The sequence below is a fragment of the Sander lucioperca genome, chromosome 2 (genome assembly GCF_008315115.2).
Source record: "Sander lucioperca isolate FBNREF2018 chromosome 2, SLUC_FBN_1.2, whole genome shotgun sequence".
Taxonomy (NCBI): Eukaryota; Metazoa; Chordata; class Actinopteri; order Perciformes; family Percidae; genus Sander; species Sander lucioperca.
The window spans coordinates 10005399-10077487 of NC_050174.1; the positions used below are offsets into that span (position 1 = coordinate 10005399).

Genomic DNA, 72089 nt, shown 5'->3' on the forward strand with positions numbered 1-72089 from the left:
TTTGTTGATGTAACTTGCATGTATGTGATTTACAAAATCCCCATCCTTCATTTGACCTTATAAACAATAGAAATGTATGGATGCATTGCAATAGCTTTTGAGCAATTATTGAAATTCCCATTTACCATAGCAGCTTGTGCTTTTTGCTCATCAAAAATATAAATTCTAAAACTGGATTTATTCTTACAGAAAAGTATTGTTAATGAAGCTGATTTTACTCTACAGCTGCCAATTGTTTACTTGCATCTGTAGCCACTACATGTCATAATATAACACTTTTCTAGGATTTCGTGGAAATTGTATCATCCTACAGAAAGTGCAACAGCTTGTTTATATTACTCATCAATTATCTAAACTGTAAACTGGCTAAGTCCTTCAGAAAGGTTTGTTGACACTGCAGGACATGCTCTGCAGCTGCTGACTGTTTACTGATCCACATGTGGGGATAAATACTGTACTTGTAAACACACACAAATCTATGTCACTACACGTGTTGGAGTTTCACATGATTCACCCAAGAATATCAACACAATAGGCAGTCAGTGTTCATACAGTCATTGTTGGAGCCTGACTGAGGGTGGTGTTTGGAGCACAGTGTAAATGGAAAATGCTAAAGCTGAGTCATGAAGAACCCACAGCTGTCACACATTGCCACCTGGTGGCTAGTATACTTTATAAAGGAACTGTCTCAAATTGTCTATGTAAATTACGCAGTGAATTATTTCATAATGCTGACTCCATAATGACATGGAAATATATATATATAAATATAAATATGAAAATATGATGCATGTGGTTTACCATGCTTTATTTACTGTAATTTCTAAACAGCATGATCATTTAAAATAAATTAAATTTGGTGTTTAGTTTTAATTACAATTACAACATAGCTTTGTATGTCTGCATCAGCCAATTATATTGGAGCAGCTTTAAATTTGAGTTTGCTGTTTTTTTCTGAGATGCATCACAAGTTTTTTCATTATATACATTTTTATTTGGAATAAAAAATAAATAATTTTATTGTTATTATACACCTGTTATTTATGCTGTTATAATATTGTAAAATGTCCAGCTTGAAGTGTTATCCAATGCATCATATACAGTGAGTGGATTTGATCTCTTTTTCCATCCAGTCTTGGTGTGCACAAAAGCAGGAAATACCCCTATACAGAAAAGTGTTTTTTAACAAGGGCATTTTCACCTCCTTGTGCAGAGATGCAGGGTTAAATAATGCTTTATTCATATTCTGACACTATTCACAATAAATATCAACAATATACTGTATCAAAAGACTCACACAGGACTTGCAGTTCACTCAGTGCAATATCAACCAGTGACGTATCATACAAATTAGAATCAATAAATATGCAGCTGATGTGTCCATTTGATCTGAATTATAATTTATAATTATGAGGAAGTTATTAGTATTACAAAGGGTTTGCTGTCTGTCAGTCCCTCTAATAGCACATCACCTGAGTGGGCAGTTGCTGGACAATCACAAAACCAGTGTAGGTGTGGGCCGTAGTGTTAATCAGCCATATCCGTTTTACACTGTAACAATGGATTCTGACCCTTTGTCACCCACCTCTTCATAATCTACGTCAGAGGATAACTTGTGGACCTGACAGTTTCACTCATTAGGCAAGGGCCCACGTCTTCCTGACTACATTGTTCTGTAAAAGTAGGCTTCAAATGGGATTTCAAATGACTAAGGTAATCATAAATCAGCAGCAGAGAAAACAAGGATGAGAGACGGATAGTAATGGCCGCTCTTATTTAACGCTACTTGTACAATCAAATAGGGTCACCTGTGCACAGGGAAACACAAACAGTAAAAGGGTATTACTACCTATCTAGAAAAAGAAGAAGAAGAAGAAGCAATACTTGGGGCAGCCATTCAACTTAGGTATTAAAAATCTCTTTCAGGGGTGTCAAACCTTTTTAAGTTCACGGCCCATTTGATCTCAAGAGGGCCGGACCAGTAAAACCATTGCATAAATAACAACACCTTCAAATGTGTCCCTTTCTTTTAGTGTAAAATTAATTATGGTCCAACTTAGCTCAGGTAAGAAGTTAACAGATATGGCCTATTGAAGGATGTGCCTCTGAACTGTCCGACTCATTTGTTTGCAGAGTCCTCCAAACAAAGCCCACACTACCCGTCCTACGCCTTATGGGGGATTTTGTTTTTCAAACAAAGAAGTGTTTACTTTCTGCGACAAGTTTAGAAAAAATATGATCCCAATGACAAATTAAATGGGACCAATATGTAAACAACAACCGGTTGCTAAACAGGAGTTTAACTGAAGAGTTTGCCACCCACCACTTGCAACCAATGAGTCAGCATGGCTGATAGTTACAGTATATATTCTGTCAAGTCAACTTTACAACATAATGATTTGTTTATGCAAAAGGAGCCCATAGATTCAATTAGTGCCACTTGCAATGTTTCTGCATGTGTATGTTACAGTAATGTATGCAATGGTGTGGTTGTCTTTAGATGTGAATTTACAGTATATGTGCGTTTGAGGTTTTTAGTCAAACAGACTTAACCTAACTTAAATCGCCATTACAGCTTACCAAATGTGCCGTCCAATAATGCTGGCAGCACTCACAAAGCAAAATAAAATCTTTATTGACACAAGCTCAAGTTTAAAACAAATGTATTCAGTTGACAGCAAAAACACATGACTAAGTATCTGTTGCTGCGGGAAGGACGCCCACCTCCCTTCCTGGATCAGGAAGAGACAGGAAGCAGTTTATCGCCAGCGCCCTGTGCATAAACATCTGCAGATTCCCTGACAGCAGCAGCTGGTGCAGGACTCACCTTGAACTAGTAGCAACCTTTAACTTCTGCTGTGTACAATATAACACTGTGTAACTATGTAAAGACCCTAATGTATACAACCAAACAACAATTGGGTAAAATTGTCTATAGCTGCTGTAGAGTGAAGTCCACCTTTACCCGTGCCTGCCTAAAGAGTCAACCTGTTTTTACATGTTACTATATGATCAAATATGATGAGGTTTCACCGTCATCTGAACCAGGAAGGGAGGGAGAAGGAAGGAAAGATGGAGTGAATCTCAGTGGTGTTTAGAGCATAGACTGTATATAAGAAGGTTTAGAGTAGTCATACTTTTACAGTAAAGGGTACTCTTGCCCTCTGCTGGCCTGTAAAATCACTACATTTCAAATTTATTTCTGAAAAAGATTACTGTACATAATTGTTTTAATTTAGTTAGTTCAAATCATTATTTGAGAGTTCAGATGTTTTTACATGCAGATTTATGAGTAGTCCTACATGATGGATGGAAATTAGAATAGCAAAACTGCTGTTACAACTATAGGCTATGAGAAAAAATAGTCCATGGTGTTCAAACAAGAGTTTGAATTTGTTAGAGATCTAACTTGTTTTCATAAGCAACATGTAGGCTAGGTGATTTGTAGTTTGTAGTAGCTTTAACAGTCTATGATTAGCACCCTATATGCTATAGCCTATATAAAAAATAAAGAAAATTATCCTATATGGAATGATCTAACCGAAAATCTCACTATATTTCCAGGCAATGTGAACCAAATTAAAAGCTCTTACAGGAATACAGCCAGGGTCTGAAAATGTTAACTGTGATAAAATCGAGCTTTTTAAATACCATAGCCGCGGTAAACAGGCGAGCAGGAAATCAGCTGGGATGTTCACAGAACATTCTAGGAATGTTCTGGTAAAATGTCATGTGTGTAGTATTAACAAGCTCAACGCCATGCTATTAATTCATTTTGGAAATGGCGATTTAATTTCTAAATTTGTGTTTCTTATATTTTCATACAGTAGGCTACCGATGATAAACTATTCCCGTTAGTCTGATCAGAGGTTGGCATCTTTCAGTGGTTGATATGAACAGCGTCACGACTACAATGGTCACCTGGATTTCTGATTGGCTCAGAGCGCTGATCCGGGTACTGCGCAAGAACGAGCCCATTAGCTAAAGGTACCAATATGGCGGAGGTAAGAGGGAAAACAGGGGAGAAGCAATCGATCTTAAATCGATATTTTTAAGTGTTGTGTGTTATATTTTTCATTTCTATGTTATCGATTGAAGAAACAATAGTTTTTGCCTTCTGTATAGCGTGTTTCGTGTCACAATTGTCATTTTTATTCCTCTAAAATATGCTTGAATGTCTGGACTGATCCTTCACTACAAGGCCGCTGCGCCTCGCTCAGCTGCTTTGGTGTAGCGGCTGTGTAAATTGATACGTAAATTTTACGTTAGCTTGCTGGTTAAAGGAAATAACTGATTATATCGTGTTTGTTATGAATGGAAATTTATTTTTTCTATTTGGGCTAAATTAGCGGCACCTGTATTGTAAAGATCATCCAACTCTATCGATTGCAGTACCGAGCAAACCAAATTACTGTTTACATTTGTCGATGCATAACGTTAACGGTAAGCGTTGGGGTTAGCTTGCTGTATAGCTAACTGTTACAGGAGCCGACACTGCGTAAACTGAACTGTCCCCCTCAAGATATTCCTCTATTTTTACTTCGACCGTCTCTTACGAAATAAATAATTTTAATTCCAAGGTATAAAGGTACATTTTGCATTTAAGCTCTGGTTTTATTCTTTTGCAGGCTTCCCTAGGGAGTTCAAGTCCAGGTAAGAAAACCGTCGCTATAAATTGAGTATAAGTATACACAGTTTATGATGTACTTAATTAAATGTATCTATGTTTTAATGACACAATTTTGCACAACATAAAGGTCAAGATTAAATTATACAATCTATTATATGTTTTATCAGAGAAAATGACTTTGAAATTGACAAAATGTAATGCTTTTCTGATTGCAATATAGTAACTAATGTGTATGTATGTAGTATATGTGAATCTTTTAAGTGTGCATCTTCAATTTTTAGTGTAAAAAATAAGCTAATTTGTGTTATAAGACTGACATTTAAGATTCTTTTTGCCTTCTCTCTCTCACTCAGTTGGCTCTTTATCGTCGGAGGACCATGACTTTGACCCAACAGCAGAAATGTTAGTCCATGAGTATGATGACGAAAGGACTCTAGAGGAGGAAGAGTCTCTGGATGGAGGAAGGAATTTCAGCTCAGAAATTGCAGATCTTGAAAAGGTAAACTAAAAAATGCACAAAATGCAGGATCTATCTATGTAAAGTGCCATTTTAAAGGTTATTATGTATTGTTAATGCAAAATCCTGTGTGTATGTCTTCTTAATGCAGTAGGGCTGTAAATATTGACATTGGAAAAAGAAGTGTGGTATTGTAACACAATGAATTGCTTGTGTGACCTTTATGATGATACGGGGTAGGAGTGCATGATACTGGGGGGGAAAAAACTGACATATTGCAATATATTGCGACGTATATTGCAATAAAAAAAATAGTCTACAGGTAAGTTTACCCTCACCTTTGCAGGGGCATGCTCCCCACCAGAAAATTTTGTAGCTGACATCTGGTATACTTTAAGAGCAAAGTTTGCGCTCTTGTTAACAATGTTGGGCTCTTCTAAACAATGTTGGGCTCTTCTAAACAATTTAATCTTTCATCTACCTTTCACTCAAGTGAAAGATGTATATATAGTGTATATAGCTGTTTCAATTTTATTTATCACTCAATTACCTTTTTGTTTTTTGACTCTTGCTGCTGTAACAAGTGAATTTCCCCAGTGTGGGATGAATTAAGTTCTTATGTTATATGAATGGTGATGAAATGGCAAAACTTATTTTACCTCTCCTCTTGTTTTTCTACCAGGAGGGGAACATGCCTTTGGAGGAGCTTTTGGCCATCTATCGCTATGAGGCCTCAGCAGGGTCTAGTATAGACAGCTCCTCTGGAGACCTGACTGATGAGCTGCCTGACATGACTCTAGACAAGGTAAATAAATGCTGTAATGTAGTGAATAAATATATTTGGGAAAAATAATTAGAAGTAAATGTATTCATCTTCAATATGTAATTCAGGTATTCTGTTGATCATCCTTGGTCTGTCCCAGTATACAATGGACATAATTATTTCTTTCTAGGAGGAAATAGCTAAAGATCTGCTGTCTGGGGACTATGAGGAGGAGACCCAGTCCTCAGCTGATGATCTGACCCCTTCAGTCACCTCCCATGAGGCTACCGATTTCTTCCCAAGAACACTTCGATGTAAGTACTTGTTGTCTGTAGCTTTGTAAGATTTAAGCTTACAATGCAATACAATGCAATAATTAAAAAAGAAGCTACCAATTCAAAAAGAAATGTGGCAGTTCTCACTCACAAAGGGTAGAGTGCCTTTTCTTACAGTTGAGCACAGAGTACTACATTAGGTTAAATGTGCAACTGATTTATTCTCATGATTCATTAAGATGTCAATTGTTTTAGGATTAATAATTTAGTTTATAAAATGTCAAATAGTAAAAAAATAAATAAATAAATAAATGGTCGTTACAAGTTCTCAGAACCCAATGCAATTTTTTAAATGACTTGTTTTGTCCAACAAATGGATAGTTAATTAACAATAATATGACATAAGGTCTCATTTTCTGTGAATGCCAACATTTTGGCATTTTTGCTTGATAAAAGACTCATACGATCAATCAAATAAAAAAACCTGTGCTCTTGTTGGTGATTCATTTTCTGTCTACTTGATTAATGGAGTAATCGTTTCAGCACTATGACATATTTTGTCAATGAACATTATGACCGTGTCATGAACCAGCTGTGTGTGCATACTTTGAGCTTTCCAAGAGATTTAGGTGAAGTTATGTAGTAAGTATGTTGGAGGAAATTCAACCAAATATGGATACTGGTTTTGAGTTTTTTTGACCGATAGCCGACCCTCGTTAACCGATCAGTAACCGTAACCAACAAGCAGGCAACTGAGTCCCAGTTCACCGTTCTGGGAGACTCACACATGCTTTCCATATTCTGCGTCCAAAGACAGCTGCAGACTTGTACCGATCATGCAGCCACAATCTTGCGTGCATGCATTGTTGTGGACACATGCAGCAACTTTCCCAGTACCGCTTGCATGTCCATGCGATCAGTACAAGTATGCAGCTGACCGGTTCTTATGTCCGAGCCTGGCATGTAGCTGGCCGTTGTGAGGACGGTCCAGCAGTCAGTCGTGAGGGCCAGGAACTTAGCAGGAAAAAAAAGAGCTTAAAACGCAAATAAATGCAAGTTAGCTAGCGGTTAGGAAATAGATTGTATAGCCTATTCAACTTTTACCATGCAACAAACATGTTTTAATTACTTAAAATATGTGTTTTAATAATATTGTCAGCTACTGAAAGTATTAATCGGTCAAAAGTTTTATTGTTGGTTAAACGGTTAATTATTAACATGCCTAGAACCAAAATTGACACCAAGTTTGGTAGGTAAAGCATCAGGCCTTAGCACACAGGAGGTGCAATTTGAAATCAGGGCATTTCAAGGAATTTATGTGGTGTTTATTATTTCATCAGCTAATGCTGTCTCTGATGGTGATAAAGAGTCAGAGTGTGATGAAGATGGCCCAAGCCCAGAGGACTCAAGAAAGGTAAATGTCACATTTTGGAACCCATTAAGAAAGGAATACATAAAGTGTACTTCATGTTTTAAGATGAATCAACACTGGTTTGCTAAACATGCTCTGTATCTTTTTTTTGGTTTGATTTTTCCCACAGGAAATAATGGTGGGAACACACTACCAAGCAGAGGTCCCTTCTGGCCTCTGTCACTACAAAGATGGAGAGAAAGGTGATTGCTGCTTTTTTAATTTCAGCATGTGTGCCTGACTCTTTTTTTTTTTTTTTTTATGTGATTGCTTGATATGTTTCTATCCATAAAATAATATACACAAGGTGACTAATCTTATTGTAATGTACTTTGTTATGCAGTTTATGAGGATGAAGATGAGTTATTATGGAGCCCAGGTATATTGCCAGAAAACAAGGTTAGAACGTTTCTGTCGGACGTGTTGTCACGGACATCAGATGAAAAAACAGGATGTGACAAACCATGGATGCATGTTCGAGACAATGAGCAGGTCAGTCATGTCTTTATTTATCAATCCTTTCATGTTGTAACACAGTGATGAGCATTGTATTGGCCATGTATGTGAGCTTATTCAGTGTATATAATTTTTTCTTGACTCTTACCATACACTATAGCAATCATGCTTTGAATTCTTCACATTATTTGTTTCTAAAGTAAATGCGAGTCATGTGGCCAATATTCCAGTCTTGACCACTCCACTCTTTCCACATAGGCTTTGTATGAGCTTGTCAAGTGCAACTACAACACTCGCGAAGCACTAGAGAGACACTGCAGCCGTTTAAAGTCCTCAAAAGGTAAGCACAGGAAATGTTTCCTACTGTATGCATGAAGCAAATGTCATTGGTACGTTAATAGCAATTAATACACTGTGAGCTCCCAGCATTGTCAAAAATAATTTTTAAATGTTGCTGCACAGCTTTGCCGTGAAGTTGCTCATTCTGTTAAACTTAACTTTTAGGTTTCGGATATATATCTTCTAAAGATCTTTGAATATTTGTCCCCGATTTACCCAGGGAGGAGCAAAAGTATAGGAACCACCCTTATATCCAACAAAAAGCAGTTCAACAACCGTGTTACCTCGAAATTGAGTTTAATCAACACATCACTTACAGTCTACGAAAATATAAAAGTTATAGGTTTCGCAAACGTATTTTGTTATTACGGAACTGTTGTATGTCTTTGTATAACACAATGTACAGGGGATTGTATTTTTCTGGTCTTATTTTTTCTAACCTTTGCATCTAAACCTTTATATCTACGTATACCTTATATCTCTGTGTGCTGTCATTTTATGATTGACGTTCAAACATGGCGAGAATTTTGATAGTTGATAACTTCATAATTTATATCTAGTTGTTGTCAACTTCAACATCATTTATTTAAAGTGCACATCACCCAGATCTCTGTACACTTTACAAGTCAGTTAAAAAAAATTTGTGTTAATCTTTGTATTAATCAATTTGGTAGTGATGTAAGATTCAATCCTGTGTTTTGCATTGTCCTGGTCGATCTACCCTTTTGTTTACATATGGATTGCATGATTGTGCGCCAAAAATGTATTAACACTAATTATGTCATATTTAATATCTCCAGATCGATACAGTGCAGGGACTCATTTTTTTTTCTTTCCGGAAGCAGAGAAATGCGCTGTTTCTATGAGGTCCTCCAAGCAATTGTAGGCCGTCCAGAAGCTTTTTAAACCATCATGGAATTACAGTGTCCTTGTAAAATACATAAATAATTATGAATCCAAAATCAAGTCACGTAATCTCCAATATTACGGGGGTGGGGGGGGTACGGTGCCTTGCTCAAGAGCACCTGGCAGTGCCCAGGAGGTGAACTGACATCTCTCCAGCTACCAATCCACACTCTGTACTTTGGTCCGTACTGGGACTTGACTCCGGTTCCCAACCCAAGTCCCTACGGACTGAGCTACTGCCACCCCCTAATGCGCTGTTATCAACTGGTATTGCTAACAATGGCTAACCTAGATAGAGCTAACCCCACAATGAAAAATCTGACTTGTAAATCGAACGCATTCAACTTGGGTGTGACGTCATTCCCAGCTTCGAGGTAAACGGAACGCACTATATCCTGAAACAAGCAGGAGGGCCTTGTATGTAGTCTGTGTGTATTGTAAGTAGGCACAGGCAGGTCATTTATCAGCCCTGGATGTGGAAATTAGTTTGATTTGGCCTCCTGATGTTTAATAGCAGACAGGAAATGCATTGGAGATGACACAACATTTTGGATAAAAGCGTATGAATGTTTGTGGGAAGAAAATCTAAATAGTTTTGTATTTGTGTTAGTCACTGTTTATTTTTGTTTTTCCTGATTGCAAAGACTTGGGATAACAATTTTCAAAAGCCAAACGTATTTGTTTATTGTTCTGTGTGATTTCAGTACATTTCTGTTCAGTTTTTTTCTTTTGTTTATATAATATAATTTATACATTCATGTGACATCCATCCAGCATACATATCCTGTCCTGAAAAAAATGATGTCCATAACTTGATGTAATATGTGCATTACAGGGTTGAGGTTATACAAGCAATATTACACAAGGAAACCAGGCGAACCAGAGATTGGAAAAAATGGTTTAGACCCCAGAGCGTTGACATATATCTGGTTTCATTTCAGAAAAATCACCTCCGTGGTCAGAAGAGGAATGCAAGAACTTTGAGCATGCACTACAGATGTATGACAAGAACTTTCACCTCATACAGAAACATAAAGTGAGTCTTATTTCATGATCATACGAGATTCCTCTTTCAGACGAGCATGAAAAGGTACACGTATAAAGCTGTGAAAGTTTCTCATCCCTTTTTTAATGACTGTTTTTCCCCCACTCAGGTCACAACACGAACAGTAGCTGAATGTGTGGCGTTTTACTACATGTGGAAAAAGTCGGAGCGCTTTGACTTCTTTGTGCAGCAGAATCGGTTTGGGAAGAAAAAGTATAGCTGCTATCCTGGTGTAACGTAAGTGGCAGAAGAAGAATCAGTTAACCTGTTGTATTCTCTTTGTGGTTTTGCTTATGTGTAATACAGTGAGAATGACGAAAGGTATACTGTACTTAATTTGAATGAAACTTACAATTAAACATGATTCTTTGTATCCAGTGACCTGATGGACCGGCTGGTGGATGAAGCGGAGGGCCTGGCAGTGGACAGTTCCTCCTCTGTGTGTTCAGGAGCAGGTGGAGGAGGACGGCTGGAGGCCACCACCGACCAACAGCTCAGCCTGCTGAACTCCATCACTGCCAGCGACCTCACAGGTCAGTAATGGGACTTAGTTCTGCATACTACACTGACATTTTTTGTAACATACTATAAAGATTTTTTTGTAATGGCATATTATACTATGGCTTTTTAATGGCATTTGTTACAGCATACTTTATTATGACATTTTTATTGCATACTATTAAAGTTGTTCCGATACCAGTATCGGAAATTTCTCAATACTGCCTTGGTTTTAGTACGTGAGTTTGTGCATCGATCTGCTATCGTGTAATTTATCAACTTTAAATTAAATTTCAATTTTATTTATAGTATCAAATCATAACAAGAGTTAATCTCAGGACACTTTACAGATAGAATAGATCTAGACCACACTCTATAATTTACAAAGACCCAACAATTCCAGTAATTCCCCCAAGAGCAAGCAATTAGTGCGACAGTAGTTTTACTCAAATAAAACCAAGTATCCATCTGCGGCCTGCAAGATCCTTCAAGTTAGGACCCCTTCAGTCTTGAAGTTATGCCTTTTTCAAGCTGTGATTGGCTAGTACTTGCCTCGACGCATCCCTGTGATTGGATGCTATGTGGAATTATGAGTGCATCATTTCAGCCAAGTTAGCTATTTTTACCATGCATTCATGCTACACTGATTACAGAAAACGAGCCGAGCAAAGTTGTCACTCATCTGTCGATAGGAATGTACTTTCCTATGCTGTGACAAAAGTGTGTGTATTGAAGCATTAAGTTGTTCAGTTTTACTCATTTAGCGGCTGGCTAGTTAGCTAGCTTGCTAATTCTATAATCTAATTTTTTAATGCTACACTGGTTACAGAAAATAAGCACTTGTACTGTTTTTGTATGTTCTTCTGTTTAAGTGTGTTTTTCATGGTGTTTTTGTAACATTGTTTAGCCGACAACAAATTGGGGCAAAACTGGGAGGAGTTCTCCCTGTGCCCCCCTCCCTCTGGTCACGGAGACCCAGGCACGCCGGTGTGTCGGGGGTCTGCGCACAGACTTGAACCAGTCTTGCTGACCAAAAATCAATTCTTCTTTGACGCTCCAAAACAGTAGCCTACACAGCAAGTTGCACTCTGCTGCCACTAGCAACTACTGTTTTGAGAGCGGTGAAGAATCATTTATTTCCGTTTTGGTCTGCTAGCGCAGAGCGTAACGTTCTGGTATAGTGCTGGGTATTGCCAATGATTTCCCAATTTGATAACGATTCAATATTAATTAGGGGAATTTCAGTTACAATACCAATTTTGCTTGGATATAAAAAGTTGATCTCTTTTATTAATCAATATCAGATCACTCAAACAAAGATCGATTTTAATTGGAGAATCGATTATTTTAACCCAGCCCTATTCAGGAATTGTTAGTCAGAGCTGGTGTTTGTAAGATATTGCCAAATTGCTGACATTTTGCTCTGGAAAATCCCACCAGTAAAACGGCGTAGGCACAGTATGCAAGGCTTTAGTTTCGAGGGGGTGGCACTAGTGTTGCTAATTTCAGTTGTTGCACTGCGGTTTTATACTGTTAATGTACTATTTAACATTTTGAATGCCTTTTGTTTTACTAAATTATGGCTGCACGCTAAGTCTTTTAAAATAATTATTTATTCCTAGATTAATGTATTTTTGTGCTTTTTCAGGTATGACTGTCAAACTAGATGATAAAAAAGTTATATGGCATTCATTCTCTGTATGCATTTGTTCATGTTTTACAAAGGGATTATCTGAGCCAGGCCATACAACAATGATAGCAATCATATCCCATCCATGCAGGGTTAGTAGTATACAGATGTTAAAAAAAAATATATTTAGTCATTATATATTTTCTTTTATTTTTTACGCACTGGTATCAGATCGGTACTCGGTATCGGCTGATATGCAACTTCAGGTATCGGAATCGATATCAGGAAGGAAAAAATGGAACATCTTTACATACAGACATTTTTATGGCTGTATATAACTATACAATTACATTTTTATAACAATTTTATGGAATACTAAACTGACTTTTTTTAAAAAACTTTTTAATGACATACTGTATTGTACTAACACATTTTGTTTGACATTTTTATGGCATACTATACTGTGACTTTTGACATTTTTATGACACGATGATATGGCATACTATACCATACAATGATTTTTTTTTTTTTTATGGCATGCTATACCATGAGGACCAATTTAGGGAGCCAGCATGATTGAGGGCGGCACAGGAAAAGTGCACACATAACACAAAATAGCCTTTCCATCTCTCTTAGAAATGAAAAAAATAGTGCTGCCTTCAATAGTTCTTTTATTTTACTCGGTAATGTCTGTCTGAACCCTGTTCACTGTTAATTGAGTGTCCTGTCTCTTTGCAGCTTTGAGTAACACTGTAGCCACAGTGTGCAACCCTGCAGAGGTTGGTTGCATGGACTCCTACAGCTTTCCCCCACTGGAAAGTCTCCATCGTGGGTCTCTGAACCACGACGAATCCCTCGGGTTCCCTTCTAATGGCGCAGACACCGACTGCCTCAACATGCTCGACGCCGGCTTCTACCACTCTGATCTGGGCCAGCTAGGAGGAGTGTGTGTCAACAAGGACTGCGAGCGGCCCTCCAAGAGACTCAAGATGGCCCTGCCTGACTCCTTTATCAATGACGTGTCTGTGGGTAACCTTGGAATGGACTTTGAAGCACGACGGACAACAACGCACCACCACCGAATCACCGGCGCAAAAATGGCAGTGTCTGTCACAGACTTTGGGAGTTTGGCTGGCAGTGGCGAGTCCAACGGTTTTCTGGGAGCACATGCACGGCACCACACACAGCACACTGCGGCACTTCAGTCAGAGTGATCTTCCTCGTCTTCATCCTTTTGTTCTTCCCTTTTGAAACACCTTATCCCAGTTGTGCATAAGACTGACCTCACTGGAGAATCCAATTTGTTTTAATTCTTTTTATATATATATATATATATATATATATATATATATATATATATATATATATATATATATATATATATATGTATATGTATGTGTGTGTGTGTAAATATACTTTTTTGTTTTCATTTTTTGTGTAATATGACATCAGTGATGTCTATCATATAGAACTAAAATCTTGATTTCTCTCAAGAGTTTATATAGCCATTTATTTTATTCTCGTTTTGCGGTCTTGAGATGTGTAACGTCCATGTACAGTGGGGCCCAGTGGCTGCAGTAGGAGAGTTGTGTATCTTCCTCACTCGTATCCTCACACAACATCTTCAGAGCTACAGTATGTTTTCCTGCCATTCTTTTCAGCTGCCAAAATTGACTCGGTTTTCTGCCTCTAGTGTCAGTATTTAGTTGCTTGTCTTTGTTGTTTGAAGTGGTACTTTTTTTTTTTTTTTTAAGTGTTTGGTTTACAGGTACTTTTTAGTAACCAGGCTGGTGCAAATGGTTTTATTTGTCCCTAAAAAAACCTGGCTAGATATTGTATGAAGAGCAACACTAGCATGGAGATTAGCTTGGAGAACAGGAAGTGTGCTGGCTTCAGCGGCTAAGGCCTCTAGTTTGGTTTTCTTTTGTCTGCAGTCGGTCTGCTTGCTTACTTCTAAACTATTCAGAATGGCCATGTTGGAACATGTGAATGTTTGACTATTTTTCATCCCATTTAGTCAAATCCAAATTATAGTTACTGATTGATAATTTTTTTATTAACATTTTTAAACCGCTGATGAAAAATACCTGTGCAGAGTAGCATAATGGGGGTCACCTTGTTTTACAGTTGGGATATCAAGTTTTCCTTTGAAATCCTGCTTCTTTCTAGGAGGGTATCAGTCAGACAAGCAAACCATAACAACAATATTGCAATGCAAAGATATTGTTTAGGTTAATCATTTAAACATAGACCTCATCAGGCACTGTAAAGTGTGTATTTATTACATATACTTTTACCTTTGAGCTTTTGTTTAATCCTTTCACTGATGCTATACTAAGGAGAGTTTAGTTGTATGTGCTTTTTAGTTGTAGGAAAAATACAGTTAGATTACGCTCCTAAATCAAGTAATGCAATTTTCAGACCACTTAGCAAGCTTGGGTAAACCTGCTAGCAGTATTATCTCTTTATTTAAAGCCACTCAGATTTTGTATTTAACCTCTGCCTAACCTGTACTGACTAGAGAATGCCTTGTCTAATCTAGTCGACAGTTTTTTGAGTCTAGTAGCAGAAATGGAACTGTTGTCTCTTGACTGAAGTTCATAATTGTGAATTGTAAAATGTTTAGCGGGTCATTGTCAGTTGATTGGATGCAGTAGTGTTTACTTAATTTATCTATGCATTGTGCTTATGAATAATTAGTTTATTTCAGGGGTACATCATGTTCGTCATGTCCATAGATCCAGTAATTTACCAATGTGTGTACAGACAGGATTCATGCTTATAAACCATTAAGTTTGATCAAGTAATCAATTTTCCAAGGCCAGCATCAGAGAAGATATTCACTTCTGCGTTTCATGTAAATAATTAGCAAATAGCCTTTAAAAAGTCTATAACTGACCTCTTACATTTGTTGATACAAAGGTTTTAATTTGATTCCTTGTCAAAAGGCAATAATTTGTAGATATGTACAGATATTTTGGGTTTAGCATTTTACCAGTTGACTTGGTGTTTAAATTTTGTTTGTCTTTTTGGAAAGTCATGATCCCCAGAACACCGCTGAAACCACGCATGCCAGCTGTGTCTGTTTCTCAAGTGTACCACTGAAAACGGCTTTACCTGAACACGTATTGATATTACTCAATGTTGCAATTTTGCCTTCAAAACTTGCAGCCATGTGTAAAAGACGCTCATCTTTCTTTCATTATTTTTTTTTAATTACATGTCGTCGTCTATATTTGTCTTGATGGTAAAGGGATGGCTGCTGCTCTAAGTATGTGGAGAGCTAATTTCTCTTTTAATGCAATGTGCAGAATGCAGTAGGTCCTCCAAGCTCTTCTAGCTTTAGCAGTGCAGTGGTATTTATTTCACCTGTGGTTTGTACAAAGACTCAGAAAAACTGTCAGAATGTAAAGGCCATTAAGTAGTAGAAGTAGGTTTTTCACCACCCTGTGAACTCTCGAAAATGTGATATTATATTGATATCTCTGGTATGAGACTTGTGTGTGCAAGAAAGCACTAAACAAATTTATTTTATATTTTGTATTGTGTTTTGAAGTTTAAAAAGGAAAAATTATAGCAGTTGTGTTTTTGAAAAAGAAAACTCGAGTCCTTTGAAGAAAACAAACACCTTTGTGAATAAAAACCTACAAAACTTAAAAATGTATATCCAGAAATATAGACAATCAAAAACTTCACTATGAGAAATGTTCAAGAAGCTATCTTTATTGTTTATAAGAATTGTACATAAACATTAAGTTGTTTTTTTTCTTTTGTTAAACATTATTTTGTATTTTCTGTTGTACTTTAATACCTTGTGTACAGATCCAGAAATAAAGCTCTGGAAAAGGTTCAGAGATGATTGCATATTCTTCATCATACAAAAGATGTGAGTAGATTTACTCTACTAAATAAATTAGATTAAAATGTTAGTCTTTATTTTGGGGAATTATATGAAGGCAGATATCTGTTTATATAGAGATGTTGTCTCTTAACTTGAACTCCATTCTCAGGTCTAAAGTTGCTAACTGCTCCGAGAAGTCTTGCCACGGTTATCCGCTTGCTACACCAGAACCCCCGAAATATTAGCTGTTGCCCCCATAGTCATCAGACCGATAGCTGGTGGGTTTCGACATTAAGGGACTAAGTACTAATTCCTTAATCTCATTTGGAGAATTACTAATTAATGCTTTGTGGTATAAAAACTAAAAGACTGTCCATCCTTACTTCACTTGTCATTTAGGTTGAAAGTTCATTCTTGACTTGGAAAACAACAGTTGCTTGTTCTGGTGTTTTCAAGCACAATACACAGTCTTTATCTGCAGTAGGAGTTTGCTCAGTTCTCATGGTTTGTAGATGTTCCAATTTTCCAATTGTCTGAGCAATCCTTGATCTTGACCGTTACATCTGCTGGTGAAAGCTGTGTGATATGGTTGGAAGCCAGAGAAAGCAAATAAGTGGACCTTGAGCTGAGATGTTTTGTCACCTGCCGTTTCCAAGGTCAAGAGTGACCTGTCAAGCTCAATGTTAAAGCCAACATGGACAAGAAGTCATTTTGACATTTGAACGTCTACAGTCTCAACAGACAATTGAAAGTTTAAGCTATGAGTGAGTTGACCTTGAGCTGAGATTGTCAATATGTAATGAGGCAATATAAAAACTACATTAGTAGTTTATTATCTTGGTCTTCTGAGAGGAATGGGAAGAGTAAAAAAGTCCTCAGCCCGAGTTACTTCTACACCACTGTCCTGTAGAGCATCATCTGCCTGTCTCTTGAGCTCTGAGACATCATCCTCTTCTCCTTCCTTCTGCAGGGAGCAGGGTTTGTACCTCTGGCTGAAGTGGTACAGCACTAGCCTCTGCGCACAGCAAGCCCGAGCCACCGCTGCCGCCATCTTAGGTGTACTGCTTTCTCTGGGTGCTCATCCCCAAGGGTGGCCTCATGAAACAAAACGTCCGCTCCATTGCACAACCTCAGTGGTCCTTCCCCTAAAACTGAGCTGCAGTCTCCTAAGATGTAGATTTTCCTCCCAGGAATGGCTTTTTCCAAGATTTTTTTCCGACATTTTATACTATGGCTTCTTTATGACATTTATGACATACTATAATATTACTTTTTATGACATTATATGACATACTATACAATGACATTTTGACTTTTCTTGGCATACTATACTATGCAGTGTTGTAATGTAACAAAGTACAAATAGTTGGGTATGTCTTTGAGTGTTTAGAAAAGCTCTAAAAACAAACATTTATTATGTATCATGTTAAAAAATGTCAAAACTATTTTCAAAAACTAGTATGTCATAAAAGCTATTCATAAAAAAGGCTTAGTATCAGTCTTGTATAAAGTACTTGAAAGCAATACTTAAGTACAAGTATCTTACCAGAAAATGACTTTGATAAAAGTTAGTCAGCTTTTAGAATGTTACTTGAGTGAAAGTCTTAAAGTATCTGATATGTACTGTACTTAAGTATCAAAAGTATTTTTTTTTATATTAAATATACTTAATTATTAATAGTAAAAGTAAAAAAAAAAAAATGGACATGAACTTTATTGTAGCCTCCTTTTAGTAAAGCATAATATTCAGGGTTTCCACACCTTAAACATCAAATTCAAAGTATTTTCCAGGCACAAGTTAAAGGACCAAACACTGCATATTTTGAGAGAGCTGACATTAACAAAGAGAAAAACAGAAGCAGAATAAAAAAATTTCGTGAGGAAGAATCTTTCACTCCAAACGTACAAACGCTTATCTTGCAAAAATGGCCAATGGTGTGTAACGTTATCTTCATCACCACTCCGTTCACCACTGTCATTGGGGTGGTCATCATCTGTTATGTTAGAAATGTAGTGGAGTAAAAGTAATCAGAAATAAAAATAAGTAAAGTACCGATATGTAAAAATTCTACTTAACTACAGTAAAGAGGTATTTGTACTTCATTACATTACCATTCTGCGGAGTATAGTATGCCAAGAAAAAAGTATTAAAAAATTCATAGTATATTAAAAATGTCAGATAGTGATAGTATAGAATAAGTCAAAGAATGTATAATAATAAGTCATTTATGTCATAAAAAGTCATAAAAGTCGGAATAGTACGCCATAAAAAATGTCATAAAAAGTCGTTTGTCGTGAAAGTCGGAATAGTACGCCATAAAAATGTCATAAAAAGTCATAGTATAGTATGTCATAAAAAAGTAATTAAAAAGTTAGTATAATACGTCATAAAAAGTCATACAAATTCATAGGATAGTATGTCATAAAAATGTCATAGTATAGTATATAAAAGAAAGCCATAGTATAGTATGTCATAAAAATGTCATAAAACGTCATAGTATAGTATGTCATAACAAGTCATAGTATGTCATAAAAATGTCATAAAAAGTCATTGTAGTATGTCATAAAAAAGTCATAGTATAGTATGTCATAAAAATGTCATAACATGTCACAGTATAGTATGTCATAAAAACGTCAAAGAATAGTATGTCATAAGTTATTAAAAAAGTCAGAGTATAGTATGTCATAAAAATGTAATAAAAAGTCATAGTATAGTAGGTCATAAAAAAGTCATAAAAGTCAGAATGGTACGCCATAAAAATGTCATAAAAGTCACAGTATAGTATAAAAGTAAGAATAGTACGCCACACAAAATGTCATAAAAAGTCATAGTGTAATGTGTCATAAAATGTCATAAAAGTCATAGTATAGTATGCCATAAAATGTCATAAAAGTCATAGTATAGTACGACATAAAATGTCATAAAAAGTCATAGTATAGTCTGTCATAAAATGTCATAGAGTCATAATATATTATTTCATAAAAAAGTCATAGTATAGTATGTCATGAAAATTTCATAAAAGGTCATAGTAAAGTATGTCATAAAAATGTCATAAATAAGTCATAGTATAGTATGTCATGAAAATGTCATAAATAAGTCATAGTATAGTATGACATAAAAAGTCATAGTATAGTATGTAAAACAAAATGGCATAAAAGGTTATGACCTTTTATGACGTTTTGTTTGCCATAAAAAAGTCATAAAAAGTCATAGTATAGTATGTCATATAAATATCATAAAAAGTCATAGTATAGTATGTCGTAAAAGCGTCATAAAAAGTCATAATATAGTATGTCATAAAAATGTCATAAAAAGTCATAGTATAGTAGGTCATAAAATGTCTAAAATGTCGTAGTATACTATGTCCTAAAAAAATTTTTAAAAATTTTTTAAAAAGTCAGTGTTGTATGACATGACAATGTCATAAAAAGTCATAGTAAAGTATGTCATAAAAATGTCATAAAAAAGTCATAATATAGTATGTCATGAAAATGTCATAAAAGGTCATAGAATAGTATGTCATAAAAATGTCTTTAAAAAGTCACAGTATAGTACGTCATAAAAAGTCCATTCATATCATAAAAAGTTATAGTATAGTATTTCATAAAAAAGTCATGAAAAGTTATTAAAAACTCATAACATAGTATGTCATAAAATAGTCATAAAAAGTTATTAAAAAGTCATATTATAGTATGTCATAAAATAGTCATAGTATAGTAAGTCATAAAGAAGTCATAAAAGTCATAGTATAGTATAAAAGTAAGAATAGTACGGCATAACAAATGTCATAAAAAGCCATGGTATAGTGTGTCATAAAATGTCATAAAAAGTCATAGTATAGTATGTCATAAAAAGTCATAAAAAGTTATTGAAAAAGTCAAAGTATAGAAAAAGTCTCAGTATAGTATGTCATGGAAAAGTCATACAAGTCAGAATAGTACGCCATCAAAATGTCATAAAAAGTTATAGAAAACTCATAGTATAGTAGGTCATAAAATGTCTAAAATGTCGTAGTATACTATGTCCCTTTTTTAAAAAGTCAGTGTTGTATGACATGAAAATGTCGTAAAAAGTCATGGTAAAGTATGTCATAAAAATTTCATGAAAGGTTGAAGTATAAAAATGTCATAAAAGTCATAGTATAGTACGCCATAAAATGTCATAAAAAGTCATAGTATAGTATGTCATAAAAATGTCATAAAAAGTCTTAGAATATAGTAGGTCATAAAATGTATACTATGTCATAAAGAATTTAAAAATAGTCAGTGTTGTATGACATGAAAATGTCATAAAAAGTCATAGATTAGTATGTCATAAAAATGTCATAAATAAGTCATAGTATAATATGTCATGAAAATGTCATAAAAGGTCATAGATTAGTATGTCATAAAAATGTAATAAAAAGTCATAGTATAGTAGGTCATAAAAAAGTCATAAAAGTCAGAATGGTACGCCATAAAAATGTCATAAAAGTCACAGTATAGTATAAAAGTAAGAATAGTACGCCACACAAAATGTCATAAAAAGTCATAGTGTAATGTGTCATAAAATGTCATGAAAAGTCATAGTATAGTATAGCGTAGAAATTTCAAGAAAAGTTGAAGTATAAAAATGTCATAAAAGTCATAGTATAGTATGCCATAAAAGTCATAGTATAGTACGACATAAAATGTCATAAAAAGTCATAGTATAGTCTGTCATAAAATGTCATAGAGTCATAATATATTATTTCATAAAAAGGTCATAGTATAGTATGTCATGAAAATTTCATAAAAGGTCATAGTAAAGTATGTCATAAAAATGTCATAAATAAGTCATAGTATAGTATGTCATGAAAAGTCATAGTATAGTATGTCATAAAAATGTCATAAATAAGTCGTAGTATAGTATGACATAAAAAGTCATAGTATAGTATGTAAAACAAAATGGCATAAAAGGTTATGACCTTTTATGACATTTTGTTTGCCATAAAAAAGTCATAAAAAGTCATAGTATAGTATGTCATATAAATATCATAAAAAGTCATAGTATAGTATGTCGTAAAAGCGTCATAAAAAGTCATAATATAGTATGTCATAAAAAGTCATAGTATAGTAGGTCATAAAATGTCTAAAATGTCGTAGTATACTATGTCAGTAAAAAGTCAGTGTTGTATGACATGACAATGTCATAAAAAGTCATAGTAAAGTATGTCATAAAAATGTCATAAAAAAGTCATAATATAGTATGTCATAAAATGTCATAGTCATAGTATATTTTTTCATAAAAAAGTCATAGTATAGTATGTCATGAAAATGTCTTTAAAAAGTCACAGTATAGTACGTCATAAAAAGTCCATTCATATCATAAAAAGTTATAGTATAGTATTTCATAAAAAAGTCATGAAAAGTTATTAAAAAGTCATATTATAGTATGTCATAAAATAGTCATAGTATAGTAAGTCATAAAGAAGTCATAAAAGTCATAGTATAGTTGTCAGGTGTAAGAGAGAATGGTGGACCCAAATGCAGAGAGCAGGCGAAGGAGTAATGAGCACGAGGATTTATTAAATACAAAAAACAGGAGCAAACCAAAGGCGGTCCAAAAATGGAGCAGGCAGAAACAACAGAACAGGCTACGACGTGCTGACAGGAACAAAACCAGACAAAAACAATGATCCGACCAAAGACAAGGGGAAGACAAAGACTAAATACACAGGGTAACGAGGAAACAAGAGGCAGGTGACACAAGGGCTGGGAAACAGGTGGAAAACATCAGGTAATCACAAGAGCGGGAAAACAGATAGCAAAACAAGACAAGACAAGACAGAGAACAGATTATCAAAGTAAAACAGGAAACAAGCACAATACAGAACAGAACCAGACTACAAAAATAAGACACATCACAAACCCTGACAATAGTATAAAAGTAAGAATAGTACGGCATAACAAATGTCATAAAAAGCCATGGTATAGTGTGTCATAAAATGTCATAAAAAGTCATAGTATAGTATGTCATAAAAAGTCATAAAAAGTTATTGAAAAAGTCAAAGTATAGAAAAAGTCTCAGTATAGTATGTCATGAAAAAGTCATACAAGTCAGAATAGTACGCCATCAAAATGTCATAAAAAGTTATAGAAAACTCATAGTATAGTAGGTCATAAAATGTCTAAAATGTCGTAGTATACTATGTCCCTTTTTTAAAAAGTCAGTGTTGTATGACATGAAAATGTCGTAAAAAGTCATGGTAAAGTATGTCATAAAAATTTCATGAAAGGTTGAAGTATAAAAATGTCATAAAAGTCATAGTATAGTATGCCATAAAATGTCATAAAAAGTCATAGTATAGTATGTCATAAAAATGTCATAAAAAGTCATAGAATATAGTAGGTCATAAAATGTATACTATGTCATAAAGAATTTAAAAATAGTCAGTGTTGTATGACATGAAAATGTCATAAAAAGTCATAGATTAGTATGTCATAAAAAGTCATAGTATAGTAGGTCATAAAATGTCTAAAATGTCGTAGTATACTATGTCCTAAAATTTTTTTTAAAAAGTCAGTGTTGTATGACATGACAATGTCATAAAAAGTCATAGTAAAGTATGTCATAAAAATGTCATAAAAAAGTCATAATATAGTATGTCATAAAATGTCATAGAGTCATAGTATATTTTTTCATAAAAAAGTCATAGTATAGTATGTCATGAAAATGTCTTTAAAAAGTCACAGTATAGTACGTCATAAAAAGTCCATTCATATCATAAAAAGTTATAGTATAGTATTTCATAAAAAAGTCATGAAAAGTTATTAAAAAGTCATATTATAGTATGTCATAAAATAGTCATAGTATAGTAAGTCATAAAGAAGTCATAAAAGTCATAGTATAGTTGTCAGGTGTAAGAGAGAATGGTGGACCCAAATGCAGAGAGCAGGCGAAGGAGTAATGAGCACGAGGATTTATTAAATACAAAAAACAGGAGCAAACCAAAGGCGGTCCAAAAATGGAGCAGGCAGAAACAACAGAACAGGCTACGACGTGCTGACAGGAACAAAACCAGACAAAAACAATGATCCGACCAAAGACAAGGGGAAGACAAAGACTAAATACACAGGGTAACGAGGAAACAAGAGGCAGGTGACACAAGGGCTGGGAAACAGGTGGAAAACATCAGGTAATCACAAGAGCGGGAAAACAGATAGTAAAACAAGACAAGACAAGACAGAGAACAGATTATCAAAGTAAAACAGGAAACAAGCACAATACAGAACAGAACCAGACTACAAAAATAAGACACATCACAAACCCTGACAATAGTATAAAAGTAAGAATAGTACGGCATAACAAATGTCATAAAAAGCCATGGTATAGTGTGTCATAAAATGTCATAAAAAGTCATAGTATAGTATGTCATAAAAAGTCATAAAAAGTTATTGAAAAAGTCAAAGTATAGAAAAAGTCTCAGTATAGTATGTCATGAAAAAGTCATACAAGTCAGAATAGTACGCCATCAAAATGTCATAAAAAGTTATAGAAAACTCATAGTATAGTAGGTCATAAAATGTCTAAAATGTCGTAGTATACTATGTCCCTTTTTTAAAAAGTCAGTGTTGTATGACATGAAAATGTCGTAAAAAGTCATGGTAAAGTATGTCATAAAAATTTCATGAAAGGTTGAAGTATAAAAATGTCATAAAAGTCATAGTATAGTACGCCATAAAATGTCATAAAAAGTCATAGTATAGTATGTCATAAAAATGTCATAAAAAGTCATAGAATATAGTAGGTCATAAAATGTATACTATGTCATAAAGAATTTAAAAATAGTCAGTGTTGTATGACATGAAAATGTCATAAAAAGTCATAGATTAGTATGTCATAAAAATGTCATAAATAAGTCATAGTATAATATGTCATGAAAATGTCATAAAAGGTCATAGATTAGTATGTCATAAAAATGTAATAAAAAGTCATAGTATAGTAGGTCATAAAAAAGTCATAAAAGTCAGAATGGTACGCCATAAAAATGTCATAAAAGTCACAGTATAGTATAAAAGTAAGAATAGTACGCCACACAAAATGTCATAAAAAGTCATAGTGTAATGTGTCATAAAATGTCATGAAAAGTCATAGTATAGTATAGCGTAGAAATTTCAAGAAAAGTTGAAGTATAAAAATGTCATAAAAGTCATAGTATAGTATGCCATAAAATGTCATAAAAGTCATAGTATAGTACGACATAAAATGTCATAAAAAGTCATAGTATAGTCTGTCATAAAATGTCATAAAAAGTCATAGAATATAGTAGGTCATAAAATGTATACTATGTCATAAAAAATTTAAAAATAGTCAGTGTTGTATGACATGAAAATGTCATAAAAGTCATAGATTAGTATGTCATAAAATGTCATAAATAAGTCATAGTATAATATGTCATGAAAATGTCATAAAAGGTCATAGATTAGTATGTCATAAAAATGTAATAAAAAGTCATAGTATAGTAGGTCATAAAAAAGTCATAAAAGTCAGAATGGTACGCCATAAAAATGTCATAAAAGTCACAGTATAGTATAAAAGTAAGAATAGTACGCCACACAAAATGTCATAAAAAGTCATAGTGTAATGTGTCATAAAATGTCATGAAAAGTCATAGTATAGTATAGCGTAGAAATTTCAAGAAAAGTTGAAGTATAAAAATGTCATAAAAGTCATAGTATAGTATGCCATAAAATGTCATAAAAGTCATAGTATAGTACGACATAAAATGTCATAAAAAGTCATAGTATAGTCTGTCATAAAATGTCATAAAAAGTCATAGAATATAGTAGGTCATAAAATGTATACTATGTCATAAAAAATTTAAAAATAGTCAGTGTTGTATGACATGAAAATGTCATAAAAAGTCATAGATTAGTATGTCATAAAAATGTCATAAATAAGTCATAGTATAATATGTCATGAAAATGTCATAAAAGGTCATAGATTAGTATGTCATAAAAATGTAATAAAAAGTCATAGTATAGTAGGTCATAAAAAAGTCATAAAAGTCAGAATGGTACGCCATAAAAATGTCATAAAAGTCACAGTATAGTATAAAAGTAAGAATAGTACGCCACACAAAATGTCATAAAAAGTCATAGTGTAATGTGTCATAAAATGTCATGAAAAGTCATAGTATAGTATAGCGTAGAAATTTCAAGAAAAGTTGAAGTATAAAAATGTCATAAAAGTCATAGTATAGTATGCCATAAAATGTCATAAAAGTCATAGTATAGTACGACATAAAATGTCATAAAAAGTCATAGTATAGTCTGTCATAAAATGTCATAGAGTCATAATATATTATTTCATAAAAAAGTCATAGTATAGTATGTCATGAAAATTTCATAAAAGGTCATAGTAAAGTATGTCATAAAAATGTCATAAATAAGTCGTAGTATAGTATGACATAAAAAGTCATAGTATAGTATGTAAAACAAAATGGCATAAAAGGTTATGACCTTTTATGACATTTTGTTTGCCATAAAAAAGTCATAAAAAGTCATAGTATAGTATGTCATATAAATATCATAAAAAGTCATAGTATAGTATGTCGTAAAAGCGTCATAAAAAGTCATAATATAGTATGTCATAAAAATGTCATAAAAAGTCATAGTATAGTAGGTCATAAAATGTCTAAAATGTCGTAGTATACTATGTCCTAAATTTTTTTTTTAAAAGTCAGTGTTGTATGACATGACAATGTCATAAAAAGTCATAGTAAAGTATGTCATAAAAATGTCATAAAAAAGTCATAATATAGTATGTCATAAAATTGTCATAAAAAGTCATAGTATAGTATGTCATAAAATGTCATAGAGTCATAGTATATTTTTTCATAAAAAAGTCATAGTATAGTATGTCATGAAAATGTCTTTAAAAAGTCACAGTATAGTACGTCATAAAAAGTCCATTCATATCATAAAAAGTTATAGTATAGTATTTCATAAAAAAGTCATGAAAAGTTATTAAAAAGTCATATTATAGTATGTCATAAAATAGTCATAGTATAGTAAGTCATAAAGAAGTCATAAAAGTCATAGTATAGTTGTCAGGTGTAAGAGAGAATGGTGGACCCAAATGCAGAGAGCAGGCGAAGGAGTAATGAGCACGAGGATTTATTAAATACAAAAAACAGGAGCAAACCAAAGGCGGTCCAAAAATGGAGCAGGCAGAAACAACAGAACAGGCTACGACGTGCTGACAGGAACAAAACCAGACAAAAACAATGATCCGACCAAAGACAAGGGGAAGACAAAGACTAAATACACAGGGTAACGAGGAAACAAGAGGCAGGTGACACAAGGGCTGGGAAACAGGTGGAAAACAAAGACAAAACAAGACAAGACAAGACAGAGAACAGATTATCAAAGTAAAACAGGAAACAAGCACAATACAGAACAGAACCAGACTACAAAAATAAGACACATCACAAACCCTGACAATAGTATAAAAGTAAGAATAGTACGGCATAACAAATGTCATAAAAAGCCATGGTATAGTGTGTCATAAAATGTCATAAAAAGTCATAGTATAGTATGTCATAAAAAGTCATAAAAAGTTATTGAAAAAGTCAAAGTATAGAAAAAGTCTCAGTATAGTATGTCATGAAAAAGTCATACAAGTCAGAATAGTACGCCATCAAAATGTCATAAAAAGTTATAGAAAACTCATAGTATAGTAGGTCATAAAATGTCTAAAATGTCGTAGTATACTATGTCCCTTTTTTAAAAAGTCAGTGTTGTATGACATGAAAATGTCGTAAAAAGTCATGGTAAAGTATGTCATAAAAATTTCATGAAAGGTTGAAGTATAAAAATGTCATAAAAGTCATAGTATAGTATGCCATAAAAATGTCATAAAAAGTCATAGTATAGTATGTCATATAAATATCGTAAAAAGTCAAAGTATAGTATGTCATAAAAGTGTCATAAAAAGTCATAGTATAGTATGTCATATAAATATCGTAAAAAGTCAAAGTATAGTATGTCATAAAAGTGTCATAAAAAGTCATAGTATAATATGTCGTAAAAGCGTCATAAAAAGTCATAGTATATGTCATTAAAATGTCATAAAAAGTCATAGTATAGTACGCCATAAAATATCATAAAAAGTCATAGTATAGTAAATGTGATAAAAAGTCATAGTATATAGTAGGTCATAAAATGTATACTATGTCATAAAAAATTTAAAAATAGTCAGTGTTGTAGGACATGAAAATGTCATAAAAAGTCATAGTAAAGTGTGTCATAAAAATGTCATAAAAAGTCATAGTATAGTATGTCATGAAAATTTCATAAAAGGTCATAGTAAAGTATGTCATAAAAATGTCATAAATAAGTCATAGTATAGTATGACATAAAACGTCATAGTATAGTATGTAAAACAAAATGTCATAAAAGGTCATAGTATAGTATGCCATAAAAAAGTCATAAAAAGTCATAGTATAGTATGTCATATAAATATCATAAAAAGTCATAGTATAGTATGTCGTAAAAGCGTCATGAAAAGTCATAATATAGTATGTCATAAAGATGTCATAAAAAGTCATAGTATAGTAGGTCATAAAAAAGTCATAATATAGTAGGTCATAAAATGTCTAAAATGTCGTAGTATACTATGTCCTAAAAAATTTTGTTTTTAAAAAGTCAGTGTTGTATGACATGAAAATGTCATAAAAAGTCATAGTAAAGTATGTCATAAAAATGTCATAAAAAGTCATAGTATAGTATGTCATAAAAATGTCATAAAAAAGTCATAGTATAGTATGTCATAAAAATGTCATAAAAAGTCATAGTATAGCATGTCATAAAATGTCATAGAGTCATAGTATATTATTTCATAAAAAAGTCATAGTATAGTATGTCATGAAAATGTCATAAAAGATCATTGTAAAGTATGTCATAAAATGTCATAGTATACTATGCCATAAAAATGTAATAAAAAGTCATTGTATAGTATGTCATATAAATGTCATAAAAAGTTGTAGTATGTCATAAAATGTCTTAAAATTCATAGCATAGTACGCCATAAAATGTCATAAAAAGTCATAGTATAATATGTTATCAAAATGTCAAAAGTCATAGTATATTATGTCACAAAAAAGTCTTAGTATAGTATGTCATAAAAAGTCATAGTACAGTATGTCATAAAAATGTCATAAAGTCATAGTATATAGTAGGTCATAAAATGTCTAAAATGTCGTAGTAAACTATGTCATAAAAATGTCATAAATAAGTCATAGAATAGTATGTCATTTAAATGTCATAAAAAGTCACAGTATAGTATGTCATAAAAATGTCATAAATAAGTCATAGAATAGTATGTCATTTAAAATGTCATAAAAGGTCACAGTAAAGCATGTCATAAAAATGTCATAAATAAGTCATAATATAGTATGACATAAAAAGTCATAGTATAGTATGTCATAAAAAGTTGAAGTATAGTATGTCATAAAAGTGTCATAAAAAGTCATAGTGTATTATGTCAAAATGCCATAAAAAGTCATAGTATATAGTAGGTCATAACATGTATACTATGTCATTAAAAATTTTAAAAAGTCTGTGTTGTATGACATGAAAATGTCATAAAAAGTCACAGTAAAGTATGTCATAAAAATGTCATAAAAAGTCATAGTATAGTATGTCATAAAATGTCATAGTATAGTATGTAAAAAAGTCATAGTATACTATGTCATATAAATGTCATAAAAAGTCATAGTAGGGTATGTCCTAAAAAATGTCATAAAAGGTCATAGTATAGTATGCCATAAAAATTTCATAAAAAGTCATTGTATAGTATGTCATAAAAGTGTAATAAAAAGTCATAGTATAGTATGTCCAAAAAATGCCATAAAAAAGTCATAGTATATAGTAGGTCAGAAAATGTATACTATGTCATAAAAAATGTAAAAAAGTCTGTGTTGTATGACATGAAAATGTCATGAAAGGTCATAGTATAGTATGTCATAAAATGTCATAAAGTCATAGTATATTATTTCATAAAAAAGTCTTAGTATAGTATGTCATGAAAATGTCATAAAAGATCATTGTAAAGTATGTCATAAAATGTCATAGTATACTATGTCATAAAAATGTAATAAAAAGTCATTGTATAGTATGTCATATAAATGTCATAAAAAGTTGAAGTATAGTATGTCATAAAATGTCTTAAAATTCATAGCATAGTACGCCATAAAATGTCATAAAAAGTCATAGTATAATATGTTATCAAAATGTCAAAAGTCATAGTATATTATGTCACAAAAAAGTCTTAGTATAGTATGTCATAAAAAGTCATAGTACAGTATGTCATAAAAATGTCATAAAGTCATAGTATATAGTAGGTCATAAAATGTCTAAAATGTCGTAGTAAACTATGTCATAAAAATGTCATAAATAAGTCATAGAATAGTATGTCATTTAAATGTCATAAAAAGTCACAGTATAGTATGTCATAAAAAAGTCATAGTATAGTACGTAATAAAAAGTCATAAAAATTCATAGGATAGTACGTCATAAAATTGTCATAGTATATCATAAAAAAGTCATAGTATAGTATGTCATACAAATGTCATAAAAAGTCATAGTATAGTATGTCATAAAAAGTTATAGTATAGTATGTCATAAAATGTCATAAAAAGTCTTAGTATAGCATGTCATAAAAATGTCATAGTATAGTATGTCATAAAAAGTTATTAAAAAAGTCATTGTATAGTATGTCATAAAAATGTCTGCTACACCACTTTCCTGTAGAGCATCATCTGCCTGTCTCTTGAGCTCTGAGACATCCTCCTCTTCTCCTTCCTTCTGCAGGGAGCAGGGTTTGTACCTCTGGTTGAAGTGGTACAGCACTAACCTCTGCGCACAGCAATCCCTAGCCACCGCTACCACCAAGCCAAGCAGGAGTCAGATGGGAGTCAGATGCGAGAAGATGGTATAATGGCAATGTGGAGAGAGAGAGAGAGAGAGCAGTTTCTCTCAGGTAAATTTGATTATAGAGTGTTTATTGTTAGGTAACCCCTTGAGATGAATCAACTCATTTTTGAGGGGGTCAGGCAGGAGTCAGCGGGAGTCAAGCAAGAGTGAAGCTGGAGTAAAGTTTTATTTGCTATTATTGTATTACCCTTGCTATATTTTCTTAATAATTGCAGGATGATTATGATTATTAATGCAAACCCTTTATTGAAAATTATCGGCGGGAGTCAAGCGGAATTCAAGCGAGAGTCAGGCGGGAGTCAGATAGGAGTCAGGTGGGAGTCAAGCGGGAGTCAGATGGGAGTCAATCGGGAGTCAGACAGGAGTCATAAACAAATTTATTTTATATTTTATATTGTGTTTTGAAGTTTAAAAAGGAAAAATTATAGCAGTTGTGTTTTTGAAAAAGAAAACTTGAGTCCTTTGAAGAAAACAAAAACACTTCTGTGAATTAAAACCTACAAAACTGAAAAATGTATATCCGGAAATATAGACAATCAAACATTTCACTATGAGAAATGTTTAAGAAGCTATCTTTATTGTTTATAAGAATTGTACATAAACATTGATTTGTTTTTCAACAACATAAAACATGAGATTGTCAATATATAATGAGGCAATATAAAAACTACATTAGTAGTTCATTATCTTGGTCTTCTGAGAGGAATGGGCAGAGTAAGAAAGTCCTCAGCCAAAGTTACTTCTACACCACTGTCCTGTAGAGCATCGTCTGCCTGTCTCTTGAGCTCTGAGACATCATCCTCTTCTCCTTCCTTCTGCAGGGAACAGGGTTTGTACCTCTGGCTGAAGTGGTACAGCACTAGCCTCTGAGCACAGCAAGCCCGAGCCACCGCTGCCGCCATCTTAGGTGTGCTGTGTCCGTGGTCCACTGCTTTCTCTCTGTGCTCATCCCCAAGGGTGGCCTCATGAACCAGAACGTCCGCTCCATTGCACAACCTCAGTGGTCCTTCCCCAAGAACTGAGCTGCAGTCTCCTAAGATGCAGACTTTCCTCCCAGGAATGGCTTCTTCCAGCACCTCACCAGGCAAAACAACACGCCCGCTCTCCAGAGTTACAGGCTCGCCAGCTTTCAGCTGCCCATAAAGTGGCCCTGGTTTCAGGCCTGGGGGAAACAAAATTAGATCATTCACAATAATACACAAGTTTCATTTAGAAGACACTTAGAAATAGCTTATTGTACCACAGGAGTGTCATAGTATTAGGTGACCTGTGTAAATCAAACTTAATTTGGGTAAAAGTCATAGTATAGTACGTCATAAAAAAGTCATAGTATAGTATGTCATCAAAAATATATAGTAGGTCATAGTATAGTAGTCATAAAATGTTCAAAATGTCGTAGTATACTATGTCTTAAAAAATGTTTTTAAAAAAAAGTGTTGTATGACATGAAAATGTCATAAAAAGTCACAGTAAAGTATGTCATAAAAAGTCATTAAAAAAGTTGAAGTACTGTATGTCATAAAAAATTCATAAAAGTCATAGTATAGTACGCCATAAAAATGTTATAAAAAGTCATAGTATAGTATGTCATAAAAAAGTCATAGTATAGTATGTTATAAAAATGTCATAAAAGAGTCATAGTATAGTATGTCATATACATGTCATAAAAAGTCATAGTATAGTATATTATAAAAAAGTCATCGTATAGTAGGTCATAAAAACGTCATAAAAGTCATAGTATAGTATAACCCTTTTCAGATATATGTGATGAATTAGTAGTATGGACCACAGCCTTATGTAGCAGTCATGCATAATGACAGCTGTTCTGCTGCTGTTGAAGGACCTCAATGATGTGACACAGTCGGTGAAATTGCACTTTTTCTTTGCTGTTCTTCTCATTGACAGGTCTAATGAGTGGTGGAGCGGGCACAACTAACGATACAAACTGTATCACATTAGTTAGTGAAAACAATATCATGTAGTCGTGTAGTTATACATTTTGATATTAAATTTGAGTCGTTGAGTGGTAGTAGAATTATACAGTTCTGTCATTTTTCGCTACAACTGTTCAAGCAAATAAAAAAGAAACATAAAAAGGCACAAAGTGCATTTACCTAGTTCCTTTAGGATTTCAGTCTTCAGTCTTCCGGCTCGATCATGCTCCTGAATGCAAAAACCAAAGGAGGGGATGCGGTGAAACAACCTGAAGGCCTTGACCACAAAATTCTTGTCTTCAAAGAGGAGGTAACAGTCACTGGAGACATCCAGGGAGATCGTCCTGCCCTGCTGCTCCTGTGGGTGCAGAGGACCGCACTCCACTGTCATCTGAAGAACAAAACATAAAGATTACATGCTCCTGTGTGAGTGAAGAACAAACTGCTCTCTTGGGCTGAGGAAATATTGTCAAATAAGTTTAAATAAATGAATGGAAGTCAAGTTTAAAATTTAGGCTGCTTTTCTTAGTTGACATTTGGACACAGAAGGGTAACACTTGACTTGAAGGTATCTACATACATGACACTGTCATGACACATGAACCCTAACCCTAACCCTAACTCTAGCCCTAACCCTAACCATAACTTGTCATGACAAAAACCGAATGACACTTACTGACAGAAGCGTTATGTCATAAACGACTTGTTTATAATGTTTATGACACGTTCATGACAGTGTCATGACGCTCTTATGTAGATACCTTCAAGTAAAGTGTAACCCACAGAAATTTTAAATTACACACATTAACATTGCAAAATGGATGCAGATAAAGTGAAGGACATGCATTGACCTCACAGAAAGGAAAGTCTTACAGTATTATGCATGGGGACAAATTACACATGGCTTTTGTTAAATGTCATGAATGCAAAAATATGCTAAGGTACGATAGCTAGAAGCCCATTTCATGCTTTTGTAGTTCAGGGTGGAGTTGGGTTAAAAAAGAATCCACACCAGTTTGTCCGACCAGGCCTGATTTTTATGGCTTGACCAAAACTATAGGCCAGTAGGCAAATGAAAAGGAACTTTATTCATAAGTGAGATATAAAGACTGTCCTTTTTTTATATCAGCGATAAAATAAATGGAATCCAGAGAGTTATATTTGCATGACATATTAATATATCGGTTGAGCCCTATTGAAAGTGATTTGTATTGTGCTTTACACTGTAAAGAGCACTAAGGCGTGATTTATTACCAAGCAGGGATAACATCAAAAACAGTCACATACCTCCAGACTGAGTTGTCCCTCTTCTGGACTCTGGTCAGTTGTGGGCTCCAGCTCATGTACTAGAGTAACATACATAATATAGATGAGAGCAGAGTACATTAGAATTAAGTACAATGAAACAACAAAGATACAAATTAATGAAGTCAAATGGTAAATTAATTTGCTGTGTAAAATACAGCAAATAAAGAAGGCTGAAAAAGTGTTTTAATATATCAAAACAATTGTAAACATGATAGCTAAAGCATAGCTGTGATTTGGTTAACACCTTGATGACGTTTTGCAAAATATCATCTTTATTGTAAAAGCTACATGTTCTATGAATTGGATTGAAATTGGAAATGTTGGGTGTTCAAGATATATATAAAGCCATTTTTTTCTTGGTATGGGTAGCAGTCCATTGTGTACTACACACACTCACCCTGCAGGGGAGGTTTGCTCTGCTGCTCAAAATGTCTTGGTAAACTTTTCATATTTTGTATTCTAAACATGTTTGCTACCTAAAGTCAATTGTCTTTGTTTCTAAAAAGTTTATAGTTGGATGAACTCATTTTGACATAAAAGTGACTGAATTGAATAACTAGTATGCAGAGTTAGAAAAAATCTCCATCTGAATGAACTGTAATATATTCTCTTGAAGGTGGCAGTCAGAGTCACAAATGCAAAGAATGTGCAATTTCCTGTCAGAATGTGCAACCCATAGTTTACATTGGCTGTTTCTGCTAATGGATCGCCAGTGTTTTCAAGACTGCAGTAGTGTGGACACATTAGAGCTCAGTTGTACATGTTGGACCTGCCTGCATAAGGGAAGAGCAGCTGTGATCCTGTGAGGCTAAGTGTCACTCTTAGAAAGTGCCGGAGGCCCCGGGGCCCGTAGATGTCCACACAGTTCAGGTTCTGCTGCTCGGGGTTGGTGTTGAGGCTCACAGTGCAAAGGAGACCAGGCAGCCCAAACAGGTGATCTCCATGCAAGTGGGAGATGAAAACCTTGGTGATTCGACCTGGGTAGAAAACACGACATATTAAGGTGGTATAATGACAATTTGGAGAGAGAGAGAGCAGTTTGTCTCAAGTAAATTAGATTATAGACTGTTTATTAGAAGAATAAGCCCTTGAGATGAATCAACTAATTTTTGAGGGGGTCAGGTGGGAGTCAGTTGGGGGTCAAGCGGGAGTCAAGTGGGAGTCAAGTTGGAGTCAAAAGTATACTACAAAATCTCAGGTTACACAATAAATTGGGTAAAAAGTGAGTAGGTCAGACAATGTCTTAATGTCATAAAAAGTCATAGTAAAGTATTGAATAACAATTGTCATAGTTATTCAAAAAAGTCATAGTACAGTATGTCATAAAAATGTCAGAAGAGTCCAACCTGCAGCCCTTCGCTGCATGTCATTCCCCCTCTCTCTCCCCTTTCATATCTTCAGCTGTCCTGTCAATAAAGGCCTAAAAATGCCCAAAAAAATAATCTTAAAAAAGAAAAAGTCATAGTATGTCATAAAAATGCCATAAAGTCATATTAGTTCATAAAAAAAGTCATAGTGTAGTATGTCATAAAAAAGTCATTAAACTAACTTCACCCCTGAATTACTTACAAGTACTCAAATGACTATAGTTTTTGATAGGCTTTTTAATAACTTCAATATTAAACTTGGAAAGGAAGAATTAACGTAATTACAGAGAACCTCATATCAGTTTTGATGATAGGATGGAGAGTTAGAGGGCGGGCGGTAGGTATTGAAATAACAGTTTATTCAGGCTGTTTTTAAGAACTTTAAAAACTTTAGTTTCCCAGGACGAAGAGCTGCAGTGACTCACCGGCTCTGAGTTGGCTCTTCATCAGTTGGGTCTGGGTTCCCTCCCCGCAGTCAAACAGCCAGCATTCCCCCTGTGTCCGCAGCACCAGAGCCGAGGCACCGCGCTGAGGAGACGGGTAGGCCGAGCCGGTCCCCAGGAATGTCATATCCATGCTCATTCTCCTAAAGTTACAAGGCAACGGGTGAAAACTGTCTACAACTAGCTAGAGATGAAGAGACATATTAGCCCATGGATGTATGTCCGGGCTGCGGCCTTTTATATATGTCAATGGCTGCGGCGAGCTGTCTAGCTCCATACAGTCTATGGCTAGCTCCTCACTGTAAACAGTCACACGGTGATGACGTAACACTCGCGACGATGTGACGGTCAGGTCCATACACATAGCAGGTCAAGTCGGACTTATAATAATATAATAATTATTAGCACATTTGAATGTAATAATACACCTTTAAGTTAGGCCTACATGACACATCTTGAAAGCAAGAATAATTTGGTCCTTCCCAAAACTTAATATTTTTCTGGTTGAATTCAATTTGTACATTAATCCTTATGATAAACAAAAAGTGAACTTAGCCCCTGATTGGTATATTGACTTTATTGATGTAATTGTTATGTATGTATGCCTTTTTTATGTAATTTATTTACTTTTTCATTTGATTGATAGCTACTTTTTAACACACTGGAATCTTTAATTGTATACAAATTATCATGACCTGCTGAATGTCTGCTCAAAATGTTCAATAGACACTTTTTTTAAAAGAGAAAAAAGTATTGTGTATAATACAGTATATTAGTTTGTTTCATTTGAAAGTTTAGAGCTTACTGAAACGCACATCTCAGTTCCATCAAACGTTTAAAAACTTTTTTGAAACTCATCTGCTTGTCTTGACATCTCCCGCTTTATTGCAGTGACATTTCTCATGGGTTCAAATCAATTCATTGGTCTTAACATAAATACCATACAGACTATAACTGGATTGAAACAAATAAAACATTAGGTAAAACAAAACAAATTTGAATGAATAAAGTTGGTCAGTCACAGAAAACATTTGCAAATTAAAAATCAGCAGCCAAAGGAGCCAGTGTGAAAACTGATTTTATTCTGTACTTTTAACAGCAGAAACGCACAAACGCTAAGGCAATATTATTATTTAACAAAAATAAACTTCAGAAACACAGACTTGAAGGCACACTTCAATGAAATATGGAGTTACCTTATGGGGTCGACAAGAATCACATGAGCAAAACAAATTCTTACAGAACACATAAAAACTCATAATGGACGATTATGGTCAGTAATAACAACTGGATAGTCACATGAGCCAACACTTACTGAGGTTAAACTGTTTCTAAATAGTTTCTTTTAAATACAACTATAGTAAAATGTTTGAGTACAAAACGTTGCCTGTATAATGTGTTCACAACCTGAAGCTGCACAGTCTATCAGAGGAAAAGCTGCTCACTGAATACTACACAATTACATCATTTTGAACGAAACAGCTTTTTTTTTTGATTCAGTGCTGTGAGCAATATATACGAATACATATACAAAATACATATGAATGAAATAGACTAAAATGAAACAGTTACATTGAAACCAGACTTAAACACATTTTAGCTGTGAGGGTGTGTGTATGTGTTTGTGTCCATTGTATATGGTCAGGGTTTCTCAATTCTGACATTTTACATTAAACACATCATTTTTGTTCTTTGGCTTAATCACTATGAGAGACTGCATTGGTCTGTCAGAGCACAGAGCAAAATATAAAGAGGATTACATTTAATTGAAATTGTATTTTATATGATTTCACGTGACAAATAAATTTATTGATTGAGATACTGTAAGCGCAGTACATCACACTGTAGATGGCATAGACATATAGATGTGAAATATTAGGAAAATAGAACTAGAATATAGTTGATGGATATCTTACTTTGAGAAATGCATGTTATGATCTTGAGGAGGTTGTGCTTCTGTCATTTTCTCTAACTGTGACTATTAAAATGTATAGCTGATAGGAGATCACTGGGATCACAAAATGCTCTAGCATCGCTCGGTTTCTTCATAACAAATATATATTGCCAGTAACAATCTATGTGATTATCTTGTAGGCAGCATTACCCCTTAACAGTGCCAGGATAGTTTTGGGAGATGAACATGAATGAGCAGAAACTTTTTTATTCCCCAGAATATTAGTGAACCTACTGTATTAAAAAGTTCAAGATTTCAATTTCAAGATGTTTGTGTCCCAGCGGGCTGTTTGGGTCACTTTCTTAATTTGCCAATAATAAAGATTTTTGAATCGCTCATGCATCAAACACCACATATGTGGAACTTAAACTTCTGGAGAACTTGAGGTCTGCTCCAACTGTGTTCGTTTAAATTAACACTTGAGACTTTTCTGTTTGCCACTGTCTTTTATGAAATTACATGTAGTACTATTTATTCATATCTTGCACTAGACTGTAATCTGTCTTATTCTATTTTATCTTATTTTTTATCCAAATTTAATTTTACTCTTCTAAATCTTATTTATGTCTTCTTTGTATTGGCTTGTGTTTTTCCTAATGCCTTTTATGTCTCATGTACAGCACTTTGAATTGCCTCATTGAAAGGTGCTACACACATAACCTTGCCTAAGGTAGTTTCCATCTCTCTTTCTTGTCTGTGCTAATAGGACTGTGTTAGTGTTATCAGTTATTAGTAATGCTCACTGTAGACCAGAACAGTAAAGCCTAGTCTCTAAATTTGTTGAATATGTTCAAAGGAGTGAAACATATGACCCATAGACCAATCTGTTTATAAACACTTTCACTAGACAGTCTCAGTTTCTACAAAAGTGTATGTATAGTACACAAAATATAATTAAAATCGAGAAAAAAAAATGTTTATCCAACAATTTGACACAGCACATTGTTTCCTTAAATATTTAGGGTATAGGTTGTATTCAATTTGTCAAAGTTCAGCAATAGGGTTCATTTTTAGGGATGTTTTTTTTTTCTTCCCACAATTTATTAAAGGAGTGTTCATGACAGGCTGTCTGAGGAATATACAGCATGCGGGCAAAACATCTAAATACAAACGCAGAAATTAAAACAAAATAAATTCAGAGAAATAAATACAACAAATTAAATGCTGGAGTGGATGTTTTTTTCTCGAGCGTTTTTAGATATCATTTTTATTAAATTTCCCTTCATAAGATCTCATCATCATTTTCGAGGTCTTTCTTTAGTTGTTCATGTTAATAACTGGGCATTTAGTTTGGCAATCTCTAGGTAGCTATGTATAGTCAAAGTAGTAGTAAGTGCTAGCTAAGCTCTGCATCAGGAGTGTATACAACAACTGTTTTGCATCAAATTAGAATCATCAATACATAAAATATGGAGTGAGTAACTTTTAAAATTGGTGAAAAAGACAATAGTATTGTATATGATGTATGTGTATAGCATTTGATTAGCATGGCACCCACTTATCTCCAGGTTATTTATGACTAAAAAGAAAGATAGTGGATGATAACACAAACACAAAACAAATCATGGAGTCATTTCTACTTGTAAAAACCCAGCTTAACCTTGAGCAGAGGCATAGTGTAGAGTGTTTGGTTTATTACTATTACTATTCAGCGCAATCTAATTAGCGTTCAAATTGTTGGGTGAAAGTTTGGTGTTTTAGTACATAACAATCACAAACTATTGTGGTAATTTACTGTAATATAACGCATTGTTATGTCTGTTATTTTCTTTTCAAAACAGTATAAACAAATTTAAATGTATCTCAAAGTTTCAACAATGAAACCAGATTTCCACACTGCCTTTTCCCACCACCAGGTGGCACTCCAGGTACTGTGTAGGTTTACATGTGATGCAGAGGTGATAAAGAACTGGGATGTGAAGTATAAAATAGCCATTTCCATTTAAATATCCTCTTTCAAATGCCATTTTCCACTCTACCTTTTCACAGATCTAATAAAGCTGTTTTAGTGCAAATGCAGTACCAGGGCAGCAGTAATGGACTTTTACTGCCTTTTTTCATGAGCACATGTTTGCACTAAGAAAATTATGATAATCTCAAAAGATCTGTGATTAAGAATTGAGTGGAAAACAAAGGGCAGAGTGGGGGTCTGGTCTACTTCTAGTTAGTCTTGGGGCTGAAGCTGACAGCTGGCCAGTCATAGGTGTCTGGCAAGAAGGAGTCGTATTGGGTGTCCCACATAGTAGACCGTACAAAGCTATCCTTGTCCACAGGCTCAGGGTAGCGAAACGCCATGCCGTTAGAATAGACAAACTCCACCACCTATAGCAGAAAAAAGAAGGTTTAGCATTGACTAATACTGAGAGGCAAACACAAATAGAACACACAGATACAAGTACTTTGCAGACAAATGGAAGATAAACTGACCAAAAGTTAGTACAACCAAAGAGCTAACTAGTTTAAGGTTACAGATACTTTTGGTTTGTCAGGTTGTGGTGGAACTGGGTCATGGATTATGAAAATCAGATAATGATAGAGGAGGTTAAAGGCAGGACCAGTTAAGGTTTGGACTCACATTCACATGTTTATCAATAGCAGAAATATTCAGCCAAGGTTGGGGCCTTTAGTATTGTCATTAAGAGAAATTGTCATTTTCAGGAGACTTGCCTTGACAGCCATCCGGACAGAGACCTCTCTGATGTTGGAGAGAGGAGGATAGAGTCTGCCTTCTTCGAGCTCTTTATCTGTCAGCTGCTCTGCAAGGGTCTGGAAAGGAGTATACAAACACTTTTAGGCTAAAGATGAATTTCTGGGGTTGAAAAAAAACAACAACCCAGAGACATAAAAACTACTACTATTATTTGCTCCTTATACAGTGTTAAGTAATAAATATAATATGTGCTTTTGAATAAGACAAAATAAGAATAACAAGATATAAGAAAAATAAGAAGTGTTAGATCTAGTGACAGAAATTACCAAACAACCACTACTGATATTACATACATGCAAATAACAGTGTTTTCTTCATGCAAAATATTTCAATATTGAACAAGGAATGCTGGCAAGATATCATCTTGGGAAGACAGAAAAAGTGCAAAGCAGGATCAGCCTTTTATAACCTACGTATCTGTTAGCTGTTAGTCTAGAAAGAGAGGAAACACGAGACACCAAAGGGTTAAAAAGGGTTTCTATGACCATCTCCAGCGTATGCATACATGACAGAGTCAGCAAAGAAGTGCAGGATGGGTTCGAGAATAGGTAAAGATGAAAGTCAGCAAGTTTAAAGAAGAGACTGAGAAATACTTAGTAATGACTTCAGACCTTAGCAGCCTCTAAGAATACTGTGTCACTGATGTGTCTCACTCCACTCAGGATCACAGCCAAGGCCACACCTGAAATGCACATACAGTATGTTTTAAAACACACTGGCTTTACTTTTTGCATTGTGTTTATTGTCAATAAGTCTCCCCATAGTGCAGACATTGTGCAAATGCTAAGCTTTGGTTTCTTCTTGACACTAAGTTATTTGACAGTCATTTTGTATATGTCGAGGGAATCTGTACATAATCCATACTCTCTCATTAATATAAATTATGAATTTTCAATTTCTTTTTTCTTTCACCTGGAAAGATGTAGGCGTTGTTCCCTTGTCCAGGAGTGATGACGCGGCCATCACTCAGAGTCACTGGACCGAATGGACTGCCACTGGCAAAAAGACATCTACCCTGTGGGACAAAGAAACAAAAAAGTGAAAGGGTGATGATAGGTGAAAAAGAAAGGACAATAACAAGGAGAGTGATTTGGCAGCACATTAACTATTAATGCTTGATTTCAGAGTTAGTCAAAAAGAAGCAAAGGACAGGAAAGAAGAAAGAACTGTGTACATCAGTGAGTGTGTAGGCGTCCTCTGCTGTGCACTCTGCTTTATTGGTTGGGTTGCTCAGGGCAAAGATGATTGGTCGTTCGTTCAGGGTTCCCATGACCTTGATGACATCGGAGGTGAACAGACGTCCAGCTCCTGACACACCTGGAAGAAGGAAAGAGAAACTTAGATTTAATGATTGAATGAAAATAGCCTAAATATAAAATATAGTTATTCAATTGGGCTGATTGAATCTCCTGCTTGGATAAAATGAAACAAATCATAACATATCATAAGAGCATTATGAATTAATTTGTTCAGTTTAACGACTAAAACTTAAAAATGCATATTCCAAACTGTACTGCGTACGGCTTTACAGTTCCAAGAAATTTCAATACAGAAAATAAGTAGTTCCTTACCAATGATAGCTGTGGGTTTGATGGTGTTGACAGCATCTAGGAAGCTCTGTACAGTCCCTGGACTGTCATGGACAAATGCCTCTTGGTTAGAGTCTGTTTCCTGAGGTCTTCCCTGGTGGCAACAAAAAATCAATACAGAAGAAAACCTCTGTTCACCAATTATACAGTGAGCCAGGCAGTAAGCCACACAGGCATATGACATATGTTCTGGTTGTTGATGTCTTTGTCAAACAGACTAACCTTTACTAGTAAGCCATGTTTATCGTACATCCAGATCTTATTTCTGGCCTCAGCTTGGGTCATCCCCTTCTCCATCATGGCCATGACAATCAGATTGGCAATACCAAGGGCAGCCTAAGGAGGAAATAATTGCACAAAGTTATATTTTCAAAGTACTTAGACAGTGTATCCTTAATACAACTTTAAACCTTATTTTCTAATAAGACAATGCCTAAGATGCCTAAGAAAATCCACCTTTTCCCAAGAAAGGTTTTGGTCAATGTTGAGCACAGTTTCAATTATTTTAAGTTCTTAAGAAATGTTGGACTATCATGTCTTTGGTATTACCAGCTCTGGTCAGTAGGGGCAGGGTGTGATTTGCCGGAGGGATGTGTGGGATTTCCCCCTTTCTGGTCTACACATCCCTGCCTATGCTGAATTAGGTTTATCCCTGTTGGGGACAAAATGTATCCCCCCACCCTTAAAGTGATGAATTCTACTTCCCCAATAGACCATATGTTATATACCTAAAATAGAAGTAATTTCAACTTTCAAGTAAAGCGCTGTAACGTGAACAGATGCGATAGAACGATAAAATCCGAGCCGGAGTTGGTAGTTGAGTTTAGCCGCCAATAGGTGACTGTGAGCCGGGTACAGGCACCGCCAGATGATGGTCCTTTCAGGGGCCACGGAAGTTGAATTTTGCTGAGAAAAAGTGAGCGTCATGTGAAGGCGATGGAAGTTAAGTTTAGGCACCAAGACGTCTAGTTAAGTTTAGGAAAAAGATTGTTGTTAAAACACTACCGATGAACGAACAAGCACTTCCTGGGTGAAAGTAGTATGTTTTTGTCGCAAAGTGAACTCCTCTCCCCGGCTTAAAAGCGTTGTGTTGCTTTGGCATGCCTGGCCAAGTGGCTCTTCCATGGTATTGGAAGGGGGGTTATTTCTTGCATGTTTTGCTTTGTTGTGCATGATCAAAAAACATCCAAATTATTTTAATATATGGAAACATTGGAGAGAGAAAAAGAGAGAGAAAAAAAAAACCTAACCGAAAAGAACATTTGATTAATGGATAAATATTATTTTACCTCTCCAGCTCCCAGAAAAAGCACCCGATGTTCAGTGATGGGTTTGCCAATGGCTCTCTGGGCTGCTAACAGACCAGCAAGGGCTACAGACGCAGTGCCTGGAAACATGCAGAAGAACCCAACAGTAAACAACAACATCTCTGCCTTAAAGAGAACAGATCAATTACCATTTGTTTAAATGTAGGAGGGTTCAATTAGTGTTTTTCTTTTTCAAGTTATGTTGTGCTTGTTGTTCAGCCTTTTGGATTTGATTTTAAGTGAAATATGAGCTCATGAATGCATTGTATTTCAGCCCAGTTTTCAAAGCAGTAATGTGACTTAAAGGTCACAATATGTCCACTATAGATTATTTCATTCAAGCAAGTTTCAGGTTTCTGCAATTTCAAATGATGAAATGAAAAGAAACCAACGGTTGGCTGGAAGGTAGAAAATAAAGACTAATAATTTGTAGTGATGGGCTGAAACAAGCAATGGTTCTTTAACACCAACGGAACTGTACTAAATTCAATTGTTGCTTTTAATTGAATGGGTAAACTTTATGGCACTATGACAACAAGTACAAATCCCAAGTGTTGTGTGAAGGGTTATATGTGAACCTTGGATATCATCGTTGAAGGTGCAGTACTTCTCCCTGTACTTTCTAAGGAAGCGGAAGGCATTGTGGTTCCCAAAGTCCTCAAATTGGATCAGTGTGTCCTGCCCGTATTTGTCCACCACAGCTTCCATGAACTCATCAATCAGATCATCGTAGGCTTGAGAGTGATCTCGCTCCTGGTACAGCCCCATGTACATCGGATCCCTGAGGAGAGTCTGATTGGCAAGGGCAAACCCATGAAGGATGATGAGGTGTACAAGTGCATGCATACAGTATACAGAAATATACACATAACTTTCTTACCTCATTGTTTGTGCCAACATCTATCACCACAGGCAGACAACTCTCAGGTCTAATGCCGGCACAGGCAGTGTACAGGCAAAGTTTTCCGACAGGGATGCCCATTCCATAAACACCCAGATCGCCTAATCCTAAAATACGTTCTCCATCAGTTACTACTACTGCCTACAGAGGAGGTGGAAAATAAATACATTAGTCAGCAAAACTGCAGATTAACATTTTACAAGCAAAATACAAGCAAGGTAAATGTATACAAATGTGGAAAAGACTTTCCCTAAATTTTACTGTGATATTTATAACTCTGATTTCCATCTATTCATAGTGACGAATCATAGTGACGAGCTCCATATAGTTTCTTTCTTTTCTTTCTTCGCTATTTCTAAAATCCTCAGTCTGTGGGTTTGAGAGCGATGAACGTCCCTAGGAGTCTCTTTTACACTGTAATATAGATATTAGCTGAAGTGGTGTACTGTGGGGGGATAGTCAGGTACTCACTGCAACATCAGTCTCTGGCCAGTTGTCCAGGATGGAACGGATGTGTCCTTTGTCCAGAATGGAGATGAACAAACCTCTTGTGAGAGAAACATGATGATGAGTTGACTACTTTAATGATTACTGTAAGATTATATTTACTACAAAACAGTGAGACAAAATATATCTCCAGTACAATAACATCTTTTACATTATTTTAGTCAAGGGGTTGACACAAATTTAACACCCATTCACCATTTTAAGAATATCAACAGCTCCAGTAAAAGCCTATATTTTACCCAGAACAATTCTTTATATGTTTCCATGTCACTTTTTTCAGGAGGATGGATTTTGTGCACATCAGGTCTAAAGCAGTGTAGACTATAGGCGTTAAGTTCAATTTTCTTCTTCTTCTTAAATATGAATTCCTGAGAGTGCAACAGGCACAGTATGTCTGCCACCAAAGTAAAACCAACTGTCAGCTTTACTGCATGCTTACTTGGGTCTTCTGAAGATGTGTCCATAGTGTGTGCAGGCCAATCCTACAGTGGGAGTGTAGACAATTGGCATCAATTCCTCTATGTCTTCCATCAACACCCTATAGAAAAGCTTCTCATTCCTTTCCTGGATGCCCATCAAGTAGATGTACCTGTACGGAAAAGGAAGAAAAATGAGGAAAGAGAGAGAGAGGAAAAGTTAAACCGAATAGAGGGAAATATTTCAGATAAACATATGATTACTAACGAATGCCTCAAAGCAAAACAGAGACGATCATACTGTGTCTGTACTTTTCAGGTGCTTTAAGCAAAATATGTCCTTACTTCTGTAGGGGATCAGTCATCTTCTTTAGATTATTCTGAAAGCGCATGGCCTGAATGTCCTGAGTCTCCACTTTGGGAGGCAAAAGACCATGTATTCCTAAAATCTGTCGCTCCAGTAGAGAGAAGGCCATGCCCTGTGGAAAAACAAAAGAAAGAGAGAGGAGTGAGGTGGGAGACTAAGAGAATATAGGTATCTAACTTATGTCAACTACTCATTGTTAGAGAACCACTTTAATACTTAAGAGTTCAACAGGTTTTAAAATCTGAAAATATTTATATGTTTTAAAATAGTGTACTGTGCTTGTGCAAATATGTAAAGTATGTCATATTTTCACACTAACATTTTAAACTCTAAACTTCTGAACTCTTCTCGCAAAGAGACAAGTGTACTTTTCTAGTATTTCTAATTAAGACTTCTGTTAGGTCCACATATATAATTCAATTCAACTTTATTTCAGACACACTGGTCCATATCAGTACCAAAACATGCAAAACACAACAACACAGACAAGACAAAAAGATTGAATTTCATAAGATCAAAGTGATTAAAACACATGCAGACATTTGTTCCAATGTTTCCAAAAGCAAGAAGTGTATCTTGTGTCACTCTGTGTGGGGTCAGCCAAAGCCACTAAAATTAAAGTGACTCATAAATGTATACATAAAATTTCTCAAAACAGCATGAAAGGCGGGAACATTGCTAGTCACAAACATATGACTCGCACTTGTCCATCTTGGCAGTTTGAGAAAGATTCTGAATACAATATTAAATGCCACCTGAAGCTTTCTCATTTTTGCCTTACTAAAGCTGCACCACAAGTGGGCTGTATAGAGTGGAGTACAGTAGCCTCTAAAAAGGGCAGTTTTAACATCATCTGTGCACATGTGAAATTTGCGGGCCAGCATGTTGGCTTGTGCATATAGTTTGCAACGCTGGCGCTGAACATCATCATCACATAAATCATTTCTAAAGATGTGACCGAAACATCTACATTTAGTGCTTGGTTTGCCATAAAAAAGGAAGGAAAAGTTTTCCCCTGATCCTCTTTGGTCTTTTTAGAGTTAAATTTGATGTCATGCTGCACACCATACTGTGAGCAAACTCTAACCAGTTGTTGTAGGCCGGCACTATACGAAGACATGCCGACTAAGTCATCAGCATACATCAGATGATTAATAACACTAGCCCCCATACATCCAGTTTTGCACTCTTTCAACTTTTTAGAAAGATCATCCATATACAAATTAAAGAAAAGAGGTGACGGTATTCCACCTTGTCAAACCCCATTAGTCACTAAAAAGGGTGCAGATATACTCTTACCCCATCTTACCTGCATGGTTTGATATGAGTACCAAAATCCTTATCAAATATCAAGGGACCTCTCGCTCAAGTAGTTTGTTAAAACAATTTACCATGATTAATACGATCAAAGGCTTTTGATGCATCCAGAAAACAGATAAATACTGTAGTGTTATGTCTTCTATACTTACTGAAAATGTCCTTCAGGGCATATACACATATCTGTGCCATGTTTACTTTTAAAACCAAATTGATTGTCAGTAGTTATGAGGTATTCTTGTTGGCGATCCAGAAAAATACCTTCTAACACTTTGGAAAGTATACTAGCCAGGGCAATAGGTCTGTTACTTTCTATGCTGGTTATTTTACAGGTTTTGTCTTTGACTACAGGCACTAGTAGGACAGATAACATAGAATCAGGTAGTATACCATGCATTAATCGATGTATGTGTAAACATCACTGCCTACAGGAAATGACAAATCAAAACGTATGAGTGAAATGCAATCTCTGTTACAATGGTAAAAGACTCCAGTGAAAGTTGATATTACAAATGTTAAAACTTTTCGCCCCCAACATTTCTTGTAGTATTATACACCTACAGACACACAACACATTTGTATGATGTATTTTATAGACATCACTTCACATGCTCACAAGTTTAAATATCATCTCTCTCCGCTGCATGACGTTCTGCTTTTAAGTTTCATACTCAAAATGACTTAATCACCTCTTATAACAATAACACACACAAAAAAAATCACTGAACCAATTTTCAGAATTGTTGCTGCAGGAGATGTTCACATACTGTGATGTAGTTTTGTCACCACTCACCAGAGGGCACATTGGATGACCTTTGAGACCGGGCTAACCTATTGACTCTTAAAAGGAAAAGGTGCACAGCTGAGTGAAAGGGGCAGACCAGCTGAAAGGAAGGAAAAGAGATAAGAGAGGGAGTAGCCTCAAAGAAGCCAATAAGGAGGCGTAGCGGCAAAAACACCCCCTGTATAAAAGAGAGGATGGAGGAGGAGGGACACAACATGTTTTCGTGATCCTGCAGTTTATGTCGGTTTACCAACCCATCTCTGAATATGGGCATAACACATGGAAGCCATAATGTCTGGGGCTGGGGAAGGGGTTAAATATTCTGAGAGTGATGAAGCTGGGGGCTCCCCTGGCAAAATCCTGAGTCATGCTGATGGAGCATTTCACTTCACACAGCTCTGGGACTCAGTTCCTGTTAACATAATGCTGCAAATCTCTCTTTAGCTTTAGTTTTTCTCCTTTTACCTGGAACTGAATGTTTAAACATATCTTGGTTTGTTCAAATTGCTTTTTAGCATTTCTTTTGTGTGTGTTGAGTGATTCAAACAGGGCTCAAAAACCACCGTACTACTGTCTTTATATGTATTCCTTAAATATATGTATCTCTATATCCTATAATTTTTTCTGTTGAAGTAAACTGAAACTATTTGTATTGTATAACAATCACAATATTGCTGACAGTGTAATGTAATAAACAATGTATTTCTGCAACACTAAGACCTTTACTGTTCAGTAATACCCTCAGCATACACACACTCACTACGATGTGCAGTGGGCTACACGATCCCTGAGAATGTGAACAGAAATTGAATCCACTATTTCGTGCGTGCGCGCACACACACACACACACACACACACACACACACACACACACACACACACACAAAAGAACAACATACAATCAGATCCTATGTTTTTGTATTGTCCGTCTCATTCAACAATCTGATTGCTGAAGGAACAAAAGACTTGCTAAACCTGGCTGTTCTTATTTTCCTTTGCAGAATCCTACCACTGCCCCGATAGCTTTTATATTTTATAAAAGCTATCGCACTATATTTTTCTATTGTGCAGCGGGTGAGCAGGGTCACCTAGAATCTGCTCCGCCTTACTCACAATAAGGTCCTTACACAGCTGAGCAGCTGACATCTGGTCACACCCAATGACCCTACTCGCCATACCGACCCTACTCGCCATACTGACCATGCGCTGCAACCTATTCTGGTCTAGGCTGTGCATGTTTCCAAACCAGACCAAAGGACAGGATACTCTGAGGGACAGCTTTGTAAAACAGTTGCAAAATATATTGATCCACATTAAAACTGGACAGTTTACGTAAAAAGAACATTCGCTGTTGCAGTTTTTTGGCCTTTTCAGTGGCACATACCAAGCCTCAGCTGGTCATCAATCTCTATCCCTAAGTATCTGTATGTATTTACTCGTTTGATGGGTTCATTATTAACCTTGGTGAGTGGGATTTCTCCTTTACTACGTCTAAAACCTATGACCATTTCCTTTGTTTTAGTCACATTGACCTTAAGGAAATAGTCAGAACAACACTGAATAAAGTTCCCTACCTCTTCCTCAAAACCACTCAGGGATGATTTATCAGGCTTTAGGAGCCCCACCAAGGCTGTGTCATCTGCATACTTGAAAAAGGTATGAGTGGAGACTGAAGCTCGACACTCGTTCGTATACAGTGTGTACAATATTGGAGACAAAACACAGCCCTCTGGGGCCATCGTATTTATAGATTTAGGGAAGGAAACAGCTGTGTTAAATCTAACCTGTTGAATTTGCTTCAAAAAAAAATTATTAATCCACAAAATAAGCCTAGGATTAACCCCAAGATCCATCAGCTTGCCCACCAGCAGATGGCTAGGCTCAATAGTTGAAAGCACTGCTAAAATCAACAAATACAATCTTCACCAAGCTGGAGGGTTGTTCAAGATGTTCATATAAACTGTTGGTTATGGTCAGCAGTGCATCCTCAACCCCCTGCTCTGGCTGTAAGGGTGTCACGATTTAGATTTTAATTCAAAATCGACCGAATTAAGTCACAATCTCGAACCTCAAATAAAAAAAATTGAATCGTCAATGCTGCCACGCCCCCATGTCATGTCCGGTCGGCTTGTCAACTGGAAAAAAACAAACACGTGTTGAAGTGCTGCGAGTCAAACTCCTCTAACTTAGCTACAGCCAGTCAAAAGATAGCATGGCAACTGCAGATGCAGGAGACCCATTGACAGAACTTGAACCCCCTCCTCTTTCACTGAAGTCGGCGGTGTGGAAGTATTTTGGATTTCCAGTGAGTGACAACGTTTGATAGCAGTGACAGCACCGTTTGGCTTAGTTATCAATGCTGTTAGCATCGTAGCTAACAATTTTGTTACTTTATTTTTTGACAAATCGTTTCGGCTCTGCTTTCTAACATGATGTCATTGTGCTAACCGAGCACAGTTAGCCTTTACAACAGAGCTGCTTCACTACACTTGTTAGATAATGTTTCATTACAGAGTTCTCTGTTGATTTGTGTCGCTGTGTGCTCGTGGTGGGAAATGAATGTAAAAAGAGAGCGGCGTGTCGGAAATGCAATGTGCTGTGACGTAGGTCCCCTTCAAGGCCAGGCTAATGTTGGAAGTCCCTCTAGTGGACAGAATATGTAACAACAACCACCTGCTTATAGTGGAATTGACAATGCATAAGCCTGAGTAGTGTAGTACATATTAATAACAGGCTGCATTTGAGCATTAAATCTTCGAATATTATTCGAATAATAGCATAGCAACATGTGCTTTAAAAAAAATAAATGTAAAAATCTAGAATCGAATCGAACCGTGATCTTAGAATCAAAGATTTAATCGAATCAAGGATTTGGAGAATTGTGACACCCCTATCTGGCTGGTACACAAACTGATAAGGATCCAAGAATGGTGAGACATCAGTGAGGAGATGTTTTAACACTATCTTCTCAAAACACTTCATAGGTACTGAGGTTAGGCCAACAGGTCGCAGGTCATTCATCTCTTTAGGCCTATTGTTTTTGGGCACAGGTACAATTAGAGACTGCTTCCACAAGTCAGGGACTGCCCCTGTATCCAGTGAGCGCTGAAACAGCCTTTGGAAAGGAAATACTAGTGAATCAACACATGACCGCAAGACCTTACAACTAATGCCATCTGGACCCTGAGATTTGTGTAGGTTGGAATGTTTATATTTAGCACAACATGTGTAGTAAAGGCTACATTTAGCATAGCCTGCACAGAGTGAGACCCTGTCACTTCAAGTAGTTAGAGTCTCATGTTTCAAATGTCATTTGTAGCTTTCAGAAGTTGGAAAAACCTGACAAGAAACCCCTGCCAGCCAAACAATTTACACCATGAATCAAACAATGTCAAATGCAAGACACCAAACAATGTGATAAATATATTGTATTGGGTAGTAAATATACATTACAGAGCAACTTACAGCAACTTACACCAGCTAAAACATTGTTTAAAAGTTACAAGCCTTTGCAGTGCAGGAAAAAAAACTGCCCACCAGCAGCATCACTCTTGGGTATATATATATATATATATATATATATATAATTTTTGTTTATGCTCCAGTTATGATTTGCAGTACATTTGTGGTATTTATTTATCCATCGTAAAGAATATTCTGAAATGCATTCAAATTATTTTCCACCCCGACACACAAAAAGCTTAGCCTACTTTACATATTTGGCATGGATCTAGCAGAAATGGACTGACATTACACAAGACATGTTAATAAAGTTGCCATCTGTTTATACACTATCTCTTTTTAAATGATGACACACACACACACACACACACACACACACACACACACACACACACACACGTCAGTGATCCACTCACTTTGTTGGTGCGAGGGCTGAGCATGAGGGGCTTGCCCTTCTCTTTGGTGTGTGCCCATCTGCAAACAGAGACACAGGGCCTCAGGGACCAGGTTGTCCTCAACCTGGACAACATGGTGGGCAATCACTGGTCTGTAAGGTCCACTGGTGGAAAGCTGCTAAGAAAAAAAAGAATAACAAATTTGACAAAATGACCATTTTTTTTGTGGAGAAATTATCTTTATCTTCCTGCTTGGGGAAATTACTGTACAATTGATTTGCAAAAGTTGGCTGTAGTAAGTAACTGTTTTAGGGTACTAAATATTACTAGAAGGTCATTTATCATTTATATGCAGTAGTTTTTATTACCATTAAAGGACCATTAAAGTTGGCTTCCAGGGCTGCAGCTAATGATTATTGATTAGTTGATTAGTGATTAGTTGTTTGGTCTATGAGATGTCACAAAATACTGAAAAATGTCTATTAGTGTTCCCAAAACTCAAGGTAACGTCCTCAAATGTCTTGTTTTGTCCACAACTCAAAGATATACAGTTTACTGTCATAGAGGAGTAATGAGATTAGAAAATATTCGCATTTAAGAAACTGGAATCAGATAATTTTTACTTTTTCACGACTCAAACCGATTAATTGATGATCAAAATAGCTGGCAATTAATTTAATAGTTGACAACTAATCGATTAATATTTGATGCTCTATTGGCTTCCCACAACATTAAAAGACTACAGTATAAAAATCCAGTCAATTTGAATGTTTATGGTGTGAATGCATGGGGCGATTCTTTGGTGTCAAAGGGTTGTTAAGAGTTATTGCTTTAAGGTTAAGATATTCTTGCTTCTTACAGTCGAGACCTGAAGTGCACCGCTGCCACAACCTTTGAACATTTGACATCATCAGACCCTTATCGTACCTTCGTACAGTATGACAGTAAGCTGTCAGCAGTGAAGACTGTTGGCCTACTCACACTTAATCACAGAAGCCTACAAATGCACTTGGTGTGCATGGACAGTCCAACACTCGAGGATTACAAACGCTGACAGCAGTGGCTAGCCATTAATCTGGATGTGGATAGAAGTGATTTAGACCATGATCTGAGAAACAAAGCTTTGGAAGATTGTCATAATCCCTTTCGCAACGAGCTCCACATGAAGACAGAGAACAAGGAAATCATGGTGACATCGGTCGACAGATAGGAAAAATATATGACAGGCAGATTAACATGTATCATAGGTTGGGAACAAGACACCAACTAACAATCACACAAATGATATCATCTGCAGGGCATACCTATAGGCTAAATGATTTCTACAATTTTTAGGAGTTAAGATGTTAAAACAAGCTTATAAATAAATACACAAAACAGTATCTGATGGCAGAATGTCCTAAAATGATGCTACACCAACAACAATTGCTGCATACTCACTTTACTCAAGGGCCCCTGGCCTACTTTTAGCTGCTGTTGGTGGCTGGAATAGTATAGTCATTGTAAGAGCTATCATGTCATGTATTCACAACTATATTGTGTTGGGCATTTTTTGTGGTGGATGCAGAAAGAGGCCAGTTAAAGCTACGCTGATGTACCTTTCTAAATTATAGACAATTAAGAGTGGCTTCCCCCTCGTGATAATTATTGTAGGAAAAGGTCAGACCTCGACTATGAACCCAGAAAGTAAATGCTGCCTTCCCACCGAACGTTCAGAGCTAAAAGACTGAAAGAACAACCTTAAATTGCCACACATACGATATAGATATAATGCTATCTTGTGATGTAAATGTGAATGTCAATAAGTGCAGATTGCTCAAACATCACCATATTACCAAGACAGCAAAGCAGACCACAAAGGAAATGTAGCCAGAATAATTTCTCAATCCAACTGTTATACACTCTTATTTCTGCTCTGTCTTTTAGCCTTCCTTAATGTCAAGACCTGACCCAGAGGAAATGCAACTGGACCTGTAAGCAAGTTATGTGGCTAACAGCAACGTGAGCATTATTGCATGGAGTTTCTATTTTAGTCCCTTGTAGTTTAGTGGCTGAGACTAGCAGAATGCTAAAAGAAGTAGCATTTTTCTTTGATTGAAATAGGTGGCAAAATAACAGACCTAGGGCCAGTTAATTCAACAAACAGCACTTATCTGTGCTATCAACATTTTCCTGCCCTCCTCCATTCCTTTACTACACTATTCTTGCTATGTTATCAATAATCACCCGCATAAAACCACAACACCATATAAATGGAGATAAGATAAACAAATATATTCTAGTATTTAAAAAGTATTCAAACAAGATGCCACTCACATGCTACATCAAATAGTGCTTGCAACAGTTATGTTTATAAAACTGTTTATAAATTACCACTGGCCTTTAACAACTCTTAGTCAACAATGGGTGTGATTGTCCATTTGCATATGTGTTGTTGAAGAACAGATTCAGAGGCACACTGTGGTGTGATCATGTACCCCTCTCAAAATATCTGATAAAAGAAGTTACAAGCATAGCCAGCTGGCAGAGCCTTGGCTTACAGCTTCATATGCAGGAAACATTGCCTCGAAAAAAAGAAGCATCAAAGCCAGGACCAAAGTGGCAGACTGTAAGCAGCACAAACAATCAAGAGCCATTTTAATGCTCTTGTTTATTTGATATTCAGAGGAAAACGGCCTCTGTGAATTCCAGTATTTGTGTTGTACACTGTACAAGAATATGTTCTGGTTATTCACACACCTGATGAGGTCAGTATTTGATACAGTGGAGATACTGAATCCTTTTCCCATTTAATTTCCTTCCAAACTTCATCAGCATGCCCGAGCCAGCTTTGTATCAGTGTTTGAACAACTAGTGTAGATGCACGACTTGACACTTTACACAATACATTTGTAACTGTAACTGTTTGTATGCAAATAGCTCTTAAAAGCAGGCAACCGACCCACCTAGAATTGTGCAATTACATTTCTTCAATGCTAATCAAAATTACAGTGAACTGGATATTCAAAGCTTGTGCTGAGATCTCCACACAAATGCAGTATCTTGCCAAGGCTGGAAATTGACCCATCTAAGTACCAGTCACAAGTACCACACCTGACTAATTAAACTTTAGGTTTAATAATTAGAAATGTATAACTCAATGCCAGCTGGAATTGGACTTCATACATCTCATATGTGTTACTAGTACATTTTCACTTTTCACATTTTGTTCTAATCAAATGTGGCAAACAGGACACAATCTATGCTCAGAAATTATTATGGTACTAGTATTTATTTATTGTATTTTAACTTATTAGGTATGGAAGATATTTGAGGAAATGTGTGGTGTTATGTTTGTCTTGAAGCTGCTGTGGCACTGTAATTTCCTGTAAAGGATTAATAAAGGATCTATCTATCTATCTATCTATCTATCTATCTATACTATTAAGTCTTACATTACTGCGTCGGAAAATACTCTTAATATAGAAATAATTTGTGCAAATGATATCTGTATTGACTGAAGTAACGTTAGATATAATAATAATAATAATAACAAATTGTTTAATTCCGGAAATTACTTACAACAGAAAGCCAGTGCTCTCCTATGCACACTATGCAACAACAAATCAATCACACCTACACACATGCTTTCAAGTGTAAACTTTCTAATTTTTACCAGAATCAGAGTACACTGGTATAAAGCAAAAGCAATATAAGATTATTGGTTATACTTATGTTACATATTACCTCAAACTGCAGACAAACAAACAAACACACATTAATTAGTTATTGCACAGCTGGTGGGTGTGGTTTTACTGATATACTGATATTGTTTTTATTCTCTCTCTCTCTCTCTGACACACAAATACTTGTCCATCTTATTTCTTATTAGTAACACTGTCTGGCCATTGAATACCAAGGACCATCTAACTGTAGCAGTTAGATATGCAAAAACTGACATTTGAACTAATTATTTAGTGAAGAATCTGTTTGAGATTGTTATTTTAGTAAGCTGTTATGCTGCATACTAACATAAGCAGTAAATGTGGTAATAACCACAGAAGGGACAGTAAAACATTTGGTCACATCAGTTACGTCTTGGCGTAGCTAGCTAGTTCTCATTCTGCATAATGCATAGCTGATCAAATGAAAGACTACTGTTTATACTTTTATCTTCTGTTTGGTGATGGAAGAGGAGGGAAAAGCAACAACTAGGCCTGCGTTTACACAGAAAAATCCGATGTCAAAATAACCGTAACTTCAACTTGTGGTTAGTGGTATTAGTTAGCCTAGAAACCTCCACCACAAACATATAATAATAATTAAATAATAATTGCAGCTAACAACTGCTACTGCACAAGATAAGAAGCTAACTGCTAGCTTAGCTAGAACTAAACGGACCAAGCTGTATCGTAATTTGAGCACATTTCAGCGAACGGGTCAACGACAGAAATGCCCACAGTCCCAATGTTTGTAAAAGTGAAACAGTACTACAACGCGAAACAGATAGCCCGATGATTATTTACATGCTGTCATTCACTCTGACCCCCCGCTCACTAACGTTAACGTAATTCTTGGCACAGAAACGGGAAGTTCAGACCTCTTTTTTTAGAGAATAAGACTCGGCTTACCTGCTCTTAAATAGTATACTATTGCGGTTACTTCCGTTGGACAGGTTACTACTTTTTATAAAGCATTTCTCCTGGAGCTCGCTATATAACTGCTATTATTTGACAGCTTAGTCTGTCCTTTTACTGCAGCCACAGATCCAGCAGAGTGATGAGGAAGGATCGCAGCGTAGAAGAACTTGGCCCCTCATCCAATCACATGTTGGGATTTCCTTCTTGGTTACCGTAAAGACTGCAAAAGCGCAATGTTTTTGGAGAGCTTTCACTGTCGTAGGAACTGACAGGTTCCAGATTTCATTCAAGTGTGTTTTTAGGATTTGTTCTTGTTGTTGTTGTTGTTGTTAAATGTTTTTTCTGCACGTTGTTTTTTATTTAAATTCTGGTCCTGGGAGCAACAGCAATTCATTTCAACAGTTTCTATGGTTGAAATGACAAATTAACTTGATTTGGCATCCCATCTGTAAACCATGTTTGCCTTTTTCCCTAACAACCTATATTTAGATCTATTTGTTGTTTTGTTTGTGCAAACTAAGCAAAAGACAAGGTGCCAGAAAAAAACGCAGCAAGATTATAACATTACTTGACTGACTGACTGACACTTGTTTTGTATGTGTTCCTGTTGAGTTGTGTGTATTTGTATAAAGGCCAGTCTAATGAAGGGTGTTGCAATCTAGCTTTGGCTATATATGCTGTGGTGCATTGGTCCATCAAATGTAGCCTACTTATCCCTGCAAAAATAAATGTTAACCAAATACAAGATACCCTTAAAAAACTAATTACAGCAATATGTTTTAGTCTCACTTGGCATTACATCACAACAGAAAGCAAGAGGTCAAATACATTTAATAATAAGTATTGTTTTATTAATTCTTCAGCAAAAACAGAATTGATACTATCAATCAATATTGAGCATTTAAAAACCTTACAGCTTTTCTCAAATGCTAAAGCTGAGGCCTCTATTTAGCTAGTACAAAAGAAGAAAAAAAAGCACACCGAAATATGCTGTCCAAAAAAGTGACGCATAATAAAAACAACAACATTTAAGCTATTTGAATAATGTGAAAGCCATGGAGAAGGGAGAGGATATGTTACAGTCAGTAAGCTGGAAGCATCGAGGCACGTTTTCTACATTTTTTTCACACATTAAATAATTGACTTCGGCTCAGTAACCACATGTATGTTTGTGTTATTTGTCAATGACGTTATTGCTTGCTTAGGTTACCTGCAGAGGAAACTGTATAATGTTAAATGTGACCATTAGACCTGTATAGGTTAGTTTGATTGCAACACAGCTTCTATCTATTTTGTATAAATAGATAAATGGCTCTGGATCATAAAATGGACAATTTGCACCTTTTCTTTACTTGAACACTTCTTCAGTTAGTCCAGCAATCCAGCCTGGATATGGGTAATACCTTAGAGGTACATTATTGACAAAAATCAACATTGACAGTGGTGGCGTTTCAGTAGTCGCTGAGTAAAACCTGCATTTCTGAATGTGCTAGTGACTCTAAATGTGCTTCATGTCTATTGTGAATGTAAAACAATATACCTGGCTCATAGGTTGTACTGATAGCATTTCTCAAGTATGGCTTGTACTATGTTGTGCAAGCGATGATCTGCTCACAACCTGTGTATGTGACGGTCAACATTTTTAGATCAACTTCACATAAGCATTAACAGTTAATAGCTGTTAACAGCAGAGAAAGAGATACAGTGGCTGCATTGTGGGAAGGTGGATATCAACTCAACTCAACTATCAACGCCACACTATCACCTTCCTCGTGTTCTGTGTGTGGACAGAGGATTAAAATGAATATGTAAGAGGGTATGAAAGACTTGTTGCTAATGGACTCAAGGTTACTTTAGTCAGAATGGGTATCAGATGTTTGACTAAATATCATTGAACAGATAAAACATGTCTTATTCTGGGGTGTTGTTGCTGTGCTAGCAGTGTGTTTTATGCATCACAGTATTATTCCTCTGGCATTCCCAATAGTCGGACCAGCCCATACACTGTTTACATGTGGTACACCCACAGCAGAGCATTACATGTCAAACAGTGAAACATATTTCTTCTAGGTTACAGAATAACATGGATTTAGCAGAATAGTTTAAATACCATTTCCATATGCTCACTATCAGCTTTTTAGTTTGACGGGTGAAGTGAATGTCAGATGTGACTGATTGAGAAAGCACGAGGCACAAGCCAACAGCCTTCATCTGTTTTAGAACATACATGTTTTACCTGATTTCGTTACCTTGGAGGGGAGACATCAAATGCCAGAATACGTAACATTCTGAGGGTCTACTGTCTTCCTTGTTGGATAGAAAAGTATTTAAAAAAAATATGTTTTGGTTATTTTCTGTTTCATATACAGTATTAATATGGTGACTGGGCAGCATTGAGGAGTTTTGAGTACAAAGAATTTCCTATAAAGGTTGTAAAGGATATACAGTCTCCACAATATAGGCTGCTGTTGTTTGCATTATAGCTTTCTGTGGCTAACAAGTGAGCAGAATGATGACAGATAGCTGGCTGTCTGGTACATACACAGATATTTCAGTAAGTGTACAGCAGAGGATTACCTTGTTTGGTGCATCAGACAGACATGATTTGAAACTATTCACGATTGAACTAGAGCATAAATTATTACGATAGAGCATTCCACATTTAAACAAAATACAACTCACTTCAAACAAAAAAATGTGCCCTAGCATTCAGCAAAACTACTTTGGACAAAAGAATATTAACAACAGTCTTTAGAAATATATTATAGAACTAAATATGACAACAGTTTTATACAAGTTTACAAGGCATGTAGCAGTGACGTAGCTAATTAAGTCACTGTGAGGGTTAAGATAGCAACAAATAATATCCTCATGGTTCACCACGTAGTATAATTAGACTGATTCTTTTTCAGTTAATACATTCAGCTTGGGAAAAAAGCATTTCCTGTGTGATTATCATTATTCAGTGAACATCACCATTGGAAGACTATCTGACATTTTGAAAACATTTAATGACTGACTGACACAGCTAGGGATCTTGTATAGAAACACAAATCTAAAGCAAACTTAAAACAAACCAAGTGATCCCACTCCAGTGGGTTACTGTTATCCAGTACACAATAGCCTGGTTAACTTTTGTTGGAGTCATCGTTAAGATGACAAATGACAGCAAACCACAAATACCACAATCATTAATTAGCTGATTATTTCTAAATATTCCCAGAACAAACCCTTGATATTTGCAATGCTAAGCTATTCATTTTGAACCCAAATGCTTTTTGACCTCTTATTGCCTGAGAGCACCTCTTGACAAAGCAGCAGGATTGCTTGTTTAAGTGAGGGTTTTAGTCACAGCGTGTAGTGTGTCATAGCAATAGTAACAAAAAGACTGCTAACACTAATGTCTAATGTTTAAGCAGCATATTCAACCATGGACACCTCTCACTATGTAAAGCACTATGAGAATTTGGAAGTGCTACCCATATGATGCTATACTGTGGTGGACCTGAAGTTAAAATTCAACATCAAGAGTTGGGAGTCTGCGGTGGTGGAGGCCTGTGCTCTGGAAGCCTGGGAACCTTTAGATTAATGTTTGGCTGTTTGCTTTCTTCCCTCCATCCCCCCTCTTTCCCTTTCTTCCCATCTGCTTTCTCCTTATTCTGCCTGCACAGTTTCAGTGCTCGGGATATGAACACGTCCAGGTCGAACAGCCGCTCTTTCTGCTTGACAGGAAGTGACTCCAAGGAATCATCATTTACTGGCTGAGAAATGGAGGAAGTAGAGGAAAGGGGTTGAGATTCTGGGGAAGGAAAAAGTGGCGAGGCTGGGGGAGACATTGTTTGAGGTGACTGAGGGGGGAACGGAGAGGTGGGGGATGAGGGAAGAAGTGAGGGAAGGGAGTTAAAGGAAGACGTGACAGGCTGAAGTGGGCTCAGTCTGTCTTCATCATATTCAGCTGATGTTTGCTGCACAACTTCGGTGTAGTGGAAGACTGGAGTTGGAAGGTCAGTCGGGGAGAGAGGCAGAGGGGGAGAGGAGGTGTAGCAGGAGGGTGAACGTAGCTCCAAAGGACTGGGACTGGGCGAGAGCAGGCGAGACTGGGTACTCTCCACCCAGCGAGAGATCTCCTGGAATAAATCCCCCGTCTCCTCCTCTTCCTCCTCTTTTGCTGCCTCCTCTTTCATCATTCCAAGGTCCTCCACGCTGTCACCAATAGGCTCAGCAGGCACAGGGAGGCTATTAGTGTTACGCTTCCAATGAGAAAGATCCAGGATCAGCTTAGGCTCTGAGTAGTGTTGAGGCTTGCCCTCCCTCCAGGCAATTTTATCCAGGTATGAAGGAGAGCCCACTTTGTAGTCACAGGAGCGGCCACAGTCTAGTTCCCCATACCCCAAACCACAGGCCCGATCCAGAGAGGAGTGAGAGTTTTCCAGGAAGCGTTCAGCTGAGCTGCTGTGGGAATATTTGCGTGGGTCAACCTATATAAGATAGATGGGGAATAGCATGGTGGGAGGGAGAAGGTGATAAATAGGGAAGGAGGAATTAATTTCAGTTTTATTGTGTGTTGTGCTGCTTTGACTGGTTTTAATATGTTACTAACAGGGGCGGACTGGGACAAAATTTCAGCCCTGGCACTGTAGTCACACCAGCCCACATTACCTCGCCCATGGAGCCCCACCCACAGACACGTGCATTCACTAATTACGTTTGTGTACAGATGGTGAAATAATATAGGCAGTACCTTATGTAACAGATTTTTAAACATTTAATGTAACTGGCAAACAATGCTTACTACTTTTTAAAGAGCACATGTTTATAACAAATGTATACATACTGTCTGTTTATGTCGTTTGTATGCTGTTACTGTCATTCTCTACAGTATGTTCTTTGTTGTCACTGTCTGTCTGTTCGATTGTCCGTATTTCTGTCTGTTGACACTGTACATATTGTCTGTCTGGTTCTCCATCTTTTCATCTGTTTTAACTCTCTAACTCTGCAATTTTAAAATGTTGTTATGGCTGTCTGTGATTATACTTCAGGATTTTTCCTTGCTCAGAATTGGCCTTTTGGAAATTTTGAGGATAAAATACTTTTACTCCTGCATTCTGATACATTTTTAGGCACCAATTTATGGTAAAAACGTCTATATTTATGGCAAGGAAATCACAAAATTCTGGTGGCAGGTAACAATTTAAAATACAAAATATAATAGATTATTATTATATTCAGTAGTTCAGTAAGGGGGCTTTCACATCTGGGACATGGGCCGGAGACGACAACACTTGACCCCAAGGTCCAGTTGTTTAATAAGCATGAACAGGGCTTTATGGTAACTTTGTTCCCAAAGGAGCACGTTTTGCTCCCAAGTTGAAAAATGTAGGATTGACTTACATTGGCTACTGCTTTTACTGCTAAATTGTACAATAACACAATAATGTTATGGATACAAAACATTGTGAAGTGTAATGTTTTCTACATTCTATTGATCAAAAAGTATCAGTGACATTGAATATAGCCTACAGTATAATGGACCACCACAGTTCATGCATACATGTGAACCGCGGATTAATTACAGAGTTTAACCTACATAGTGTAAAACTAAACACTACGTGAATGGGGCACAGCAGAAAGATGGAGCAGAGCGACGCTGCTTGTTCAGAGTTGTCATGTGCACTCCTATAGGCCTACACTTGGCATCAGGCGTTAAAACCAACTGTACCAAAACACAGAATTAGACTACTATTTAACGCGACAACGAGACGTTTTTAACCAGTATTTAATACTGATGCAGTCAGACGACCGCACAGACAGCAGTCGGAGCTCTGGCGCCCGTCAGCAGCGGCTTCTCGCTGCGCAGCCGGTCCCCCAGAGCAGCATGATCACCGGGAGAGTCCAGTGTTGCACCGAAATCTGTGACCCGTCATGATCTGTGTCCCTTCTGTTAAAAGCGTAGCGCCCCCCTCCGCGGTTAAGGTTAGGGACAAGGGTTTGGTTCAGGTTGAGGTAGGGGGACACCGACCACAGATTCAGGTCACAGATTTCGGTGTAACACCAGTACAGCCTGAACCCTGCAAACAGAGATCCCGTTTGCAGGTGATCTGCTTGATTTTGACTGAACGTCCCAATTTGAGTAACTTCTGATTGGGTCGGTTGGCCCATCTCGGGACCAGGCCAGCCGTTGCTGACTGGCCAAATGCCTAATATTTATTATTATTTTTATTAATATAATTATTATTATAACCATAGTGAAATCGTGCAAGCGATAAAAACCCGTCCTCTGCGCTGTCGGCCTGTAAAGACAATTTATTTGTATGTTAAAAAAAAAATCTGACCGGCCCACATTAAAAAAAATGGTCCGGTCCCTCTGGCATTTGCCAGAGTTGCCAGATGGCCAATCCGCCCCTGGTTACTAAATATCCTTAACTTTGCATTTCTTTAGAATAAAATAATGGTTATACTATAAGTACAAATCAGTCAGTATGGGTGAAAATGACAAAGCATATCCAACCTGAGCCTCCTCTAACAGTGTGGAACTGGCCCGGGGGTCTCTCTGCACCTCCTCATCCTCTGTGTCTTCCAGGTAGGAGGTGAAGTGGCCAGGGGGCATGCAGTGACACCTTGTATCTGACTGCTGCCAGGACACATCTGTTGATAAACTATTCTCGTACCTGCAAGAGGGCAGAAATGAAGTACTCATATTAGTCTGTGTAGTATTAGTTGCAGTATATGCAGTATATTTACAGTGTGAATCTTTTGTAGTTTCTTGTGAGTCATTATTCTTTGCCAGACTTCTCTGTTCCAAAAAAAAATCTTCTTCAGTTTTTCAATATATATAAATACCAGCGTATAAAAATGTAAATGTACAGACCTCTCCCAGTGGATGCTGCAGGCCTGACTGTTGCTGTTGCTGAGGCTCTGCTCGGTGACGAGGCTGTCCTCCAGTTCATCCTCGATGCGGAAGGGATGTGATGAGGTGGGCTCATCCTCTGGACAGGAGTACTGCTGGAAGAAGGGATGGGACAGCGCTGCTTCAGCTGTCAGCCGATCCATGGGGTTAAAGGTCAAAATACGCTCAAGGAAGTCAACAGCTGAGAGAAGAAGAGGAAGGGATCAGTGGGGGAGGAAGAGGGTGTAATGTAGTGTCCATAAAGTGTATTCTTAAAGTGCTCATATTATGCTCATTTTCAGGTTCATCATTGTATTTAGAGGTTATATCAGAATATGTTTACATGGTTTAATTTGAAAAAAAAAAACACCATCTTTTTGTTGTACTGCACATTGCTGCAGCTCCTCTTTTCACCCTGTGTGTTGAGCTCTCTGTTTTAGCTACAGAGCGAGGCATCACACTTCTATTCCATCTTTGTTGGGAGTCGCACATGCACAGTAGCTAGGTAAGGACTACTAGCCAGTCAGAAGCAGAGTATGACGGCGTGCCACGCTAGCATCTAGGCGAGCATTATAACATGTGTTACAAAGTGACGTACGGTCGTCACGGAAGTAAAGACTGGACTACAATAGAGCTGTGTTGGAGGAGTTTGTGAACAGTGTTTTATCTGGAAGATGGTAAGTCCCTTTGGGGTGGACTTTGGGCTTTTTCACTTTGTAAACCTATAACGTGCACAAAAAAGATATATAACACAATAAAGGAAAGGGAAAAAGTCAAAAAGCATAATATGAGCACTTTAATAAAATATATTCCCATGCAACTCTCTCAGGGCTAGATTACTGTATATGTGTTCCACCTCCAAACCTTTACAGCCTACTCTATCATCTCTTCAACTCAGAGAAGCTGCTGTCTTCTGTATCTTTTTTACTCCTTACATCTTCCATTACTCTTATTTGTCCCCTTTTTATTTCATACTGCTTCTCCAACATCTTCTCACCACTACTCTCCTCTCCTACTTCCCTCCACTCACCCTGAGCATCCACTTCAGGCAGCAATCCAGAAAAGGGTTTCTTGACTCTCCATCCATAACTGACGTATGAAGGCATCACCTGGGAAAAGGATAGGACAGATTTTAATATTTGCATATTGACACAGCATTCAACTAAGTTAACTCTTACTATAAGCATAAAGCATATTGTTGTTGAAAGCAACACACATGTAGGGCCGATGTTGAAAAGAGCTGTGTGCACATCTAACAAATCAGTTTGCAGACATATCACTAGCAGCAGCCACTGAGGCGTCACCTGTAGCAGGTCCTGCCTGTCCTCCTCTCTCAGTACCGGCACTGTGTTGAGAATCAGCTGCATCTGCTCCAGCTCATGAGCTCCTGGGGAAAGGGCACCGGCCAATCAGAGACAATCAGAGAAGAGACAAAGGATCAGTTACATAAGCAGAAAAAAGGTGACTTAGAGTCAAACAGGAATAACTAGGAGGTGTGAGCTGTCGAGTGAAAGAAATAGTAAGGCAAGGATGTTCAATAAAAACTATGCAGATAAGATAACTCTAAGACACAAATATTATAAAAACCCACTTCAATTTTAATTACTGAAATCACATTAAATGTTACTTTCTGCAGCTTCATTTTTCCCTCCTTCATCTGATTATTGATCTGTTTAAGAGTAAATCCATCCTAAATCAAATACTGGTAGAATAGTAAAGGTTGAAAATGCAGGCTTGTTGTTTTTTTGGTCACATCCTAACTGCGAGGCCACAGTAGGTCCAGCATTTTATGCACCAGGGAATTTTTGTTTCTGCAGTACAACCTGTTGGGCAGCACTTCTTTGCAGGTTATATAAAAGCCCCACACGCTTCTAATATTGGCAGACATTTACCCGAAATATGACCCAATCCTTATGTTAAAACTCTATTACCTAAACGTCTAGCTGAGTAGGCTGGGGGTCGTATAAAACCTGGGAGGAATAAGATGCTGTGAAGCTCAACTCTTAGAAAAGTCCCTGAAGTGCATTTTACAGATGACATGAACCACTATTTTGAAGTCACTGACTGTGGTGTCACCAGACACACAGCATGCTCAAACCTTTTATCCTTTAAAAATTTCATCAAGCTAATGGGCACCAGCAGGTGGTGCTATATCAACACATCCACCACTAAGAACTAAGCAAACAGTGATAGTGTGTTTGGATGAGAGTGCATTGCTTCCCCTATGCCTATATTAAATAGTTGTGACATGTTAACTCAGTGATGAAGTGAAATGCAGTTCTAACAGTCCATGTGTGAAATTCTAGCAGAGCGAAACACCAGGGAACAAATGACGATTGAGTTTATGGCACTATCTCTCCTGTGGCGTAGAGGGCTGGTGGAGGTCAAATCAGCCTGTCAGGAGGAACTACATCTGCTTCAGAAAGCAAGAATTTCTCTATCATCATTGTTATTCTGGTCAGGCAAAGAAGTAGCCTGCAGAAAGAGAATAAAGTATCTGTGGTGGAGGACACTGGACATAAAAACTCTCCTTAGCTCTCACTTGATGCCACATTGTGATGTAGTCTTTAAGCAGCTTTTTAGCATATCTGCTAGTAAGAACTTTACAGTCAACAAAGGACACACAATGTGTTTGAATACAACTGGTTTACCTGATTGTACTACAGTATTCACTACTAAAAGAAGCCTGATTTCAATGTGCTATCTTATTTAGGCTGGTGTTTATTGTTGCTAAGATGGTAAAGAAAGATCTCGCAGGGCTTTTAGGATATTTCTGCTGAATACTAAAGATATATTATTATTTCATTATGCCATCAAATTAAAGATCAGCAATATCATAGTGTTCCTGTAGGACATCAAGGTCATGAGTGTTTTAGTGGATGCTGTATGACAAACAGCAGAGGTACCTGCAAACAGCATGCGTCCAGTGAGCATCTCAGCCAGTATGCAGCCAGCGGCCCACATGTCGATGGCCTTGGTATAGTTGTTGGGGGACAGGAGCAGACGTGGGGAACAATACCACTTAGTTACCAGAGCCTTGGACAGATAGCCCTGGATAAGCATGTGAGGGTATGAGTGAGGGAAAAGTAGAAAGAGAGTAACAGAACAGAGCAACAGATTGGCTTGTTACCAGTTCTTAGTAGTGTACTTGTAAGTCAGTTATTTTGTTGGAGTGAAAGCATCGCGCAGTTGGTAATGTCAGCTACAAAATGGAATTCTGAGCTCACATAGATATATTTTGATGTACAACCACAAAGACAAAAGACTTTTATGTCAGCTACATGAGGATGGAAACTGGCTTCTGGATACGCTCTGCTGTAGAAACATTCCCCTGAATCTCTACCAGCAGTTACTGAGTTTCACTGAGCTTTTGATGCTCTGCGGCTTAACAACACACATCCCCTCATTAGAGCTGCTCTGACATGGCTTGCTCCTGCCTGTTAGTTTTGTAACTGTTCACCTTGTGTGTAACACTGTGATGATGGTGTGCATGGAGATGACCCACAGGCAAATTTATTAATTTACAAACCAGATTTATCTAAGGTATAATGAGAAGTTTTTCCCTGTTGCCATCATTAATGCTCTTGTTGCCTCTTACTGTATATATCACTCCACCTCTCACTCTCTGTAATGGCTCCACTCTCCGCCATTTCAAAATCTCAAAATCCCTGCACTTACACCATGATATTTCTATTCCTTTCAATTTCCTTTTTCTATTTGTTAACTGCTCAAACTAATGGTATTAGAAGATAATAGACTGCACAACAAAATATGCTCAGACTGTGGACATAAAGTTCACTTTTTTCTATATTTGTTCACTTTTGTCCCAAAAAAAACTTTAACTAATTTTCATGGTTGAAAAAGGGCCCCCAAAATTAGGCAGGGATCCTTATCCTATCCCTTCCTTCATCTCTCTACCCCTCCCTCCTCTGTCCTCACTGCTCTTTTCCCCTTCTGCTCTCCCATCACCCCTCTCCTAAAGTCTTCTTTTCCTATTTTCTGTCTCACCACTCACCAATCTCCCCCTCTATGTGGTATTTCAGCTGAAAAATGAGTTCCCTCTTCATATTTGACTTTTTATAGGAAATTATAATGAATTGTGCCTCAATCAGCATGTTTAGGACATGACTCAGAGCCTTTACTCATTGTGGACCACCCATGCCGATGTTCCCTCTTATACATCCCATCCAGCAATGTGCCCCTACATGAAGTTCAGCCTGCCAGAAATGTTTGTGTCAAAATGGCTTTATGAGTTTCTTCGGGCCAGCTTTCTTAGGAGTTACATTACTTCTAGAATACAAGAAATTAAATACATTGCCCAATTAAACAGCACTATTTAGTAGCTGTGAATAATAAGCTATGAATTAAACTTCAGTTTTACAGCTCTACTTCAGCTGTGCTGTTTCTTTTCTTTGCTCCTCCTATGCTGCATTTCCTCTCCTTTCATTCCTCTCCTCTTTCCCTGAACATCATGTGAACCCTTATCTACTCCTTTTATGCTCTCTACCCCCTCTTTCTCTGCCCACACTGAACCTTACTTACCGCCTCCCCTTCCCCTCCATGCCCTCCTTCATCGCTGCCTGTGTGCCAACAGATGACAGAGCAGAAACTGATCCTGAGTGCTCAATGATGGTCTGACAAACATGCACTCACCTTGTCTTTTTGCTGATGAGTCTCTACATTTGAGCTCTCCTTTCTGCTTCCTGGTAAGCATTTGACAGACAGTGTCTTTCAAGGAGTGGTCATGTTTTGTGTCAAAAGTACAACATTTTCAAGATGTAATAGTATTTGATGATAATCATAAAACAGCTTTGGAAACTACTTTGAACAGAAAAAGAAACATATGTAGTCTCAGTTTCACAAAATGATGCACATCCACATATGTGCATCATTTTGTGAAACTGAGACCTAGATATCATTTTGTAACTATATTTACACTGCTTTTAACCACTGTACCACAGATTTTCAGCATTATAAAATGTTTTTTGCGTTCTTCATTCCTTTCCTTTCAACCTTTTCCCTGTCATCACCTCCCACTTTCCTCTCCATCCGTTCCCTTAATCTCAATTTACCTCAGTGTTTCTCTACGTCACCACAGCAGCTATGACTGTCTCCCCTACCTTTCCTCTTTTCTTAACGCTTCACCCCATCTCTTTCTTTTCACCACCCTTCCTGCTTCACCTCCTTTCTCGCCTATTTCATCCCTCCTTCTCTTCTTGTCACTTACAGGTCCACTCTGCTCCCCTCTTCCTCACTTCCATCCCTTCTTTTCTCTTCCTTTTCAAATACTCTCTCCTTATTCACCTTTCCTCTCCTTCTTTTCTCCTTCATCCAGGTCATGAATAATTTCTGGGCAGATCCAGCACTGCCTCAGCAGGTGACATTCACACATACACACTCAAAGTTCCTACTGGTGTTGACAGTAAACAACATAACAAATAATGTTTTCTCGGGCTCTGTTTCCTTTCTCTCTCCTCTCAACCTTTCTGTCATCTCTTTTTGCCTGAGTAAATGTTTGTCTGTGTAGTCAGAGGCTTACATCTAGACAGCTTGTCAAACAGCCTCATTTCGATGCACTGCAGAGTCCCAGTGTACTGACAAAACCACTGTGATAACACAGACCATGTAAGCTACAATAGAAACACTAAGGAAAGGTAGGAGGGATTTCTTTGGAGTGATTATAAGTCATTGAAAAAAGGTCATTCAATGGTGAGAACTAGAAGTCTAAACTAGCCAATCTCACTGATAAAGATTGACTGTGATTCAAGGACCCTACTTGAAATCAATACAAATAAGACATAAAACAGAGCCACCTGTCTTGTTGTATGGCCAAATATGAAAGTTAATACCATTTGTGAATTTCACATCACAGCTGAAGTCAATACTGCCTTTACCACAAAAATGTTTGAAAAAACAGCTCTTTGAATTTGCATCATTAAATAAGAGAGAGAATGCTAGCACATTCAGTACAGGCATCTGCTTTGGTGTCAACACTGCATCACAAACAGCCCAGCATACTCTTACACACACATCGTCATACACACAAGCACACACCCATAACTCTGGTAATACAATCCAAATGCTAATGAAAAATGACTGATGTGCTGCTGGCTAACAGGCACATCAGCTGGGACAGACTCCCAACTAACTCCCAATATCCAAGAACAATTCAAACCATGTCAGCAGTTTAAAATTAGATTGTAATGTGCAGCCAGCAGTCTTATTGGTTATTAATGCATCCCTGTTATCAAAGCTTTGAGGCTAACATCTGCAAAGGAAGAGTCTGATACTGCACCACCATGGAAAAAATACTATCTGTATGAGCTGAGGTACACTACTTATTAAATCTCCAATAAATCAACAATGGCTTAATGTGAATTATGCATGTTTATAGGCATATGTATATGAAATATGCACATGACAGACACGTGTAACACTAACTACATTAATAAAGACATCAACCCTTGCTATCTATCTATCTATCTATCTATCTATCTATCTATTTATCTATCCAAACACACACACACGCACGCACGCACACACACACACACACACACACACACACACACACACACACACACACACACACACACACACACACACACACACACACATTGAGATAGAAGCAACCCTTGTTTCGGCTGTCCTGCACGACCCAAATCTCTCTCACTTTTTCTTTCAGTTTGATCTCTTTTTTGTACCTCCTTTCCTTGTTTCTCCTCTTTGCACTTTTTGCTCACCCTCATTTCTCTGCCTTTGTTCTTTTCATCTATCCTCCTTTCACCCTTGCTCCTCATCTGTTCTCTGCCTCCCTCCTCCTCCTTCTCCCATCCAAACGCACCCCCTGTGTCTGCACCCAGCTGATCCCCAGTCCCGTGTTCCAATCTGACAAAGATCGTCTTTCACAAGAGCTCCCTTTTTACATGCACAGACCCAAAAAGCACACAAACATACAAACATGCACGCACGCATGCGCACAAGCACAGACACACACACACACACACACACACACACACGCACACACACACACACACACACACACACACACACACACACACACACACACACACACACACACACACACACACACACACACACAGCCTGCCCTGCTAGTGTTACAGTATTACTGTGGGATCTTCGTGCATAGTAAAAGCAGCACAATGGAGCAGTAAAATGTCACATTAATCTCTCAGAAGCCTTTATCTACAATGGACAGGCTAATCACAGGGTTTGATTAGCACGAAACTTGATACCAGGTTTGGAAAGAAGACTTTACAATAATGGCAGTGTTTGGGCTAGAGAGGAGGCCTATGTGAAAGACGGGTCGGCAACATCAGACATAGGGATATGTAATCGGAGATGCCAGTCGTAGAAAAAGACAACTTGGCTGTACTGCAATCACATCATGTAGAATCTTTAGGTGTTACAGTTACACCTCAAACACTTTTCAGTTTCAAGTTTGAGATTTTGACTGTATTTGACTGAAATCTGGATCATTGTCAGAATCAGACTAATGATGCCTAAAATGTCACCTAACACACCACAGTGAGAGGACACCAGACAGACATCAATTATTCTGTGTTTCAATTGCGAGGCAGACATGAGTGCAAACCACTGATTTTCTATAGTAGGATTATTTTGCAACAGCATCCCATCCTATATTGTATCCATTGCTACACAAGGACAAGGGTTTGTGCACTTCTGTCCAGAGGCGAAGCGGCAGGGTGGTTTCTGGGGCTCCATCCCCAAATATTTTCTCAAAAGCCCTGAATCTTTTAGGCTGACTTTACTGTCTTTCAGAGGCTGTAACAAGTTCTGTGAAACTAGACAACGTAAGGATTCCATTGGATTGGTAGCTTGTCTAGAAGGGGGCTAAATAATGTTCCAAACTAAGGCTACGTTTTGGCAAGGGAAAAACTGGAATGGCCATTTTTAAAGGGGTCCCTTGACCTCTTACCTCACGATATCTGAATGAAAATGGATTATATGGGCACCCATGAGTCTCCCATTTACATGTCCACTTCATGATAATCTCATGCAGTTTGGGCCAAAAACCATGCAATTTTTCCTCATGCAGTATACATTATTATTGCCTATTCCTATTTTCTAATTCTATTGCAGTTAGAGCAGACCAATTATTATGGGATGGATTCAAGTTTAGCAGATTTGCCAGCTAGACATTCATTCTGTGAACTCTACTTCAGCATAGTATAACAAACATAGGTTTCAAGATTAGCAATTTCTGCCCTACCTTTTTTTTGCCTCTTTTTAAGGGGCAGGAATGAAAAAATATCATCCTCAACATGTGTTGTGTTCTGGTTTCAGAATGATGAAGACAGTTGGAAAGCAATTACTGTACATACAAAATAGGATGTAGGCTCTACAGGATGTTTTTTTCCCCATGTTTTTCCTAAATGATGCAGGGATTTTTAGGTATTCTAATTTCTCAAATGGCTTGAAAAGTAATGCATATAGCTGCCATAAATTGGGAAATAATTCTCCCCGGCGGGAGCATGACAATGTTTAATATTACAATAATATCCCAATTCATCCATCAGCAGCAGACCGGCCCACACTGCGTCAGAGCAATGAGGAGAGTGAAAAATCCCTTCTAACATTCTCAACTTTCCTAGCTTGAATATTTATAGTATGATTAATGTTTGTAGAACAAGTATTAAAAAGTACCAAGACAAAAAAAACACGGACAAAATGATGTGCATATTTATGCTGGCTTGTCCTCTGAATATTATGGATTTATAAAATCAATATAAAACTTGTTTAAAGAGCCTAAAGAGAAAAAAATTCACAGGCATTTACTGGCCTCTGGTCAAAAGAACACTTGGCACATTTGCTACATTTACATGCCCCAAAAAACTCCCTAAGAGTAATTAAGGCTGGAAATGTTTGAATACTGTAAGTGTTGCTGATTATTATAAACTTTCAGCTTATATGTCATGTTTGGTCATCGGTCTTTTCACTCATTCACTTCAAGACATCCAACTACTAGCATATACTACCATCATCATTTCTGTATATGTGAGTATAAACGTCCTTGTAGTAGGCCTATATGTGTTTGTGTGTGGTGGGTTTACTTTCCTGCATTTCTCTCTTACCTTATGAGAATAATTAGGGTCAACTATCCTGGCCAGCCCAAAGTCTCCAATCTTGAGCAGCAGTTGGTCCGTGTTGATGAATATGTTGGCAGGCTTCAGATCTCTGTGCAAGACGTTAGCTGAGTGGATGAACTTCAGTCCCCTCAGGAGCTGGTAGAACAGCAGAGTAGCGTGACCTGTTCAAGGGAAAAAGTCAGATATCAGGATCCACCACACCACTTCTATTCTCACTCATGTAATTACCATAACAACACTTATTTCTAAACTTAGTTATGTTTAATTGAGTAAAGCTAGTAGAGATAGGTTAATCCATATTTGAACCTGTCAAAAGTGACATAAATAAAACACAACATTAATGAATGAAGGAAAGTCTCAATGAAGGTACAGATTTGGGGTAAAATTCTGATCTTCTAATGTGTGACTTCTGAAATATAGACAAAACAGTTGTGGCACAGTATGTTAAAACGATGGTTTGCGTCACTCCAATACTTACCGAGCAT

The 72089-nt window shown here is 36.6% G+C and overlaps 4 protein-coding genes across 8 annotated transcripts in view; 1 reads left to right on the plus strand and 3 right to left on the minus strand.

Annotated features, from left to right (window-relative positions):
• The first annotated feature begins 3905 nt into the window (after positions 1–3905).
• mier3b (mesoderm induction early response 1, family member 3 b) lies at positions 3906–14776 on the plus strand. Of its 2 annotated transcripts, XM_035992046.1 has the most exons (15): positions 3906–4004; positions 4629–4653; positions 4984–5129; positions 5770–5892; positions 6041–6164; positions 7466–7539; positions 7667–7739; positions 7880–8028; positions 8251–8332; positions 10179–10273; positions 10392–10519; positions 10661–10815; positions 13149–13761; positions 13827–14443; positions 14508–14776. In XM_035992046.1, exons 1-13 carry the CDS (start codon positions 3996–3998, stop codon positions 13622–13624), a joined length of 1659 nt encoding a protein of 552 aa, XP_035847939.1. In that variant the 5' UTR covers positions 3906–3995; the 3' UTR covers positions 13625–13761; positions 13827–14443; positions 14508–14776. The 2 variants fall into 2 exon arrangements, with proteins under 2 accessions (XP_035847939.1, XP_031164819.1); XM_031308959.2 differs by having other exon boundaries at positions 13827–14776.
• Positions 14777–17068: 2292 nt separating this feature from the next.
• On the minus strand, positions 17069–35565 carry elac1 (elaC ribonuclease Z 1). 2 transcript variants are annotated; one of them, XM_031308962.2, is made up of 6 exons: positions 35245–35565; positions 34226–34429; positions 33432–33490; positions 32325–32535; positions 31113–31372; positions 17069–17302 (listed from the first exon to the last, which is right to left on the minus strand). In XM_031308962.2, exons 1-6 carry the CDS (start codon positions 35399–35401, stop codon positions 17084–17086), a joined length of 1110 nt encoding a protein of 369 aa, XP_031164822.2. In that variant the 5' UTR covers positions 35402–35565; the 3' UTR covers positions 17069–17083. The 2 variants fall into 2 exon arrangements, with proteins under 2 accessions (XP_031164822.2, XP_031164821.1); XM_031308961.2 differs by lacking the exon at positions 17069–17302 and having other exon boundaries at positions 30774–31372; positions 35245–35564.
• Positions 35566–36322: 757 nt separating this feature from the next.
• Positions 36323–55796, minus strand: me2 (malic enzyme 2, NAD(+)-dependent, mitochondrial). 2 transcript variants are annotated; one of them, XM_031308677.2, is made up of 15 exons: positions 55582–55796; positions 50993–51149; positions 44992–45125; positions 44670–44819; positions 44195–44270; positions 43703–43864; positions 43401–43614; positions 42805–42902; positions 41738–41851; positions 41498–41609; positions 41101–41243; positions 40839–40941; positions 40538–40608; positions 39884–39982; positions 36323–39538 (listed from the first exon to the last, which is right to left on the minus strand). In XM_031308677.2, exons 2-15 carry the CDS (start codon positions 51104–51106, stop codon positions 39377–39379), a joined length of 1752 nt encoding a protein of 583 aa, XP_031164537.1. In that variant the 5' UTR covers positions 51107–51149; positions 55582–55796; the 3' UTR covers positions 36323–39376. The 2 variants fall into 2 exon arrangements, with proteins under 2 accessions (XP_031164537.1, XP_031164538.1); XM_031308678.2 differs by having other exon boundaries at positions 50993–51146; positions 55582–55748.
• A 1852-nt stretch (positions 55797–57648) lies between these two features.
• The window catches only part of mapk4 (mitogen-activated protein kinase 4), a 17797-nt gene continuing 3356 nt past the window's right edge, over positions 57649–72089 (minus strand). For both annotated transcript variants that reach the window (XM_031308675.2, XM_031308674.2), the window contains exons 3-9: positions 71590–71765; positions 65383–65527; positions 63781–63863; positions 63507–63585; positions 62459–62678; positions 62099–62258; positions 57649–60068 (exon numbers count right to left, since the gene is read on the minus strand). In XM_031308675.2, coding sequence (XP_031164535.1) covers positions 59115–60068; positions 62099–62258; positions 62459–62678; positions 63507–63585; positions 63781–63863; positions 65383–65527; positions 71590–71765 — 1817 coding nt within the window. In that variant the 3' untranslated portion in view covers positions 57649–59114. The remainder of the gene's footprint in view (positions 60069–62098; positions 62259–62458; positions 62679–63506; positions 63586–63780; positions 63864–65382; positions 65528–71589; positions 71766–72089) is intronic.

What these genes read in the sequence shown, in the direction of transcription:
- mier3b (XM_031308959.2), top strand. An exon ending in CCTAGGGAGTTCAAGTCCAG is followed by an intron (nt 4,654 to 4,983) that starts GTAAGAAAACCG and finishes TCTCTCACTCAG; the next exon opens with TTGGCTCTTTATCGTCGGAG. An exon ending in CCGTTTAAAGTCCTCAAAAG is followed by an intron (nt 8,333 to 10,178) that starts GTAAGCACAGGA and finishes GTTTCATTTCAG; the next exon opens with AAAAATCACCTCCGTGGTCA.
- elac1 (XM_031308962.2), bottom strand. Translation starts at nt 35,401, where the DNA reads ATGAGCATGGATATGACATTCCTGGGGACCGGCTCGGCCTACCCGTCT. An exon ending in AGGGACAACTCAGTCTGGAG is followed by an intron (nt 32,536 to 33,431) that starts GTATGTGACTGT and finishes TTTGTTCTTCAG; the next exon opens with ATGACAGTGGAGTGCGGTCC. An exon ending in ACGGACACAGCACACCTAAG is followed by an intron (nt 17,303 to 31,112) that starts ATGGCGGCAGCG and finishes AGTACACCTAAG; the next exon opens with ATGGCGGCAGCGGTGGCTCG.
- me2 (XM_031308677.2), bottom strand. Translation starts at nt 51,106, where the DNA reads ATGTTGTCCAGGTTGAGGACAACCTGGTCCCTGAGGCCCTGTGTCTCT. An exon ending in TCAGCCCTCGCACCAACAAA is followed by an intron (nt 45,126 to 50,992) that starts GTGAGTGGATCA and finishes GTTTTTCCACAG; the next exon opens with GGCATGGCCTTCTCTCTACT. An exon ending in ACGCCTACACACTCACTGAT is followed by an intron (nt 40,942 to 41,100) that starts GTACACAGTTCT and finishes TTTGTCCCACAG; the next exon opens with GGTAGATGTCTTTTTGCCAG.